This window comes from Haemorhous mexicanus, chromosome 4 (genome assembly GCF_027477595.1).
Source record: "Haemorhous mexicanus isolate bHaeMex1 chromosome 4, bHaeMex1.pri, whole genome shotgun sequence".
In the NCBI taxonomy this organism is placed as follows: Eukaryota; Metazoa; Chordata; class Aves; order Passeriformes; family Fringillidae; genus Haemorhous; species Haemorhous mexicanus.
In genome coordinates, this window is record NC_082344.1 from 78,000,622 (window position 1) to 78,072,334 (window position 71,713).

Consider the following 71,713-nt stretch of genomic DNA (forward strand, 5'->3'; position numbering starts at 1 on the left):
GGGATTTCTCTGGTTCTGACGTGTCAGGTGAGTGAGTTGATATGGTTTATTAGACAGGTCAAAATAGAAATAAAAATAAATTTGAAAGGAAATCTAAAACTATAACTGTAAACATAAACATGGAAAACAGATAAATATATAAAACTATCATATAATGTATGTTATTGTGACATACTATAATATATGGAAAATAGAGTCTAATATATATACACAAATATATATAAGTAGAGATTGTAAATATAAAAATATTCACTATAGTTTAAAAGAAATTGGGGATTTTTTTTTGTTTTTATTAGGTTATAGGCTGGGTTCTTTTATAAATAGTAGAAATATAAATAATATAAAACTATAAATCCAACTATACAAATCTATAATATATCTACTGATACCTATAAATATTTAATATAACTAAATATAAGTAATATAAATATATAGTATAAAGACAGGTCTGTTCTTCAAGGCATTCTCTATACTAGATAATCTATAAATATAGTAAAAAATAGAAATGTACATGTGAATATAATGATGAAAAATGAAATTATTTTTAAACTTTTAAATACGGTTTAACCGAAGGGGTGTCTTTGGTTTTTATTTGGTTAGAGACAGGGGCTTTATTTTAAACAAGGCAAGTATTATAGAAATGTAAATCGAAATATAGAAATATATTATATAAAGATATGTAACTATAATTAAACTCTAAATGTAAACCTAAATATAAATATGTGTAAGTAATGTGAAGAGATGTAATCTAGAATATCAATAACATTATAGGGCAATTGAAATTATAAATATAAATGGGAAAATAAATACGAAAAATATTACTATAAAATATGTTAATATAATTTAAAAGAAAGGTCGTTTTTTCTTTTTATTTGGTGTGAGGCAGGGTTTTTGTTTTAAATAATATGAATATAGATATTATTGTTTGATATTTCTAAATATCGAAATATAGAAAGAAGATATGAAAATACAGATATAGAAATATAAGCTAGAAATATATATAAATAATAGGAAGAGGTGTAATATAGAACACAAATGACACCATACATTAAGATATATACGAGTATAAATATGAAAAATAAAATAAAAAATAATGAAATACATTTTAAAGGAAAGGGGTTCTTTTTGGCTTCTATTTGGGTAAAGGCAGGGGTTTAATTAGAAATAATGTAAGTGTTACAGAAGTAAAAATCTTAACCCGAAATATCTAATCAGTATATAAAAATATGTATAAAACCATAGAAATAAACCTAAGTAATGGGAACAGATGAAATATAGAAATTCAATTTCTATCTAAATAGAAATTTGTAAGTATAAATTGTTAAATTACATGATACACCAATATATACATGATAGATATAAATGTGAATATAAATATGAAAAAATATAAAAAGTAAAATAGATACTGTTTTAAAGGAATGTTCGGGTTTGGGCTGGTTTTTGGGGGTTTTTTTGTTTTGTGTTTTTCTTTTTGTTTCTTATTGGGTGAGAGGCAGGGTTTAATTTCTTCCGGCTTATTTTTTGGCATTTCTTTCAGAGGAGTTTTCGGCGGGGGCCGCCCCTGTTCTCTCTCGCCGCCTTCCCTGCCCGCAGCCCCAAGGCGCGCGGCTGCCCCCGGCTGGGGCGCGCGGCGGTGCTGCCGCCTTGTGGGCAGAGCGCGGTACTGCAGCCCGGCACGGGCAGGCGTCCCCGCAGCCGCCATGTTGGGAGTGGCGTGCGGCGGGTGTCGCGGAGCCGCTTGACCTTCTCAAGGTGGCGGCCAAAAGGGCGGGCAAGTTGAAGACCCGCGGTCCGTCTAACCGAACTGCCTGCACGGCACCCCGGCGCCAGGGCGGCCCCGGCAGGATTTTCTGTGGCGTTTCATGTGTCCCGGACGCGGGCTGTCGGCTCAGCGGCGCGGTGGGCGGGCGCTTTTCGGCGGGTTTCTGACAGGCATCTGCGTAAACGCCTCTCTCTGCTGCTGGGTCTTCTCGCGGCCGCCATGTTGAGAGTGGCGTGTCGCGAATGTCGCGGACTTTCTCTGACCTTCTCAAGATGGCGGTGAAAAAGAAGGCCCCGCGGTCGGTCTAACCGGACTGCCTGCACAGCACCCTGACGCCTGCGCGGCCACGGCGGGATTTTTTGTGGCGTATCAAGTGCCTCGGACGCGGGCTGTGAGCTCAGGTGAGTCGCGGACGGTTGTAATTTGGCGTGTTTCTGACAGGCATCTGCGTAAACGCCTCACGGTGGGGGGGGGGGGGTCCTCGTTTGGCCGCCATGTTGGGAGTGGAGTGTCGCGGATGTCGCGGACTCGCTTGACCTTCTCAAGGTGGCGGCATAAAGGGCGGGAAAATCGAAGCGCGCCCCTCCCGGTAAGTCTGCCGCCTTGTGGACAGAGAGCGGTACTGCAGCCCCCCCGAGCCAGCGCCCTGCCCATCCCCAGGCGTTGGAAGCGACCGCAAAAAGGGCGCTAGAGGGATAGAGATCTGTACAAAGAGATAGAAATAGGGATCGTAAACAGAAAAATATTTAAATGTCGTTTAAAAAAAATTGGGGCTTTTTTGGTTTTTATTAGGTTATAGGCTGGAGTTTTTGAAAAGGATTATAAATATAAATAATATAAAAATATAAATCCGACTATACAAATATATACTATATATACCGATACCTGTAAATATCTAATATAAATAAATTAAACTTATAGAAATACCTATTATAAAAATACTATATCTGATAGATTAAAAGGTTTTCTCTAGACTATATATCACATCTATAAATATAACGAATAAAAATTATAAATGGACATGTAAATATAATTAGGCAGAACAAAATTATTTTTAAATCTTTAAATAGGTTGTAAATAAAGGGGTGTTTCTGGTTTTCATTTGGTTAGAGGCAAGGGTTTTATTTTAAATAATGTAAATATTTTAGAAATATTTTCTATATCTAAATAGAGAAAGATAAAATAAATGTATAAAGATATACACCTATAACTAAACGATAAATTTAAATTTAAATATGAATATATGTAAGTAATATGAAGAGGTGTCATTTAGAATATAAATAATATTAGGCGGCAAAATAATTCATTCGTATGAATGTGTATATAAATATGAAAAATGTAAATATAAAGATATGTAAATATAGGTTAAAAGAAAGGGTTCTTTTCGTTTTTATTTGGTTAGAGGCAGGGCTTTTATTTTAAATAATATGAATATAGATATTATTGTTTTCTATTTCTAAATATAGAACTATATAATCAGGATATAAATGTAGATATAAAGTATAAATCAATAGAAATAATAGGAAGAGAAGTAATAGAGAGCAGAAATAATTAATATATACATTAATATACATTTGAAATGTAAATGTGAGTCTAAATATAAAAACCATAAGTAAAAAAAAAATTAAATACAGTTAAAAAAAAGTGGTTCTTCTCGGCTTTTATTTGGTTCGAGGCAGGTTTATTTTTTTAAATAATAGAAGTGTTACAGAAGTAAAAAACTTAACCAGACATATATAATCAAGATAAAAACATATGTATAAAAATATATAAATAAATATAAACAATAGGAATGTATGTAATATAGAATATAAATTTATATACAGATAGAAAACGATAAACATAAATGTACAAATAAACGTTGTACATCAATATACATTTTTAAATAGAAAGGACTATAAATCTAAAAAAAAAAAAAATTTAAATATTTTTTACAACAAAGGGTTGGTGGTTTTTTTTTTTTTTTTCGTTTTTATTGGGTTAGAGGCAGGGGTTTTGTTTTAAATAATATGAATATAGATATTATTTTTGTCTATTTCTAAATATAAAAATATATAATCAGGATATAAATATATAGATAGAGAAATATAAAATAGAAATAAATATAATAGGGAGAGATGTAATATAGAACACAAATGACACTATACATGAATACACATTTAAACTGTACATGGGAGTATAAATATGAAAAATGTAATTTAAAAAAAATCAAATAAAGTTTAAAAGAAAGGGGTTCTTTTTGGCTTTTATTTGGGTAGAGGCAGGGGTTTTATTTGAAATCATATGATTGTTACAGAATTATAAAATCTTAACCAGAAATATATAATCAATATGTAAAATATATTAATAAATCTAAGTAATAGGAATCGATTAAATATAGAATATAAATGTATATATCAATAGAAAATTATAAATATAGAAATCAACATTAGGCATCAATATACATTCTAAATCGAAATTTGGGTATAAACATGAAAAATTTGAAAATAAAATATATTTAAATATTGTTTAAAAGAAAGGCTTGGGTTGTTCTTTGTTGACTTTTTTTTGCTTTTTAGCCGCCTGGTGGGCAGAGCGCGGTACTGCAGCCCCCCGAGGTTAGCCGACAATAGCCGAGTGGAGCCGAAGAACCGAAAATAGCCGAGTGGAGCCGAAGAACCGAAAATAGCCGAGTGGAGCCGAAGAACCGAAAATAGCCGAGTGGAGCCGAAGAACCGAAAATAGCCGAGTGCAGCCGAAGAACCGAAAATAGCCGAGGGTGGACGGAAATAGCCGAGTGGAGCCGAAGAACCGAATAGGACCGAGTTTAGACGAACCGTGCCGAGTTCAGCACGAGAACTTCTCCCCTCCTTTTTCGAGGTGCATTGGGTGTCCCAAGGAGGGCTGGGTTCCTCAGCGGGGGTCTTAGGAGTTGGCGCTGATTCTGCTTTTTCTGAAGGTGTATCAAAGCGTGCTACCTGAATGACAGTTCTCTCCCCTGGAAAGCTTTCTCTCAATGCCATCAGCGCACGAACGCGTTTTAGTTGTGGAACCAGACGGAATGAGAAAAGCCAACACCCGTAGCAGATTTCTGTTTGCTCTGGGTCTGTGAGAAGCGGGCTCTGCGCTGGTCACCGAGAGGCGCTGTTGGAGAGTGGCACCAGCGCCAGGTGTGAGTGTGACGATGATTGAGGGCTCGGAGCAGCCCCAGGTGTGAGTGTGACGATGAGGAGGGGCCGGCTCCTGCCGGGGTCTGTTTTAGGGGGAGGGTTTGCCTCAGCTCCCTTTTGCATGGTGCTGCTGCTGAGTAGCGGGGTTCCCGGGGCTGTCTCGTGGAAGGACGGTGAGAGCTTCTCACGGGCTCTGGGGGAACACCAGGATGCGCGCTTGGATACGCGGAGCGTTGCTTAAAGGAGGTGCCGAGAGACAGAGCTTTGTGCCGGGAAGCGGCAGCCGAACAGGTGAGCCCGTGTGGACTCGGAGCGGGGACTTTTGTCCTTTCCCTTCTCAATTTCATCTTGCCAGTCCCTCCCCGGTTCCCCAGGAACAAAAATGGAGCTTATGAGGACAAAAGAAATTAAGGAGAGGGAAGCAGCTACTCTTCTATTATTGTCTGTGTTTGAACCGGGGGGGGGGATCCCCCTTCACTTGCGGTTTTAAGGGTGTTGATTGAAGGAAAACCTGCCTTTTCCAGGCTGTTAGGGCTATCACAGGGGCGACAGGGAATCCCTGCGTTCTGTTTTAAGGGGAATTGGAAAAATATCGTGGTCGTATTGTGAGTTTGATTTGAAGGCAGCCACCCCATTTTCATCATCCTAAGGTTTAAATTGAGGGGGCAGCCCTGTTGTCCCTCCTTCTCGAGGGTTCGAATTGGGGTCCAAATCCCTCTTTGCCATCAGTTGAAGGCTTTCATTTGAGGAGAACCCCTTATTTTCTGTTATGACAGGGGATGAAACTGAAGGGGAGAACACACATTTATTCGCCCTTGTTGAAGCGAGGTGAGCCCCGCCCGCGGCGTCAGTTTCGGGGTACAATTGCGGGCACCTCCAGCTCTCGCAGCGTTCGCAGGCTTGCGATCGGGCCGCGCCGCAGCGTTCGAGGGCGCTTCTTCTGCCCGTGGCCCGGCCCCGAACGTTCCCGCTCGGGAGCCCTCCCGGCACCGCCCGGGCGCTCGCTGAGGCGGACGGGGAATTTGGCGCGGCGGGGCTGCCGCGGCAGCGCCGGTGCGAGCCGTGCCGGAGCCGAGCGGGGCTGTGCCGGGCCGGCGGGCGGGAGAGGCGGCCCGGGCCCTGCGCTGGCCCGGCCGGTGCCGGCCGCTCTGCCCGCTCCGGGCGCGGGGCTCGGGCGCCGCCGGGGCCCCCTGGGCCCGGTGCCGGCCCCGCCGGGCCGGGGGAGCGGGCGGGGGGCTCCGGGGCGGCGCCGCCCCTGCGCGCCGGAGGAGCCGCTGTCCTGCCGGCAGCCGCGCTCCGTCCGTGCCGGCAGCGCGGGCTTCGATTGCTGAAAGTTCTTGGACGTCGTGGTTTCGAGGCGGGTTTTGGGAATCGATTGCATCGGTTCGTTCTGTTTGCAGTTGCTGGATGCTAAGGGATAGGGTGTTTTTCCTGAATGCTGTGGATCTCGGTTCAGGTGGTGACGATAAAGGTTTGTTTTGAATGGAGTTTTGTTGTCGGATTTTTTTTTTTTTTTTTTTTTTTTTTTTTTTTTTTTTTTGCCGGGGTGTGCGATGTTTTCTAAAGGTGTGCGATGGTTTTTATGGGTCGTAGCGTGAAGTAGAGGTTAGGCGTTTAATTCTGTTGTGGTGGCTTTTAGTAGCGTGAGTGTGTAGCGTTTGTTCTGGTGGGCTTGAGGTAGCGTCAGGTAGTTAATAGCAGCGGGGTTTTAAAGATATTGATAATTGCGTTTGTGTTTATCGTCTTACAGGGCTTTCATTTATTTGGTTTGTTCGATTGTAGCGTATGTTTTATTGTGACGGATCGTTTGGGAGATATTGTTTATGGTTCCGTTTCTTTTTAGGCTTTGTGTTCATTTCTAGGCGGCGTTTTATTTTGATAGATTGAGGCACTATGGGTTGATTCAGTTAGGATTTTTTTGTTGTTGTTGTAAATTTAAGTTTATTTAAATTTAAGTTTTCGGTTGGGTTTTTGGTTGGGTTTTTTTGGTGGTGCTTTTTTTTTTTTTTTTTGGCCTTTGATATATTTGGTTGTTGTTTATCAGGGGTTTTTTTTTTTGGAACATGGGTATTTATAGGGTGGGTCTTTTTAAGTAGTTTTTTTATTTGGGTAGTTATTTTCTTATTTTGTAGTGGTTGAGATTTTTTTCTATTTCGTTAATTAGTTCGGTTTTTAAAGTTATTTTTACAGAGTATTGGTTATTCTTTGACTTAGTGTAGAGGTAGAAATTTTTTTTATTTTTTTCTTTTTTTTTTTTTTTTTTTTTTAGTAAAGTTCAGGGTCATTGGCACTGCTTGGAGTTTAGTAAGGTGGTTTGAATTTTTCCTCGTAGTTTTGGTGATTTGCTGTGTGCGTTTCTATTGGGTTTTCTTTTATATTCGTTGCGTTTTTCTGATGTGATGAGAATTGTTACGGCAAAGAGCGTTGTGTGGCTTTTTGCTGGCCGTCGGTTGGCTGGTGGAGGTATCTGGATGCTTTTGGAGGATATTGGTGGGAATTTGATGCTGTTTGTTTTGTCCTATTATTTAGGAATTGGATTTTAAATGTAAAATTATAACTATAACGATAATGAAACAAAACAAATAGATGTATAAAAATGGGAATAAAACCCCTTAAAATTTAAATATAGACCGAATATATAAAAGTGAAACATGTAACATGAATCATTATATATTACAATAAGCTATTATAATTTTTAATACAGAGTATTACATCTGTTTATAGATATCTAAAGATCTAGATTATAAATAGAAACAAAGCCCCAATCAAAATATAAATATAGAAATGGATGACAAATATATGCAGACATATATAACAATATAAGATAATTATAAATACAGAATAATAAAAATCGATACAATACATAATACAAGTAATACTGTATATATCTTATGATAATATATTATAGGAAATGTGTATTGGATATATATAAGTAGAGTACATCAATATGTTATCGTATACTATATAACAAATTATAAATATAAATATGAAAATTATAAATATAAAAATATTTTTAAATAGTAAAGCGGGTTTTTTTTTGTCAATAGGCAGAGTTTTGATTGTAAAAATTTTAGATACAAATAATATAAAGGTGGCAATCTAAGGATAGAAATAGATCATAAATACATACAGATATATATAAAATTTAAAAATATAAGAAAAAATTAGTTGTAGCAGTAGATATGATACATAATAGAAATAATAATTTAAATACTTTTTTAGAATTTTATATATCTTATATGTAATCACTATTATAATGCATCAAAAGAAACGAAAGAATCATATGTGAATATAATTTTAGGAAGTAGAAATAAAAATACTTCAATGGCGTTTAAAATAAGGGGGGGTTGTATTTATTTTGTTAGAGACAGGGTTTTTATTTTGAATAATAGAAGTATTATATAAATAGAAATCTAAAGAAAGAAATATACCATCGATATAGACAGATATGTATAAAAACGCAAAACATAAATAAATACAAACCATAGGAGTAGATGTAATATATTATACAAATTACCTAACGCATCAATGTCCGGTATAAAGATGCATGTGAATGTAAACATGAAACATTTAAATCTAAAATAGATTTAAATATGGTTTTAAAGAAAGGGCGCTTGTTTCGTTCCTGTTGGCTAAGAGGCAGGTTTTCGGCGTTTATTTCAGAGGATTTTCTGGGGGATGGCAGCCGGTTTTTTGCCCGCCTTCCCCGCCCGCAGCCGAGCGCGGTCCCGCCCCCCGGACGGGCAGCGGCCGGGACGCGTCCGTGCCGAGGCCCGCGCGCCATCGCGCCCTGGGGGGCGGCTCGGCCGGGACGCGCTTGACCTTCCCAAGATGGCGGCCAAAAGGGCGGGAAAAAGGAGCACCGCGGTCTGTATACCAGACTGCCTGCCCGCCGGCCCGGCGGGATTTTCCGTGAGGTATGCAGCGCCGGGCACACGGGCCCTGGGTCAGTGGCGCAGCTGGCGGACGGGTGGCGGGCGGGCGCCGACAGGCAATGGCACGGACGCCTCTCTCTGCCGGGGACCCGCAGCCGCCGCCGTCCCGGGACTCGGGAGAGGCTCGGCCGGGAGCCGGGTGACCTTCCCAAGATGGCGGCAGGAAGGGGGGGCGCAGTCGAGGCTCGCGGTCCGTTCGCTGCGCTGCCCGCACGGCGCCCCCGTGGCGGCGCCGGCCCGTCGGGGCTTTCCGCGGTGGTTCCGGTGCGGGGCTGGCGGGCTGTGGGCTCGGCAGCGCCGCGGGCGGGCGGGCGGGTTTTGGGGGGCCGCTGACGGGCACTGGCGTGGTGGCCTCTCTTCGCCGAGGTACTCAGGGTGCATCCTCTGCTGCTGGAGGGGGCTTTTGTACTGGGGAAGCTTATTTTATTTTTCCGAATGAAAATAAGCTGCCCGGTATGCCCGTGTAGGCGTCAGTAAAACGCGTGCTTTGGTAGGGAATTTAGTACTTAAAAGTAGGGGGTTTATTTGATTTAAGCGTGGATGAGTCTCCAATGACTCGATAGTCACACCAATGTCAATATTACAGCCTGGCAGGTGACCGCGTTGGAGAGAGGAGGGCGGCTGCCAGCAGGCAGCCCCCCGGGGAAAACAGGGGAGTTTCAGTGGTTTCTGGAGCCTGAGGAACAGGGAGATGCCCTGAGCTAAGCAGGAGTTAAGCGCAGTCATGCGGAGGCCTGGCTGTTACGATTGAAGGTCGCTTGGTGAATATCGATAGTTTCTGTAGGTATTTTTATATCTATAGAAAGATAAAAAGTAAAAGTAGACTATAGAGCATTGTGCAGGAGAAGAAGAACCCTTTATGTAAGATGTGACCTGAGGGGCATCATGCCAGGCTGTCCCTTCCAGACTGGGAAGGATTCAGTGTTTTGTATGGCACGATGGAGAGTTTTGAAAAGTAAGATTTCCTCTTCGGTGCAGGTCCGATGGGTGAGGCCTGGCAGCTTGTGCACTGCCACTGTGCTACCCTGCGTGCCTCTCCTTCCCTCCCTGCTCCGCAGGCACAGCACGGGATCAGCAGGGAGAGGCGGCTCTGTCGTGGAGGATCCAGGAGCTCGGCGTGCGTGTCTGAGCCTGCAGCTGCGAGCCGCAGCAGGACCCAAGGTCTGCACACGCCTGTGTACAGGTACTCTCAGAAATGTTGACTGTCCTGACTGAGCCCTCAGGAGCTGGCAGTGCCAGCCTGGAGAACAAGAGTAACTTCCAGCCTTTTCTTTTGTCTCCGTGTCCAGTGTTCAGTCTAATTCCTGCTGGGCCTTTGCCCATCATGGTGTGAAATGCTTCAGGGAATAAAGGGGGGGAAAAAAGCGGGGGGAAAAGAAAAAAAGATCAAACAGTGGTCTAAACCTCAGGAGGAAGAAGACATCTGTCAGGACACACTCTTAAGAGAAATGGGATAAAGAATACTTGTTTACTAAATCTTTCGTATCTGTAGCTAGTTCAAAGACAGTCAAAGCCAGTCCTTCCCGTTAGAAGGGCAAAAGAAGAACAGAGAAGCCCTCAGCCTAAGCCATTGGAAGCAGCAGCAGCAGCTTTGTGTACTCCGGTGTGGCAGGCATTCCTGGGTTGGCTTTTTTTCTTTTGCATCTAGCACCGGTAGAGGAAAGTTCTTTGCAAGGTGATCGTTCCAGCCTTGAATTGAAATGTGAGCAAAGAGGAGCTTCCTCAGTTGGATTTGGGTTTATTCATGGCACTTGTAAACAGAGTTAAGGTGAAGATAACACGGGCAGGGAGTGTGCCGTGGGTTACCACAAGCGATAAAGGATTTTGGGACGGTGACAAGGCAGTTTCCCCTTCAACGTATTGTTTTTTTTTTTCTAGAAGAATGATGCGAGAACAGAAAAGTTGCAATGGCATTGCAGTTCCCTGCACAGAAAATAGCCAGGGAGGTGAAGCCCGGCCAAGTGGTGCCGTTCGACTGCGCCCCGACTGGGAGCATCAGGTGAGTGACGAGGACTGAGCCGCTCCCCCCCTTTAGCAAGCACACCGGCAGTGTCAAGCCGGATCACCCTTTTCCAGACCGCTGGCATGTGCTTGGGGACAATAACCTGTACTTTTCACAGCCAGGTCTTCTGAGCCACAGCACCTCCTGCTCTGCGGTGGCCACTGCTCACTGATCCCAGTGAAAACAAACTTGTGTACAGGCACTCTGCAAAACTCCCACCTTAGATGCCACTGAAGCGCAGCTTTGGCTTTCGGGCGTCTCCCCCGCAGGCCGTCCCGTGTGTCGTTTCCGCAGAGGATTCCTTGTTAGTTAATTACTTCGTTTTGTTTTTAATTTCCAAAGAATATCAGTTGACTTTTACAGCTTCTTCAGTGCTCCCCAAGCTTCATGCCACACCTAAATGCTCATCTTCGCTGCCTGAAGGTCCTTTCTGACCTGAACGATTCTATGACTTTGGTCCGTACTTCAGCTTAAGGGAAAAGCTGCACGTTGATTGGGTTTTGGAGAAAAAGATTTGAACGTCCAGCTGTGAATTGATCTTGTGTTTTGTCTTCCAGGTTCATTCCCATTGTGATCTGCAAATGGCAAATCAGGGTTGCTCTTTGTTAAAACCAAAAGCGCTCTCAGAATGTTGATGGAGGTGATGATTGCAGGGGCGATGCTTCTGGAGAATAGCTCCCCCATCTTCCCCAGGGCCTGGGCAGAGAGAGGTGGAGCTCGGAGTCCCCCCAGTCCTCCCGCGGGTGCTGGCGTCTGCAGCGCCATCGGGACGGGATCCACGGCGCAGCTCCCTCCTCCAGAGGCCGAAAGCTCAGCCTCCAGTTTCGTGCAGGGTGATCACCTTTCCAGGGCAATACAAGCACTTCCCAAGAGCAGCTGGTGAGGATGGCGCAGAAGCAAGGACAAGGGTGCAGTGAAAAGTTTGGTGCATCGATCCAGCTTCCGGACATGGTAGGGAAGACACACCGTTTGATAAAACACCAAACACGGTACTTTTCATTCTTTGTGTTTTTCTGTGCCCCCATTGTGATCACCCCTGGAAGTATTATTTTCGAAAAACATATCTAGGAGAGAAATCGTAACCTGCTTTGCGTCCTTCTGCCTGGAAGGGTTGTGACACAGGGAAGTGAGGAAGGGGCTGGCCGGGGTCAGCCTCTGCTGAGCCTCAGCTCTGGCTGCTGCTCCTGCTTCCCGGGTACAGCCAAAAGCTGTCATGATCAAAAGAGCAGGCAGCCCTTCTGTCCTGAGTCACAGGGGCCATTTCTTCCTGAGTGACTCAAGATGGGAAATCATTCTTGGAGCTTCAAAAGAAAAAAAAAAAAAAAAACCTCACGCAATCATTTCTAAGTGTGTATATATACACATAGATTTCCTTCAATGAAGAAGAAAATCTTAGAAATATCATGTCACGTCTGGCTTCCTAGAGAACATCCTTATCTCTGGGCTTCTGAAATCAAATGTCTGTGCATTTATAGACCATTTCCCCTCTTTTGATGTGCCTCCCACAGTGATCTTCTACCCTGCCCCACGGCAAGAAGAGTTTGGTGATTTTGCTGCTCTGCTCTCTCAAGGGTGTTGCAGGCTGCGTAGCAGGGAGTGAAGCCCTTGTCGCTGCTCATCAGACACTTTCCTACAGAATTCTCCCTGCAGTGATAAAATTAGACTGGTGTTAGTGAGCTGCCAAGTAGAGCAGGTAACATTGGACAAGAATGGTTTCTGAGCTGCTGTTCACTAGCACGTGTTTCCCCTTTCCAGCGCGGTGCCGCCGCCCAAGAAAGGATTTTTGTGGGTCAGCCAGATGTGCTCCTGCCTCCCACTGAGGCTCTGAGATGGAGCCGAGTTTGCATTCCAGTTTATTGCAACAGAGGGTCACGGGAAATTTCCTCAGCTATCTCAGGCACAGAGCCATGGAAGCAAGTAAGCCTGAGCTCCTGCGTGCTTGCTGTGAGCCTTGGGACGAGTGTGCATCATTGCAGGCTTGGAATTTATTGAAATGTGCTAAGGAAACCGGCTCTGGGGGGGGAGGGAGGGAGGGAGGGAGGGGAAATCCTCTCTTCACATGTGCCAATCCTTCTCTGAAACTCACCCCGGCAGGACAGCACGAAGACTGAACGTGTAAGAAGATGTGGGGTGCAATGGAGAACCTGGCAGGAGCATCCGACGCACACGTGCACGAGTTTTGCTTTTTGCTTGGATTGAAACTCAAAAGTTGTAAGGAATTTGGGAATGAGATGGGACGTTTCAGAAGAAGAGGAAGGAGGAGAAGAAGTTGTTGTTACAGTCCTGGCAAAATCCTTTGTTCTAGCTAATAAAAGAAGTTAGTTTAAAAAAAAAAAAAAAAAAAAAAAAAAAAGTGTTTTTTTTTTTTCCTTGAATATTATATTCGTTGGTGGTGTATGGTGTGTTGCTTTATTTCTTGGTATTCTTAACTCTCTGTCATTGTTTTCTTTTTGAGTGAGGCTAACTTTATGGATGGGTTGGTTTGTATTTGAGTAGGATTAATTTCAGTAGGTTTCTTGAATAGACTTGGGATATTGTTGGGATTTTGGTTTTGTTTATTGGATGTATAAACAGAGAGATTTGGTAGGGCTAGCTCGGCTGCTGGAGTTTTGGGTGTTAATTTATTAGATGGCTTTTGTTAAAAGCCGTTTTAAAATTGTTGAAAGTTTTCTTAAAAAGGTCGTGGTTTAAAGGTGGTTTTTAAGAATTGATTGTATTGTTTTATGCTGTTTGTAGCTGGTGTACCAGAAGGGATATGGTGTACTTCTTGAGTGTTACGGTTTTAGCTTTCCCAAGTTCCGATTTATTTCTGGTGTGATGGGTTTTGTTTAGTTTTATCTTTGGGGACAGGGGCATTTTTATGGTGGGTTTTTATAGGCAACATTTTTTAAAATTTGGGTAGTGGTATTTTTAGTATTTTAATAGTTTAGATTTTTTATTTGTATGCTTTTAATTAGTTTTTTTTTAATTTTTAAGATAATTTTTATAGATTATTTGTTCTTATTTGTGAGTTAGCATAAAGGTGGAGCTTTGGGGGCTTTTTGTAGTAATGTTTAGGGTCAGTTGCACAGTTTTGAGTTCAGTGAGTCGGTTTGATTTATTTTTTCATGGGTTTTTGTTTTTATTAGCAGTTATTTCATTTTCAATGTGTGTTTGAGTTTTTTGGGTTTCTGAGCTACTGGTTTGGGAGGAAGTTTAGGATTGGAATGGATGGGGGGGTTTGGGCTAGTTATAGAGGGGTTTTAAAATTTATTTCCAGTTGGGTTTCTGTGAGTTTTTAATGGGGTGAAGTGTAGTGGGGCCTTTGTTCTTTGTTAGTAGCAGAAATAGGTTTTGTTTGGATGTGCTGCGATGGGACGAGCGTGCCCTGCGCGCCGGCGCTGACCGAGGCGCGTCGGGATTTCTCTGGTTCTGACGTGTCAGGTGAGTGAGTTGATATGGTTTATTAGACAGGTCAAAATAGAAATAAAAATAAATTTGAAAGGAAATCTAAAACTATAACTGTAAACATAAACATGGAAAACAGATAAATATATAAAACTATCATATAATGTATGTTATTGTGACATACTATAATATATGGAAAATAGAGTCTAATATATATACACAAATATATATAAGTAGAGATTGTAAATATAAAAATATTCACTATAGTTTAAAAGAAATTGGGGGTTTTTTTTTGTTTTTATTAGGTTATAGGCTGGGTTCTTTTATAAATAGTAGAAATATAAATAATATAAAACTATAAATCCAACTATACAAATCTATAATATATCTACTGATACCTATAAATATTTAATATAACTAAATATAAGTAATATAAATATATAGTATAAAGACAGGTCTGTTCTTCAAGGCATTCTCTATACTAGATAATCTATAAATATAGTAAAAAATAGAAATGTACATGTGAATATAATGATGAAAAATGAAATTATTTTTAAACTTTTAAATACGGTTTAACCGAAGGGGTGTCTTTGGTTTTTATTTGGTTAGAGACAGGGGCTTTATTTTAAACAAGGCAAGTATTATAGAAATGTAAATCGAAATATAGAAATATATTATATAAAGATATGTAACTATAATTAAACTCTAAATGTAAACCTAAATATAAATATGTGTAAGTAATGTGAAGAGATGTAATCTAGAATATCAATAACATTATAGGGCAATTGAAATTATAAATATAAATGGGAAAATAAATACGAAAAATATTACTATAAAATATGTTAATATAATTTAAAAGAAAGGTCGTTTTTTCTTTTTATTTGGTGTGAGGCAGGGTTTTTGTTTTAAATAATATGAATATAGATATTATTGTTTGATATTTCTAAATATCGAAATATAGAAAGAAGATATGAAAATACAGATATAGAAATATAAGCTAGAAATATATATAAATAATAGGAAGAGGTGTAATATAGAACACAAATGACACCATACATTAAGATATATACGAGTATAAATATGAAAAATAAAATAAAAAATAATGAAATACATTTTAAAGGAAAGGGGTTCTTTTTGGCTTTTATTTGGGTAAAGGCAGGGGTTTAATTAGAAATAATGTAAGTGTTACAGAAGTAAAAATCTTAACCCGAAATATCTAATCAGTATATAAAAATATGTATAAAACCATAGAAATAAACCTAAGTAATGGGAACAGATGAAATATAGAAATTCAATTTCTATCTAAATAGAAATTTGTAAGTATAAATTGTTAAATTACATGATACACCAATATATACATGATAGATATAAATGTGAATATAAATATGAAAAAATATAAAAAGTAAAATAGATACTGTTTTAAAGGAATGTTCGGGTTTGGGCTGGTTTTTGGGGGTTTTTTTGTTTTGTGTTTTTCTTTTTGTTTCTTATTGGGTGAGAGGCAGGGTTTAATTTCTTCCGGCTTATTTTTTGGCATTTCTTTCAGAGGAGTTTTCGGCGGGGGCCGCCCCTGTTCTCTCTCGCCGCCTTCCCTGCCCGCAGCCCCAAGGCGCGCGGCTGCCCCCGGCTGGGGCGCGCGGCGGTGCTGCCGCCTTGTGGGCAGAGCGCGGTACTGCAGCCCGGCACGGGCAGGCGTCCCCGCAGCCGCCATGTTGGGAGTGGCGTGCGGCGGGTGTCGCGGAGCCGCTTGACCTTCTCAAGGTGGCGGCCAAAAGGGCGGGCAAGTTGAAGACCCGCGGTCGGTCTAACCGAACTGCCTGCACGGCACCCCGGCGCCAGGGCGGCCCCGGCAGGATTTTCTGTGGCGTTTCATGTGTCCCGGACGCGGGCTGTCGGCTCAGCGGCGCGGTGGGCGGGCGCTTTTCGGCGGGTTTCTGACAGGCATCTGCGTAAACGCCTCTCTCTGCTGCTGGGGCTTCTCGCGGCCGCCATGTTGAGAGTGGCGTGTCGCGAATGTCGCGGACTTTCTCTGACCTTCTCAAGATGGCGGTGAAAAAGAAGGCCCCGCGGTCGGTCTAACCGGACTGCCTGCACAGCACCCTGACGCCTGCGCGGCCACGGCGGGATTTTTTGTGGCGTATCAAGTGCCTCGGACGCGGGCTGTGAGCTCAGGTGAGTCGCGGACGGTTGTAATTTGGCGTGTTTCTGACAGGCATCTGCGTAAACGCCTCACGGTGGGGGGGGGGGGGGGGTCCTCGTTTGGCCGCCATGTTGGGAGTGGAGTGTCGCGGATGTCGCGGACTCGCTTGACCTTCTCAAGGTGGCGGCATAAAGGGCGGGAAAATCGAAGCGCGCCCCTCCCGGTAAGTCTGCCGCCTTGTGGACAGAGAGCGGTACTGCAGCCCCCCCGAGCCAGCGCCCTGCCCATCCCCAGGCGTTGGAAGCGACCGCAAAAAGGGCGCTAGAGGGATAGAGATCTGTACAAAGAGATAGAAATAGGGATCGTAAACAGAAAAATATTTAAATGTCGTTTAAAAAAAATTGGGGCTTTTTTGGTTTTTATTAGGTTATAGGCTGGAGTTTTTGAAAAGGATTATAAATATAAATAATATAAAAATATAAATCCGACTATACAAATATATACTATATATACCGATACCTGTAAATATCTAATATAAATAAATTAAACTTATAGAAATACCTATTATAAAAATACTATATCTGATAGATTAAAAGGTTTTCTCTAGACTATATATCACATCTATAAATATAACGAATAAAAATTATAAATGGACATGTAAATATAATTAGGCAGAACAAAATTATTTTTAAATCTTTAAATAGGTTGTAAATAAAGGGGTGTTTCTGGTTTTCATTTGGTTAGAGGCAAGGGTTTTATTTTAAATAATGTAAATATTTTAGAAATATTTTCTATATCTAAATAGAGAAAGATAAAATAAATGTATAAAGATATACACCTATAACTAAACGATAAATTTAAATTTAAATATGAATATATGTAAGTAATATGAAGAGGTGTCATTTAGAATATAAATAATATTAGGCGGCAAAATAATTCATTCGTATGAATGTGTATATAAATATGAAAAATGTAAATATAAAGATATGTAAATATAGGTTAAAAGAAAGGGTTCTTTTCGTTTTTATTTGGTTAGAGGCAGGGCTTTTATTTTAAATAATATGAATATAGATATTATTGTTTTCTATTTCTAAATATAGAACTATATAATCAGGATATAAATGTAGATATAAAGTATAAATCAATAGAAATAATAGGAAGAGAAGTAATAGAGAGCAGAAATAATTAATATATACATTAATATACATTTGAAATGTAAATGTGAGTCTAAATATAAAAACCATAAGTAAAAAAAAAATTAAATACAGTTAAAAAAAAGTGGTTCTTCTCGGCTTTTATTTGGTTCGAGGCAGGTTTATTTTTTTAAATAATAGAAGTGTTACAGAAGTAAAAAACTTAACCAGACATATATAATCAAGATAAAAACATATGTATAAAAATATATAAATAAATATAAACAATAGGAATGTATGTAATATAGAATATAAATTTATATACAGATAGAAAACGATAAACATAAATGTACAAATAAACGTTGTACATCAATATACATTTTTAAATAGAAAGGACTATAAATCTAAAAAAAAAAAAAATTTAAATATTTTTTACAACAAAGGGTTGGTGGTTTTTTTTTTTTTTTTTCGTTTTTATTGGGTTAGAGGCAGGGGTTTTGTTTTAAATAATATGAATATAGATATTATTTTTGTCTATTTCTAAATATAAAAATATATAATCAGGATATAAATATATAGATAGAGAAATATAAAATAGAAATAAATATAATAGGGAGAGATGTAATATAGAACACAAATGACACTATACATGAATACACATTTAAACTGTACATGGGAGTATAAATATGAAAAATGTAATTTAAAAAAAATCAAATAAAGTTTAAAAGAAAGGGGTTCTTTTTGGCTTTTATTTGGGTAGAGGCAGGGGTTTTATTTGAAATCATATGATTGTTACAGAATTATAAAATCTTAACCAGAAATATATAATCAATATGTAAAATATATTAATAAATCTAAGTAATAGGAATCGATTAAATATAGAATATAAATGTATATATCAATAGAAAATTATAAATATAGAAATCAACATTAGGCATCAATATACATTCTAAATCGAAATTTGGGTATAAACATGAAAAATTTGAAAATAAAATATATTTAAATATTGTTTAAAAGAAAGGCTTGGGTTGTTCTTTGTTGACTTTTTTTTGCTTTTTAGCCGCCTGGTGGGCAGAGCGCGGTACTGCAGCCCCCCGAGGTTAGCCGACAATAGCCGAGTGGAGCCGAAGAACCGAAAATAGCCGAGTGGAGCCGAAGAACCGAAAATAGCCGAGTGGAGCCGAAGAACCGAAAATAGCCGAGTGGAGCCGAAGAACCGAAAATAGCCGAGTGCAGCCGAAGAACCGAAAATAGCCGAGGGTGGACGGAAATAGCCGAGTGGAGCCGAAGAACCGAATAGGACCGAGTTTAGACGAACCGTGCCGAGTTCAGCACGAGAACTTCTCCCCTCCTTTTTCGAGGTGCATTGGGTGTCCCAAGGAGGGCTGGGTTCCTCAGCGGGGGTCTTAGGAGTTGGCGCTGATTCTGCTTTTTCTGAAGGTGTATCAAAGCGTGCTACCTGAATGACAGTTCTCTCCCCTGGAAAGCTTTCTCTCAATGCCATCAGCGCACGAACGCGTTTTAGTTGTGGAACCAGACGGAATGAGAAAAGCCAACACCCGTAGCAGATTTCTGTTTGCTCTGGGTCTGTGAGAAGCGGGCTCTGCGCTGGTCACCGAGAGGCGCTGTTGGAGAGTGGCACCAGCGCCAGGTGTGAGTGTGACGATGATTGAGGGCTCGGAGCAGCCCCAGGTGTGAGTGTGACGATGAGGAGGGGCCGGCTCCTGCCGGGGTCTGTTTTAGGGGGAGGGTTTGCCTCAGCTCCCTTTTGCATGGTGCTGCTGCTGAGTAGCGGGGTTCCCGGGGCTGTCTCGTGGAAGGACGGTGAGAGCTTCTCACGGGCTCTGGGGGAACACCAGGATGCGCGCTTGGATACGCGGAGCGTTGCTTAAAGGAGGTGCCGAGAGACAGAGCTTTGTGCCGGGAAGCGGCAGCCGAACAGGTGAGCCCGTGTGGACTCGGAGCGGGGACTTTTGTCCTTTCCCTTCTCAATTTCATCTTGCCAGTCCCTCCCCGGTTCCCCAGGAACAAAAATGGAGCTTATGAGGACAAAAGAAATTAAGGAGAGGGAAGCAGCTACTCTTCTATTATTGTCTGTGTTTGAACCGGGGGGGGGGGATCCCCCTTCACTTGCGGTTTTAAGGGTGTTGATTGAAGGAAAACCTGCCTTTTCCAGGCTGTTAGGGCTATCACAGGGGCGACAGGGAATCCCTGCGTTCTGTTTTAAGGGGAATTGGAAAAATATCGTGGTCGTATTGTGAGTTTGATTTGAAGGCAGCCACCCCATTTTCATCATCCTAAGGTTTAAATTGAGGGGGCAGCCCTGTTGTCCCTCCTTCTCGAGGGTTCGAATTGGGGTCCAAATCCCTCTTTGCCATCAGTTGAAGGCTTTCATTTGAGGAGAACCCCTTATTTTCTGTTATTACAGGGGGTGAAACTGAAGGGGAGAACACACATTTATTCGCCCTTGTTGAAGCGAGGTGAGCCCCGCCCGCGGCGTCCGTTTCGGGGTACAATTGCGGGCACCTCCAGCTCTCGCAGCGTTCGCAGGCTTGCGATCGGGCCGCGCCGCAGCGTTCGAGGGCGCTTCTTCTGCCCGTGGCCCGGCCCCGAACGTTCCCGCTCGGGAGCCCTCCCGGCACCGCCCGGGCGCTCGCTGAGGCGGACGGGGAATTTGGCGCGGCGGGGCTGCCGCGGCAGCGCCGGTGCGAGCCGTGCCGGAGCCGAGCGGGGCTGTGCCGGGCCGGCGGGCGGGAGAGGCGGCCCGGGCCCTGCGCTGGCCCGGCCGGTGCCGGCCGCTCTGCCCGCTCCGGGCGCGGGGCTCGGGCGCCGCCGGGGCCCCCTGGGCCCGGTGCCGGCCCCGCCGGGCCGGGGGAGCGGGCGGGGGGCTCCGGGGCGGCGCCGCCCCTGCGCGCCGGAGGAGCCGCTGTCCTGCCGGCAGCCGCGCTCCGTCCGTGCCGGCAGCGCGGGCTTCGATTGCTGAAAGTTCTTGGACGTCGTGGTTTCGAGGCGGGTTTTGGGAATCGATTGCATCGGTTCGTTCTGTTTGCAGTTGCTGGATGCTAAGGGATAGGGTGTTTTTCCTGAATGCTGTGGATCTCGGTTCAGGTGGTGACGATAAAGGTTTGTTTTGAATGGAGTTTTGTTGTCGGATTTTTTTTTTTTTTTTTTTTTTTTTTTTTTTTTTTTTTGCCGGGGTGTGCGATGTTTTCTAAAGGTGTGCGATGGTTTTTATGGGTCGTAGCGTGAAGTAGAGGTTAGGCGTTTAATTCTGTTGTGGTGGCTTTTAGTAGCGTGAGTGTGTAGCGTTTGTTCTGGTGGGCTTGAGGTAGCGTCAGGTAGTTAATAGCAGCGGGGTTTTAAAGATATTGATAATTGCGTTTGTGTTTATCGTCTTACAGGGCTTTCATTTATTTGGTTTGTTCGATTGTAGCGTATGTTTTATTGTGACGGATCGTTTGGGAGATATTGTTTATGGTTCCGTTTCTTTTTAGGCTTTGTGTTCATTTCTAGGCGGCGTTTTATTTTGATAGATTGAGGCACTATGGGTTGATTCAGTTAGGATTTTTTTGTTGTTGTTGTAAATTTAAGTTTATTTAAATTTAAGTTTTCGGTTGGGTTTTTGGTTGGGTTTTTTTGGTGGTGCTTTTTTTTTTTTTTTTTGGCCTTTGATATATTTGGTTGTTGTTTATCAGGGGTTTTTTTTTTTGGAACATGGGTATTTATAGGGTGGGTCTTTTTAAGTAGTTTTTTTATTTGGGTAGTTATTTTCTTATTTTGTAGTGGTTGAGATTTTTTTCTATTTCGTTAATTAGTTCGGTTTTTAAAGTTATTTTTACAGAGTATTGGTTATTCTTTGACTTAGTGTAGAGGTAGAAATTTTTTTTATTTTTTTCTTTTTTTTTTTTTTTTTTTTAGTAAAGTTCAGGGTCATTGGCACTGCTTGGAGTTTAGTAAGGTGGTTTGAATTTTTCCTCGTAGTTTTGGTGATTTGCTGTGTGCGTTTCTATTGGGTTTTCTTTTATATTCGTTGCATTTTCTTATGTGATGAGAATTGTTACGGCAAAGAGCGTTGTGTGGCTTTTTGCTGGCCGTCGGTTGGCTGGTGGAGGTATCTGGATGCTTTTGGAGGATATTGGTGGGAATTTGATGCTGTTTGTTTTGTCCTATTATTTAGGAATTGGATTTTAAATGTAAAATTATAACTATAACGATAATGAAACAAAACAAATAGATGTATAAAAATGGGAATAAAACCCCTTAAAATTTAAATATAGACCGAATATATAAAAGTGAAACATGTAACATGAATCATTATATATTACAATAAGCTATTATAATTTTTAATACAGAGTATTACATATGTTTATAGATATCTAAAGATCTAGATTATAAATAGAAACAAAGCCCCAATCAAAATATAAATATAGAAATGGATGACAAATATATGCAGACATATATAACAATATAAGATAATTATAAATACAGAATAATAAAAATCGATACAATACATAATACAAGTAATACTGTATATATCTTATGATAATATATTATAGGAAATGTGTATTGGATATATATAAGTAGAGTACATCAATATGTTATCGTATACTATATAACAAATTATAAATATAAATATGAAAATTATAAATATAAAAATATTTTTAAATAGTAAAGCGGGTTTTTTTTTGTCAATAGGCAGAGTTTTGATTGTAAAAATTTTAGATACAAATAATATAAAGGTGGCAATCTAAGGATAGAAATAGATCATAAATACATACAGATATATATAAAATTTAAAAATATAAGAAAAAATTAGTTGTAGCAGTAGATATGATACATAATAGAAATAATAATTTAAATACTTTTTTAGAATTTTATATATCTTATATGTAATCACTATTATAATGCATCAAAAGAAACGAAAGAATCATATGTGAATATAATTTTAGGAAGTAGAAATAAAAATACTTCAATGGCGTTTAAAATAAGGGGGGGTTGTATTTATTTTGTTAGAGACAGGGTTTTTATTTTGAATAATAGAAGTATTATATAAATAGAAATCTAAAGAAAGAAATATACCATCGATATAGACAGATATGTATAAAAACGCAAAACATAAATAAACACAAACCATAGGAGTAGATGTAATATATTATACAAATTACCTAACGCATCAATGTCCGGTATAAAGATGCATGTGAATGTAAACATGAAACATTTAAATCTAAAATAGATTTAAATATGGTTTTAAAGAAAGGGCGCTTGTTTCGTTCCTGTTGGCTAAGAGGCAGGTTTTCGGCGTTTATTTCAGAGGATTTTCTGGGGGATGGCAGCCGGTTTTTTGCCCGCCTTCCCCGCCCGCAGCCGAGCGCGGTACCGCCCCCCGAACGGGCAGCGGCCGGGACGCGTCCGTGCCGAGGCGCGCGCGCCATCGCGCCCTGGGGGGCGGCTCGGCCGGGACGCGCTTGACCTTCCCAAGATGGCGGCCAAAAGGGCGGGAAAAAGGAGCACCGCGGTCTGTATACCAGACTGCCTGCCCGCCGGCCCGGCGGGATTTTCCGTGAGGTATGCAGCGCCGGGCACACGGGCCCTGGGTCAGTGGCGCCGCTGGCGGGCGGGTGGCGGGCGGGCGCCGACAGGCAATGGCACGGACGCCTCTCTCTGCCGGGGACCCGCAGCCGCCGCCGTCCCGGGACTCGGGAGAGGCTCGGCCGGGAGCCGGGTGACCTTCCCAGGATGGCGGCACGAAGGGGGGGCGCAGTCGAGGCTCGCGGTCCGTTCGCTGCGCTGCCCGCACGGCGCCCCCGTGGCGGCGCCGGCCCGTCGGGGCTTTCCGCGGTGGTTCCGGTGCGGGGCTGGCGGGCTGTGGGCTCGGCAGCGCCGCGGGCGGGCGGGCGGGTTTTGGGGGGCCGCTGACGGGCACTGGCGTGGTGGCCTCTCTTCGCCGAGGTACTCAGGGTGCATCCTCTGCTGCTGGAGGGGGCTTTTGTACTGGGGAAGCTTATTTTATTTTTCCGAATGAAAATAAGCTGCCCGGTATGCCCGTGTAGGCGTCAGTAAAACGCGTGCTTTGGTAGGGAATTTAGTACTTAAAAGTAGGGGGTTTATTTGATTTAAGCGTGGATGAGTCTCCAATGACTCGATAGTCACACCAATGTCAATATTACAGCCTGGCAGGTGACCGCGTTGGAGAGAGGAGGGCGGCTGCCAGCAGGCAGCCCCCCGGGGAAAACAGGGGAGTTTCAGTGGTTTCTGGAGCCTGAGGAACAGGGAGATGCCCTGAGCTGAGCAGGAGTTAAGCGCAGTCATGCGGAGGCCTGGCTGTTGCGATTGAAGGTCGCTTGGTGAATATCGATAGTTTCTGTAGGTATTTTTGTATCTATAGAAAGATAAAAAGTAAAAGTAGACTATAGAGCATTGTGCAGGAGAAGAAGAACCCTTTATGTAAGATGTGACCTGAGGGGCATCATGCCAGGCTGTCCCTTCCAGACTGGGAAGGATTCAGTGTTTTGTATGGCACGATGGAGAGTTTTGAAAAGTAAGATTTCCTCTTCGGTGCAGGTCCGATGGGTGAGGCCTGGCAGCTTGTGCACTGCCACTGTGCTACCCTGCGTGCCTCTCCTTCCCTCCCTGCTCCGCAGGCACAGCACGGGATCAGCAGGGAGAGACGGCTCTGGCTCTGTCGTGGAGGATCCAGGAGCTCGGCGTGCGTGTCTGAGCCTGCAGCTGCGAGCCGCAGCAGGACCCAAGGTCTGCACACGCCTGTGTACAGGTACTCTCAGAAATGTTGACTGTCCTGACTGAGCCCTCAGGAGCTGGCAGTGCCAGCCTGGAGAACAAGAGTAACTTCCAGCCTTTTCTTTTGTCTCCGTGTCCAGTGTTCAGTCTAATTCCTGCTGGGCCTTTGCCCATCATGGTGTGAAATGCTTCAGGGAATAAAGGGGGGGAAAAAAGCGGGGGGAAAAGAAAAAAAGATCAAACAGTGGTCTAAACCTCAGGAGGAAGAAGACATCTGTCAGGACACACTCTTAAGAGAAATGGGATAAAGAATACTTGTTTACTAAATCTTTCGTATCTGTAGCTAGTTCAAAGACAGTCAAAGCCAGTCCTTCCCGTGAGAAGGGCAAAAGAAGAACAGAGAAGCCCTCAGCCTAAGCCATTGGAAGCAGCAGCAGCAGCTTTGTGTACTCCGGTGTGGCAGGCATTCCTGGGTTGGCTTTTTTTCTTTTGCATCTAGCACCGGTAGAGGAAAGTTCTTTGCAAGGTGATCGTTCCAGCCTTGAATTGAAATGTGAGCAAAGAGGAGCTTCCTCAGTTGGATTTGGGTTTATTCATGGCACTTGTAAACAGAGTTAAGGTGAAGATAACACGGGCAGGGAGTGTGCCGTGGGTTACCACAAGCGATAAAGGATTTTGGGACGGTGACAAGGCAGTTTCCCCTTCAACGTATTGTTTTTTTTTTTTCTAGAAGAATGATGCGAGAACAGAAAAGTTGCAATGGCATTGCAGTTCCCTGCACAGAAAATAGCCAGGGAGGTGAAGCCCGGCCAAGTGGTGCCGTTCGACTGCGCCCCGACTGGGAGCATCAGGTGAGTGACGAGGACTGAGCCGCTCCCCCCCTTTAGCAAGCACACCGGCAGTGTCAAGCCGGATCACCCTTTTCCAGACCGCTGGCATGTGCTTGGGGACAATAACCTGTACTTTTCACAGCCAGGTCTTCTGAGCCACAGCACCTCCTGCTCTGCGGTGGCCACTGCTCACTGATCCCAGTGAAAACAAACTTGTGTACAGGCACTCTGCAAAACTCCCACCTTAGATGCCACTGAAGCGCAGCTTTGGCTTTCGGGCGTCTCCCCCGCAGGCCGTCCCGTGTGTCGTTTCCGCAGAGGATTCCTTGTTAGTTAATTACTTCGTTTTGTTTTTAATTTCCAAAGAATATCAGTTGACTTTTACAGCTTCTTCAGTGCTCCCCAAGCTTCATGCCACACCTAAATGCTCATCTTCGCTGCCTGAAGGTCCTTTCTGACCTGAACGATTCTATGACTTTGGTCCGTACTTCAGCTTAAGGGAAAAGCTGCACGTTGATTGGGTTTTGGAGAAAAAGATTTGAACGTCCAGCTGTGAATTGATCTTGTGTTTTGTCTTCCAGGTTCATTCCCATTGTGATCTGCAAATGGCAAATCAGGGTTGCTCTTTGTTAAAACCAAAAGCGCTCTCAGAATGTTGATGGAGGTGATGATTGCAGGGGCGATGCTTCTGGAGAATAGCTCCCCCATCTTCCCCAGGGCCTGGGCAGAGAGAGGTGGAGCTCGGAGTCCCCCCAGTCCTCCCGCGGGTGCTGGCGTCTGCAGCGCCATCGGGACGGGATCCACGGCGCAGCTCCCTCCTCCAGAGGCCGAAAGCTCAGCCTCCAGTTTCGTGCAGGGTGATCACCTTTCCAGGGCAATACAAGCACTTCCCAAGAGCAGCTGGTGAGGATGGCGCAGAAGCAAGGACAAGGGTGCAGTGAAAAGTTTGGTGCATCGATCCAGCTTCCGGACATGGTAGGGAAGACACACCGTTTGATAAAACACCAAACACGGTACTTTTCATTCTTTGTGTTTTTCTGTGCCCCCATTGTGATCACCCCTGGAAGTATTATTTTCGAAAAACATATCTAGGAGAGAAATCGTAACCTGCTTTGCGTCCTTCTGCCTGGAAGGGTTGTGACACAGGGAAGTGAGGAAGGGGCTGGCCGGGGTCAGCCTCTGCTGAGCCTCAGCTCTGGCTGCTGCTCCTGCTTCCCGGGTACAGCCAAAAGCTGTCATGATCAAAAGAGCAGGCAGCCCTTCTGTCCTGAGTCACAGGGGCCATTTCTTCCTGAGTGACTCAAGATGGGAAATCATTCTTGGAGCTTCAAAAGAAAAAAAAAAAAAAAAACCTCACGCAATCATTTCTAAGTGTGTATATATACACATAGATTTCCTTCAATGAAGAAGAAAATCTTAGAAATATCATGTCACGTCTGGCTTCCTAGAGAACATCCTTATCTCTGGGCTTCTGAAATCAAATGTCTGTGCATTTATAGACCATTTCCCCTCTTTTGATGTGCCTCCCACAGTGATCTTCTACCCTGCCCCACGGCAAGAAGAGTTTGGTGATTTTGCTGCTCTGCTCTCTCAAGGGTGTTGCAGGCTGCGTAGCAGGGAGTGAAGCCCTTGTCGCTGCTCATCAGACACTTTCCTACAGAATTCTCCCTGCAGTGATAAAATTAGACTGGTGTTAGTGAGCTGCCAAGTAGAGCAGGTAACATTGGACAAGAATGGTTTCTGAGCTGCTGTTCACTAGCACGTGTTTCCCCTTTCCAGCGCGGTGCCGCCGCCCAAGAAAGGATTTTTGTGGGTCAGCCAGATGTGCTCCTGCCTCCCACTGAGGCTCTGAGATGGAGCCGAGTTTGCATTCCAGTTTATTGCAACAGAGGGTCACGGGAAATTTCCTCAGCTATCTCAGGCACAGAGCCATGGAAGCAAGTAAGCCTGAGCTCCTGCGTGCTTGCTGTGAGCCTTGGGACGAGTGTGCATCATTGCAGGCTTGGAATTTATTGAAATGTGCTAAGGAAACCGGCTCTGGGGGGGGAGGGAGGGAGGGAGGGAGGGGAAATCCTCTCTTCACATGTGCCAATCCTTCTCTGAAACTCATCCCGGCAGGACAGCACGAAGACTGAACGTGTAAGAAGATGTGGGGTGCAATGGAGAACCTGGCAGGAGCATCCGACGCACACGTGCACGAGTTTTGCTTTTTGCTTGGATTGAAACTCAAAAGTTGTAAGGAATTTGGGAATGAGATGGGACGTTTCAGAAGAAGAGGAAGGAGGAGAAGAAGTTGTTGTTACAGTCCTGGCAAAATCCTTTGTTCTAGCTAATAAAAGAAGTTAGTTTAAAAAAAAAAAAAAAAAAAAAAAAAAAAAAAAAAAGTGTTTTTTTTTTTTCCTTGAATATTATATTCGTTGGTGGTGTATGGTGTGTTGCTTTATTTCTTGGTATTCTTAACTCTCTGTCATTGTTTTCTTTTTGAGTGAGGCTAACTTTATGGATGGGTTGGTTTGTATTTGAGTAGGATTAATTTCAGTAGGTTTCTTGAATAGACTTGGGATATTGTTGGGATTTTGGTTTTGTTTATTGGATGTATAAACAGAGAGATTTGGTAGGGCTAGCTCGGCTGCTGGAGTTTTGGGTGTTAATTTATTAGATGGCTTTTGTTAAAAGCCGTTTTAAAATTGTTGAAAGTTTTCTTAAAAAGGTCGTGGTTTAAAGGTGGTTTTTAAGAATTGATTGTATTGTTTTATGCTGTTTGTAGCTGGTGTACCAGAAGGGATATGGTGTACTTCTTGAGTGTTACGGTTTTAGCTTTCCCAAGTTCCGATTTATTTCTGGTGTGATGGGTTTTGTTTAGTTTTATCTTTGGGGACAGGGGCATTTTTATGGTGGGTTTTTATAGGCAACATTTTTTAAAATTTGGGTAGTGGTATTTTTAGTATTTTAATAGTTTAGATTTTTTATTTGTATGCTTTTAATTAGTTTTTTTTTAATTTTTAAGATAATTTTTATAGATTATTTGTTCTTATTTGTGAGTTAGCATAAAGGTGGAGCTTTGGGGGCTTTTTGTAGTAATGTTTAGGGTCAGTTGCACAGTTTTGAGTTCAGTGAGTCGGTTTGATTTATTTTTTCATGGGTTTTTGTTTTTATTAGCAGTTATTTCATTTTCAATGTGTGTTTGAGTTTTTTGGGTTTCTGAGCTACTGGTTTGGGAGGAAGTTTAGGATTGGAATGGATGGGGGGGTTTGGGCTAGTTATAGAGGGGTTTTAAAATTTATTTCCAGTTGGGTTTCTGTGAGTTTTTAATGGGGTGAAGTGTAGTGGGGCCTTTGTTCTTTGTTAGTAGCAGAAATAGGTTTTGTTTGGATGTGCTGCGATGGGACGAGCGTGCCCTGCGCGCCGGCGCTGACCGAGGCGCGTCGGGATTTCTGTGGTTCTGACGGGTCAGGTGAGTGAGTTGATATGGTTTATTAGACAGGTCAAAATAGAAATAAAAATAAATTTGAAAGGAAATCTAAAACTATAACTGTAAACATAAACATGGAAAACAGATAAATATATAAAACTATCATATAATGTATGTTATTGTGACATACTATAATATATGGAAAATAGAGTCTAATATATATACACAAATATATATAAGTAGAGATTGTAAATATAAAAATATTCACTATAGTTTAAAAGAAATTGGGGGTTTTTTTTTGTTTTTATTAGGTTATAGGCTGGGTTCTTTTATAAATAGTAGAAATATAAATAATATAAAACTATAAATCCAACTATACAAATCTATAATATATCTACTGATACCTATAAATATTTAATATAACTAAATATAAGTAATATAAATATATAGTATAAAGACAGGTCTGTTCTTCAAGGCATTCTCTATACTAGATAATCTATAAATATAGTAAAAAATAGAAATGTACATGTGAATATAATGATGAAAAATGAAATTATTTTTAAACTTTTAAATACGGTTTAACCGAAGGGGTGTCTTTGGTTTTTATTTGGTTAGAGACAGGGGCTTTATTTTAAACAAGGCAAGTATTATAGAAATGTAAATCGAAATATAGAAATATATTATATAAAGATATGTAACTATAATTAAACTCTAAATGTAAACCTAAATATAAATATGTGTAAGTAATGTGAAGAGATGTAATCTAGAATATCAATAACATTATAGGGCAATTGAAATTATAAATATAAATGGGAAAATAAATACGAAAAATATTACTATAAAATATGTTAATATAATTTAAAAGAAAGGTCGTTTTTTCTTTTTATTTGGTGTGAGGCAGGGTTTTTGTTTTAAATAATATGAATATAGATATTATTGTTTGATATTTCTAAATATCGAAATATAGAAAGAAGATATGAAAATACAGATATAGAAATATAAGCTAGAAATATATATAAATAATAGGAAGAGGTGTAATATAGAACACAAATGACACCATACATTAAGATATATACGAGTATAAATATGAAAAATAAAATAAAAAATAATGAAATACATTTTAAAGGAAAGGGGTTCTTTTTGGCTTTTATTTGGGTAAAGGCAGGGGTTTAATTAGAAATAATGTAAGTGTTACAGAAGTAAAAATCTTAACCCGAAATATCTAATCAGTATATAAAAATATGTATAAAACCATAGAAATAAACCTAAGTAATGGGAACAGATGAAATATAGAAATTCAATTTCTATCTAAATAGAAATTTGTAAGTATAAATTGTTAAATTACATGATACACCAATATATACATGATAGATATAAATGTGAATATAAATATGAAAAAATATAAAAAGTAAAATAGATACTGTTTTAAAGGAATGTTCGGGTTTGGGCTGGTTTTTGGGGGTTTTTTTGTTTTGTGTTTTTCTTTTTGTTTCTTATTGGGTGAGAGGCAGGGTTTAATTTCTTCCGGCTTATTTTCTGGCATTTCTTTCAGAGGAGTTTTCGGCGGGGGCCGCCCCTGTTCTCTCTCGCCGCCTTCCCTGCCCGCAGCCCCAAGGCGCGCGGCTGCCCCCGGCTGGGGCGCGCGGCGGTGCTGCCGCCTTGTGGGCAGAGCGCGGTACTGCAGCCCGGCACGGGCGGGCGTCCCCGCAGCCGCCATGTTGGGAGTGGCGTGCGGCGGGTGTCGCGGAGCCGCTTGACCTTCTCAAGGTGGCGGCCAAAAGGGCGGGCAAGTTGAAGACCCGCGGTCGGTCTAACCGAACTGCCTGCACGGCACCCCGGCGCCAGGGCGGCCCCGGCAGGATTTTCTGTGGCGTTTCATGTGTCCCGGACGCGGGCTGTCGGCTCAGCGGCGCGGTGGGCGGGCGCTTTTCGGCGGGTTTCTGACAGGCATCTGCGTAAACGCCTCTCTCTGCTGCTGGGTCTTCTCGCGGCCGCCATGTTGAGAGTGGCGTGTCGCGAATGTCGCGGACTTTCTCTGACCTTCTCAAGATGGCGGTGAAAAAGAAGGCCCCGCGGTCGGTCTAACCGGACTGCCTGCACAGCACCCTGACGCCTGCGCGGCCACGGCGGGATTTTTTGTGGCGTATCAAGTGCCTCGGACGCGGGCTGTGAGCTCAGGTGAGTCGCGGACGGTTGTAATTTGGCGTGTTTCTGACAGGCATCTGCGTAAACGCCTCACGGTGGGGGGGGGGGGGTCCTCGTTTGGCCGCCATGTTGGGAGTGGAGTGTCGCGGATGTCGCGGACTCGCTTGACCTTCTCAAGGTGGCGGCATAAAGGGCGGGAAAATCGAAGCGCGCCCCTCCCGGTAAGTCTGCCGCCTTGTGGACAGAGAGCGGTACTGCAGCCCCCCCGAGCCAGCGCCCTGCCCATCCCCAGGCGTTGGAAGCGACCGCAAAAAGGGCGCTAGAGGGATAGAGATCTGTACAAAGAGATAGAAATAGGGATCGTAAACAGAAAAATATTTAAATGTCGTTTAAAAAAAATTGGGGCTTTTTTGCTTTTTATTAGGTTATAGGCTGGAGTTTTTGAAGAGGATTATAAATATAAATAATATAAAAATATAAATCCGACTATACAAATATATACTATATATACCGATACCTGTAAATATCTAATATAAATAAATTAAACTTATAGAAATACCTATTATAAAAATACTATATCTGATAGATTAAAAGGTTTTCTCTAGACTATATATCACATCTATAAATATAACGAATAAAAATTATAAATGGACATGTAAATATAATTAGGCAGAACAAAATTATTTTTAAATCTTTAAATAGGTTGTAAATAAAGGGGTGTTTCTGGTTTTCATTTGGTTAGAGGCAAGGGTTTTATTTTAAATAATGTAAATATTTTAGAAATATTTTCTATATCTAAATAGAGAAAGATAAAATAAATGTATAAAGATATACACCTATAACTAAACGATAAATTTAAATTTAAATATGAATATATGTAAGTAATATGAAGAGGTGTCATTTAGAATATAAATAATATTAGGCGGCAAAATAATTCATTCGTATGAATGTGTATATAAATATGAAAAATGTAAATATAAAGATATGTAAATATAGGTTAAAAGAAAGGGTTCTTTTCGTTTTTATTTGGTTAGAGGCAGGGCTTTTATTTTAAATAATATGAATATAGATATTATTGTTTTCTATTTCTAAATATAGAACTATATAATCAGGATATAAATGTAGATATAAAGTATAAATCAATAGAAATAATAGGAAGAGAAGTAATAGAGAGCAGAAATAATTAATATATACATTAATATACATTTGAAATGTAAATGTGAGTCTAAATATAAAAACCATAAGTAAAAAAAAAATTAAATACAGTTAAAAAAAAGTGGTTCTTCTCGGCTTTTATTTGGTTCGAGGCAGGTTTATTTTTTTAAATAATAGAAGTGTTACAGAAGTAAAAAACTTAACCAGACATATATAATCAAGATAAAAACATATGTATAAAAATATATAAATAAATATAAACAATAGGAATGTATGTAATATAGAATATAAATTTATATACAGATAGAAAACGATAAACATAAATGTACAAATAAACGTTGTACAGCAATATACATTTTAAATAGAAAGGAATATAAATCTAAAAAAAAAAAAAAATTTAAATATTTTTTACAACAAAGGGTTGGTGGTTTTTTTTTTTTTTTTTCGTTTTTATTGGGTTAGAGGCAGGGGTTTTGTTTTAAATAATATGAATATAGATATTATTTTTGTCTATTTCTAAATATAAAAATATATAATCAGGATATAAATATATAGATAGAGAAATATAAAATAGAAATAAATATAATAGGGAGAGATGTAATATAGAACACAAATGACACTATACATGAATACACATTTAAACTGTACATGGGAGTATAAATATGAAAAATGTAATTTTAAAAAAATCAAATAAAGTTTAAAAGAAAGGGGTTCTTTTTGGCTTTTATTTGGGTAGAGGCAGGGGTTTTATTTGAAATCATATGATTGTTACAGAATTATAAAATCTTAACCAGAAATATATAATCAATATGTAAAATATATTAATAAATCTAAGTAATAGGAATCGATTAAATATAGAATATAAATGTATATATCAATAGAAAATTATAAATATAGAAATCAACATTAGGCATCAATATACATTCTAAATCGAAATTTGGGTATAAACATGAAAAATTTGAAAATAAAATATATTTAAATATTGTTTAAAAGAAAGGCTTGGGTTGTTCTTTGTTGACTTTTTTTTGCTTTTTAGCCGCCTGGTGGGCAGAGCGCGGTACTGCAGCCCCCCGAGGTTAGCCGACAATAGCCGAGTGGAGCCGAAGAACCGAAAATAGCCGAGTGGAGCCGAAGAACCGAAAATAGCCGAGTGGAGCCGAAGAACCGAAAATAGCCGAGTGGAGCCGAAGAACCGAAAATAGCCGAGTGCAGCCGAAGAACCGAAAATAGCCGAGGGTGGACGGAAATAGCCGAGTGGAGCCGAAGAACCGAATAGGACCGAGTTTAGACGAACCGTGCCGAGTTCAGCACGAGAACTTCTCCCCTCCTTTTTCGAGGTGCATTGGGTGTCCCAAGGAGGGCTGGGTTCCTCAGCGGGGGTCTTAGGAGTTGGCGCTGATTCTGCTTTTTCTGAAGGTGTATCAAAGCGTGCTACCTGAATGACAGTTCTCTCCCCTGGAAAGCTTTCTCTCAATGCCATCAGCGCACGAACGCGTTTTAGTTGTGGAACCAGACGGAATGAGAAAAGCCAACACCCGTAGCAGATTTCTGTTTGCTCTGGGTCTGTGAGAAGCGGGCTCTGCGCTGGTCACCGAGAGGCGCTGTTGGAGAGTGGCACCAGCGCCAGGTGTGAGTGTGACGATGATTGAGGGCTCGGAGCAGCCCCAGGTGTGAGTGTGACGATGAGGAGGGGCCGGCTCCTGCCGGGGTCTGTTTTAGGGGGAGGGTTTGCCTCAGCTCCCTTTTGCATGGTGCTGCTGCTGAGTAGCGGGGTTCCCGGGGCTGTCTCGTGGAAGGACGGTGAGAGCTTCTCACGGGCTCTGGGGGAACACCAGGATGCGCGCTTGGATACGCGGAGCGTTGCTTAAAGGAGGTGCCGAGAGACAGAGCTTTGTGCCGGGAAGCGGCAGCCGAACAGGTGAGCCCGTGTGGACTCGGAGCGGGGACTTTTGTCCTTTCCCTTCTCAATTTCATCTTGCCAGTCCCTCCCCGGTTCCCCAGGAACAAAAATGGAGCTTATGAGGACAAAAGAAATTAAGGAGAGGGAAGCAGCTACTCTTCTATTATTGTCTGTGTTTGAACCGGGGGGGGGGGATCCCCCTTCACTTGCGGTTTTAAGGGTGTTGATTGAAGGAAAACCTGCCTTTTCCAGGCTGTTAGGGCTATCACAGGGGCGACAGGGAATCCCTGCGTTCTGTTTTAAGGGGAATTGGAAAAATATCGTGGTCGTATTGTGAGTTTGATTTGAAGGCAGCCACCCCATTTTCATCATCCTAAGGTTTAAATTGAGGGGGCAGCCCTGTTGTCCCTCCTTCTCGAGGGTTCGAATTGGGGTCCAAATCCCTCTTTGCCATCAGTTGAAGGCTTTCATTTGAGGAGAACCCCTTATTTTCTGTTATGACAGGGGATGAAACTGAAGGGGAGAACACACATTTATTCGCCCTTGTTGAAGCGAGGTGAGCCCCGCCCGCGGCGTCAGTTTCGGGGTACAATTGCGGGCACCTCCAGCTCTCGCAGCGTTCGCAGGCTTGCGATCGGGCCGCGCCGCAGCGTTCGAGGGCGCTTCTTCTGCCCGTGGCCCGGCCCCGAACGTTCCCGCTCGGGAGCCCTCCCGGCACCGCCCGGGCGCTCGCTGAGGCGGGCGGGGAATTTGGCGCGGCGGGGCTGCCGCGGCAGCGCCGGTGCGAGCCGTGCCGGAGCCGAGCGGGGCTGTGCCGGGCCGGCGGGCGGGAGAGGCGGCCCGGGCCCTGCGCTGGCCCGGCCGGTGCCGGCCGCTCTGCCCGCTCCGGGCGCGGGGCTCGGGCGCCGCCGGGGCCCCCTGGGCCCGGTGCCGGCCCCGCCGGGCCGGGGGAGCGGGCGGGGGGCTCCGGGGCGGCGCCGCCCCTGCGCGCCGGAGGAGCCGCTGTCCTGCCGGCAGCCGCGCTCCGTCCGTGCCGGCAGCGCGGGCTTCGATTGCTGAAAGTTCTTGGACGTCGTGGTTTCGAGGCGGGTTTTGGGAATCGATTGCATCGGTTCGTTCTGTTTGCAGTTGCTGGATGCTAAGGGATAGGGTGTTTTTCCTGAATGCTGTGGATCTCGGTTCAGGTGGTGACGATAAAGGTTTGTTTTGAATGGAGTTTTGTTGTCGGATTTTTTTTTTTTTTTTTTTTTTTTTTTTTTGCCGGGGTGTGCGATGTTTTCTAAAGGTGTGCGATGGTTTTTATGGGTCGTAGCGTGAAGTAGAGGTTAGGCGTTTAATTCTGTTGTGGTGGCTTTTAGTAGCGTGAGTGTGTAGCGTTTGTTCTGGTGGGCTTGAGGTAGCGTCAGGTAGTTAATAGCAGCGGGGTTTTAAAGATATTGATAATTGCGTTTGTGTTTATCGTCTTACAGGGCTTTCATTTATTTGGTTTGTTCGATTGTAGCGTATGTTTTATTGTGACGGATCGTTTGGGAGATATTGTTTATGGTTCCGTTTCTTTTTAGGCTTTGTGTTCATTTCTAGGCGGCGTTTTATTTTGATAGATTGAGGCACTATGGGTTGATTCAGTTAGGATTTTTTTGTTGTTGTTGTAAATTTAAGTTTATTTAAATTTAAGTTTTCGGTTGGGTTTTTTTGGTGGTGCTTTTTTTTTTTTTTTTGGCCTTTGATATATTTGGTTGTTGTTTATCAGGGGTTTTTTTTTTTTGAACATGGGTATTTATAGGGTGGGTCTTTTTAAGTAGTTTTTTTATTTGGGTAGTTATTTTCTTATTTTGTAGTGGTTGAGATTTTTTTCTATTTCGTTAATTAGTTCGGTTTTTAAAGTTATTTTTACAGAGTATTGGTTATTCTTTGACTTAGTGTAGAGGTAGAAATTTTTTTTATTTTTTTCTTTTTTTTTTTTTTTTTTTTAGTAAAGTTCAGGGTCATTGGCACTGCTTGGAGTTTAGTAAGGTGGTTTGAATTTTTCCTCGTAGTTTTGGTGATTTGCTGTGTGCGTTTCTATTGGGTTTTCTTTTATATTCGTTGCATTTTTCTGATGTGATGAGAATTGTTACGGCAAAGAGCGTTGTGTGGCTTTTTGCTGGCCGTCGGTTGGCTGGTGGAGGTATCTGGATGCTTTTGGAGGATATTGGTGGGAATTTGATGCTGTTTGTTTTGTCCTATTATTTAGGAATTGGATTTTAAATGTAAAATTATAACTATAACGATAATGAAACAAAACAAATAGATGTATAAAAATGGGAATAAAACCCCTTAAAATTTAAATATAGACCGAATATATAAAAGTGAAACATGTAACATGAATCATTATATATTACAATAAGCTATTATAATTTTTAATACAGAGTATTACATATGTTTATAGATATCTAAAGATCTAGATTATAAATAGAAACAAAGCCCCAATCAAAATATAAATATAGAAATGGATGACAAATATATGCAGACATATATAACAATATAAGATAATTATAAATACAGAATAATAAAAATCGATACAATACATAATACAAGTAATACTGTATATATCTTATGATAATATATTATAGGAAATGTGTATTGGATATATATAAGTAGAGTACATCAATATGTTATCGTATACTATATAACAAATTATAAATATAAATATGAAAATTATAAATATAAAAATATTTTTAAATAGTAAAGCGGGTTTTTTTTTGTCAATAGGCAGAGTTTTGATTGTAAAAATTTTAGATACAAATAATATAAAGGTGGCAATCTAAGGATAGAAATAGATCATAAATACATACAGATATATATAAAATTTAAAAATATAAGAAAAAATTAGTTGTAGCAGTAGATATGATACATAATAGAAATAATAATTTAAATACTTTTTTAGAATTTTATATATCTTATATGTAATCACTATTATAATGCATCAAAAGAAACGAAAGAATCATATGTGAATATAATTTTAGGAAGTAGAAATAAAAATACTTCAATGGCGTTTAAAATAAGGGGGGGTTGTATTTATTTTGTTAGAGACAGGGTTTTTATTTTGAATAATAGAAGTATTATATAAATAGAAATCTAAAGAAAGAAATATACCATCGATATAGACAGATATGTATAAAAACGCAAAACATAAATAAACACAAACCATAGGAGTAGATGTAATATATTATACAAATTACCTAACGCATCAATGTCCGGTATAAAGATGCATGTGAATGTAAACATGAAACATTTAAATCTAAAATAGATTTAAATATGGTTTTAAAGAAAGGGCGCTTGTTTCGTTCCTGTTGGCTAAGAGGCAGGTTTTCGGCGTTTATTTCAGAGGATTTTCTGGGGGATGGCAGCCGGTTTTTTGCCCGCCTTCCCCGCCCGCAGCCGAGCGCGGTACCGCCCCCCGAACGGGCAGCGGCCGGGACGCGTCCGTGCCGAGGCCCGCGCGCCATCGCGCCCTGGGGGGCGGCTCGGCCGGGACGCGCTTGACCTTCCCAAGATGGCGGCCAAAAGGGCGGGAAAAAGGAGCACCGCGGTCTGTATACCAGACTGCCTGCCCGCCGGCCCGGCGGGATTTTCCGTGAGGTATGCAGCGCCGGGCACACGGGCCCTGGGTCAGTGGCGCCGCTGGCGGGCGGGTGGCGGGCGGGCGCCGACAGGCAATGGCACGGACGCCTCTCTCTGCCGGGGACCCGCAGCCGCCGCCGTCCCGGGACTCGGGAGAGGCTCGGCCGGGAGCCGGGTGACCTTCCCAAGATGGCGGCAGGAAGGGGGGGCGCAGTCGAGGCTCGCGGTCCGTTCGCTGCGCTGCCCGCACGGCGCCCCCGTGGCGGCGCCGGCCCGTCGGGGCTTTCCGCGGTGGTTCCGGTGCGGGGCTGGCGGGCTGTGGGCTCGGCAGCGCCGCGGGCGGGCGGGCGGGTTTTGGGGGGCCGCTGACGGGCACTGGCGTGGTGGCCTCTCTTCGCCGAGGTACTCAGGGTGCATCCTCTGCTGCTGGAGGGGGCTTTTGTACTGGGGAAGCTTATTTTATTTTTCCGAATGAAAATAAGCTGCCCGGTATGCCCGTGTAGGCGTCAGTAAAACGCGTGCTTTGGTAGGGAATTTAGTACTTAAAAGTAGGGGGTTTATTTGATTTAAGCGTGGATGAGTCTCCAATGACTCGATAGTCACACCAATGTCAATATTACAGCCTGGCAGGTGACCGCGTTGGAGAGAGGAGGGCGGCTGCCAGCAGGCAGCCCCCCGGGGAAAACAGGGGAGTTTCAGTGGTTTCTGGAGCCTGAGGAACAGGGAGATGCCCTGAGCTGAGCAGGAGTTAAGCGCAGTCATGCGGAGGCCTGGCTGTTGCGATTGAAGGTCGCTTGGTGAATATCGATAGTTTCTGTAGGTATTTTTGTATCTATAGAAAGATAAAAAGTAAAAGTAGACTATAGAGCATTGTGCAGGAGAAGAAGAACCCTTTATGTAAGATGTGACCTGAGGGGCATCATGCCATGCTGTCCCTTCCAGACTGGGAAGGATTCAGTGTTTTGTATGGCACGATGGAGAGTTTTGAAAAGTAAGATTTCCTCTTCGGTGCAGGTCCGATGGGTGAGGCCTGGCAGCTTGTGCACTGCCACTGTGCTACCCTGCGTGCCTCTCCTTCCCTCCCTGCTCCGCAGGCACAGCACGGGATCAGCAGGGAGAGACGGCTCTGGCTCTGTCGTGGAGGATCCAGGAGCTCGGCGTGCGTGTCTGAGCCTGCAGCTGCGAGCCGCAGCAGGACCCAAGGTCTGCACACGCCTGTGTACAGGTACTCTCAGAAATGTTGACTGTCCTGACTGAGCCCTCAGGAGCTGGCAGTGCCAGCCTGGAGAACAAGAGTAACTTCCAGCCTTTTCTTTTGTCTCCGTGTCCAGTGTTCAGTCTAATTCCTGCTGGGCCTTTGCCCATCATGGTGTGAAATGCTTCAGGGAATAAAGGGGGGGAAAAAAGCGGGGGGAAAAGAAAAAAAGATCAAACAGTGGTCTAAACCTCAGGAGGAAGAAGACATCTGTCAGGACACACTCTTAAGAGAAATGGGATAAAGAATACTTGTTTACTAAATCTTTCGTATCTGTAGCTAGTTCAAAGACAGTCAAAGCCAGTCCTTCCCGTGAGAAGGGCAAAAGAAGAACAGAGAAGCCCTCAGCCTAAGCCATTGGAAGCAGCAGCAGCAGCTTTGTGTACTCCGGTGTGGCAGGCATTCCTGGGTTGGCTTTTTTTCTTTTGCATCTAGCACCGGTAGAGGAAAGTTCTTTGCAAGGTGATCGTTCCAGCCTTGAATTGAAATGTGAGCAAAGAGGAGCTTCCTCAGTTGGATTTGGGTTTATTCATGGCACTTGTAAACAGAGTTAAGGTGAAGATAACACGGGCAGGGAGTGTGCCGTGGGTTACCACAAGCGATAAAGGATTTTGGGACGGTGACAAGGCAGTTTCCCCTTCAACGTATTGTTTTTTTTTTTTCTAGAAGAATGATGCGAGAACAGAAAAGTTGCAATGGCATTGCAGTTCCCTGCACAGAAAATAGCCAGGGAGGTGAAGCCCGGCCAAGTGGTGCCGTTCGACTGCGCCCCGACTGGGAGCATCAGGTGAGTGACGAGGACTGAGCCGCTCCCCCCCTTTAGCAAGCACACCGGCAGTGTCAAGCCGGATCACCCTTTTCCAGACCGCTGGCATGTGCTTGGGGACAATAACCTGTACTTTTCACAGCCAGGTCTTCTGAGCCACAGCACCTCCTGCTCTGCGGTGGCCACTGCTCACTGATCCCAGTGAAAACAAACTTGTGTACAGGCACTCTGCAAAACTCCCACCTTAGATGCCACTGAAGCGCAGCTTTGGCTTTCGGGCGTCTCCCCCGCAGGCCGTCCCGTGTGTCGTTTCCGCAGAGGATTCCTTGTTAGTTAATTACTTCGTTTTGTTTTTAATTTCCAAAGAATATCAGTTGACTTTTACAGCTTCTTCAGTGCTCCCCAAGCTTCATGCCACACCTAAATGCTCATCTTCGCTGCCTGAAGGTCCTTTCTGACCTGAACGATTCTATGACTTTGGTCCGTACTTCAGCTTAAGGGAAAAGCTGCACGTTGATTGGGTTTTGGAGAAAAAGATTTGAACGTCCAGCTGTGAATTGATCTTGTGTTTTGTCTTCCAGGTTCATTCCCATTGTGATCTGCAAATGGCAAATCAGGGTTGCTCTTTGTTAAAACCAAAAGCGCTCTCAGAATGTTGATGGAGGTGATGATTGCAGGGGCGATGCTTCTGGAGAATAGCTCCCCCATCTTCCCCAGGGCCTGGGCAGAGAGAGGTGGAGCTCGGAGTCCCCCCAGTCCTCCCGCGGGTGTCGGCGTCTGCAGCGCCATCGGGACGGGATCCACGGCGCAGCTCCCTCCTCCAGAGGCCGAAAGCTCAGCCTCCAGTTTCGTGCAGGGTGATCACCTTTCCAGGGCAATACAAGCACTTCCCAAGAGCAGCTGGTGAGGATGGCGCAGAAGCAAGGACAAGGGTGCAGTGAAAAGTTTGGTGCATCGATCCAGCTTCCGGACATGGTAGGGAAGACACACCGTTTGATAAAACACCAAACACGGTACTTTTCATTCTTTGTGTTTTTCTGTGCCCCCATTGTGATCACCCCTGGAAGTATTATTTTCGAAAAACATATCTAGGAGAGAAATCGTAACCTGCTTTGCGTCCTTCTGCCTGGAAGGGTTGTGACACAGGGAAGTGAGGAAGGGGCTGGCCGGGGTCAGCCTCTGCTGAGCCTCAGCTCTGGCTGCTGCTCCTGCTTCCCGGGTACAGCCAAAAGCTGTCATGATCAAAAGAGCAGGCAGCCCTTCTGTCCTGAGTCACAGGGGCCATTTCTTCCTGAGTGACTCAAGATGGGAAATCATTCTTGGAGCTTCAAAAGAAAAAAAAAAAAAAAAAACCTCACGCAATCATTTCTAAGTGTGTATATATACACATAGATTTCCTTCAATGAAGAAGAAAATCTTAGAAATATCATGTCACGTCTGGCTTCCTAGAGAACATCCTTATCTCTGGGCTTCTGAAATCAAATGTCTGTGCATTTATAGAGCATTTCCCCTCTTTTTATGTGCCTCCCACAGTGATCTTCTACCCTGCCCCACGGCAAGAAGAGTTTGGTGATTTTGCTGCTCTGCTCTCTCAAGGGTGTTGCAGGCTGCGTAGCAGGGAGTGAAGCCCTTGTCGCTGCTCATCAGACACTTTCCTACAGAATTCTCCCTGCAGTGATAAAATTAGACTGGTGTTAGTGAGCTGCCAAGTAGAGCAGGTAACATTGGACAAGAATGGTTTCTGAGCTGCTGTTCACTAGCACGTGTTTCCCCTTTCCAGCGCGGTGCCGCCGCCCAAGAAAGGATTTTTGTGGGTCAGCCAGATGTGCTCCTGCCTCCCACTGAGGCTCTGAGATGGAGCCGAGTTTGCATTCCAGTTTATTGCAACAGAGGGTCACGGGAAATTTCCTCAGCTATCTCAGGCACAGAGCCATGGAAGCAAGTAAGCCTGAGCTCCTGCGTGCTTGCTGTGAGCCTTGGGACGAGTGTGCATCATTGCAGGCTTGGAATTTATTGAAATGTGCTAAGGAAACCGGCTCTGGGGGGGGAGGGAGGGAGGGAGGGGAAATCCTCTCTTCACATGTGCCAATCCTTCTCTGAAACTCATCCCGGCAGGACAGCACGAAGACTGAACGTGTAAGATGTGGGGTGCAATGGAGAACCTGGCAGGAGCATCCGACGCACACGTGCACAAGTTTTGCTTTTTGCTTGGATTGAAACTCAAAAGTTGTAAGGAATTTGGGAATGAGATGGGACGTTTCAGAAGAAGAGGAAGGAGGAGAAGAAGTTGTTGTTACAGTCCTGGCAAAATCCTTTGTTCTAGCTAATAAAAGAAGTTAGTTTAAAAAAAAAAAAAAAAAAAAAAAAAAAAAAGTGTTTTTATTTTTCCTTGAATATTATATTCGTTGGTGGTGTATGGTGTGTTGCTTTATTTCTTGGTATTCTTAACTCTCTGTCATTGTTTTCTTTTTGAGTGAGGCTAACTTTATGGATGGGTTGGTTTGTATTTGAGTAGGATTAATTTCAGTAGGTTTCTTGAATAGACTTGGGATATTGTTGGGATTTTGGTTTTGTTTATTGGATGTATAAACAGAGAGATTTGGTAGGGCTAGCTCGGCTGCTGGAGTTTTGGGTGTTAATTTATTAGATGGCTTTTGTTAAAAGCCGTTTTAAAATTGTTGAAAGTTTTCTTAAAAAGGTCGTGGTTTAAAGGTGGTTTTTAAGAATTGATTGTATTGTTTTATGCTGTTTGTAGCTGGTGTACCAGAAGGGATATGGTGTACTTCTTGAGTGTTACGGTTTTAGCTTTCCCAAGTTCCGATTTATTTCTGGTGTGATGGGTTTTGTTTAGTTTTATCTTTGGGGACAGGGGCATTTTTATGGTGGGTTTTTATAGGCAACATTTTTTAAAATTTGGGTAGTGGTATTTTTAGTATTTTAATAGTTTAGATTTTTTATTTGTATGCTTTTAATTAGTTTTTTTTTAATTTTTAAGATAATTTTTATAGATTATTTGTTCTTATTTGTGAGTTAGCATAAAGGTGGAGCTTTGGGGGCTTTTTGTAGTAATGTTTAGGGTCAGTTGCACAGTTTTGAGTTCAGTGAGTCGGTTTGATTTATTTTTTCATGGGTTTTTGTTTTTATTAGCAGTTATTTCATTTTCAATGTGTGTTTGAGTTTTTTGGGTTTCTGAGCTACTGGTTTGGGAGGAAGTTTAGGATTGGAATGGATGGGGGGGTTTGGGCTAGTTATAGAGGGGTTTTAAAATTTATTTCCAGTTGGGTTTCTGTGAGTTTTTAATGGGGTGAAGTGTAGTGGGGCCTTTGTTCTTTGTTAGTAGCAGAAATAGGTTTTGTTTGGATGTGCTGCGATGGGACGAGCGTGCCCTGCGCGCCGGCGCTGACCGAGGCGCGTCGGGATTTCTCTGGTTCTGACGTGTCAGGTGAGTGAGTTGATATGGTTTATTAGACAGGTCAAAATAGAAATAAAAATAAATTTGAAAGGAAATCTAAAACTATAACTGTAAACATAAACATGGAAAACAGATAAATATATAAAACTATCATATAATGTATGTTATTGTGACATACTATAATATATGGAAAATAGAGTCTAATATATATACACAAATATATATAAGTAGAGATTGTAAATATAAAAATATTCACTATAGTTTAAAAGAAATTGGGGATTTTTTTTTGTTTTTATTAGGTTATAGGCTGGGTTCTTTTATAAATAGTAGAAATATAAATAATATAAAACTATAAATCCAACTATACAAATCTATAATATATCTACTGATACCTATAAATATTTAATATAACTAAATATAAGTAATATAAATATATAGTATAAAGACAGGTCTGTTCTTCAAGGCATTCTCTATACTAGATAATCTATAAATATAGTAAAAAATAGAAATGTACATGTGAATATAATGATGAAAAATGAAATTATTTTTAAACTTTTAAATACGGTTTAACCGAAGGGGTGTCTTTGGTTTTTATTTGGTTAGAGACAGGGGCTTTATTTTAAACAAGGCAAGTATTATAGAAATGTAAATCGAAATATAGAAATATATTATATAAAGATATGTAACTATAATTAAACTCTAAATGTAAACCTAAATATAAATATGTGTAAGTAATGTGAAGAGATGTAATCTAGAATATCAATAACATTATAGGGCAATTGAAATTATAAATATAAATGGGAAAATAAATACGAAAAATATTACTATAAAATATGTTAATATAATTTAAAAGAAAGGTCGTTTTTTCTTTTTATTTGGTGTGAGGCAGGGTTTTTGTTTTAAATAATATGAATATAGATATTATTGTTTGATATTTCTAAATATCGAAATATAGAAAGAAGATATGAAAATACAGATATAGAAATATAAGCTAGAAATATATATAAATAATAGGAAGAGGTGTAATATAGAACACAAATGACACCATACATTAAGATATATACGAGTATAAATATGAAAAATAAAATAAAAAATAATGAAATACATTTTAAAGGAAAGGGGTTCTTTTTGGCTTCTATTTGGGTAAAGGCAGGGGTTTAATTAGAAATAATGTAAGTGTTACAGAAGTAAAAATCTTAACCCGAAATATCTAATCAGTATATAAAAATATGTATAAAACCATAGAAATAAACCTAAGTAATGGGAACAGATGAAATCTAGAAATTCAATTTCTATCTAAATAGAAATTTGTAAGTATAAATTGTTAAATTACATGATACACCAATATATACATGATAGATATAAATGTGAATATAAATATGAAAAAATATAAAAAGTAAAATAGATACTGTTTTAAAGGAATGTTCGGGTTTGGGCTGGTTTTTGGGGGTTTTTTTGTTTTGTGTTTTTCTTTTTGTTTCTTATTGGGTGAGAGGCAGGGTTTAATTTCTTCCGGCTTATTTTTTGGCATTTCTTTCAGAGGAGTTTTCGGCGGGGGCCGCCCCTGTTCTCTCTCGCCGCCTTCCCTGCCCGCAGCCCCAAGGCGCGCGGCTGCCCCCGGCTGGGGCGCGCGGCGGTGCTGCCGCCTTGTGGGCAGAGCGCGGTACTGCAGCCCGGCACGGGCAGGCGTCCCCGCAGCCGCCATGTTGGGAGTGGCGTGCGGCGGGTGTCGCGGAGCCGCTTGACCTTCTCAAGGTGGCGGCCAAAAGGGCGGGCAAGTTGAAGACCCGCGGTCGGTCTAACCGAACTGCCTGCACGGCACCCCGGCGCCAGGGCGGCCCCGGCAGGATTTTCTGTGGCGTTTCATGTGTCCCGGACGCGGGCTGTCGGCTCAGCGGCGCGGTGGGCGGGCGCTTTTCGGCGGGTTTCTGACAGGCATCTGCGTAAACGCCTCTCTCTGCTGCTGGGTCTTCTCGCGGCCGCCATGTTGAGAGTGGCGTGTCGCGAATGTCGCGGACTTTCTCTGACCTTCTCAAGATGGCGGTGAAAAAGAAGGCCCCGCGGTCGGTCTAACCGGACTGCCTGCACAGCACCCTGACGCCTGCGCGGCCACGGCGGGATTTTTTGTGGCGTATCAAGTGCCTCGGACGCGGGCTGTGAGCTCAGGTGAGTCGCGGACGGTTGTAATTTGGCGTGTTTCTGACAGGCATCTGCGTAAACGCCTCACGGTGGGGGGGGGGGTCCTCGTTTGGCCGCCATGTTGGGAGTGGAGTGTCGCGGATGTCGCGGACTCGCTTGACCTTCTCAAGGTGGCGGCATAAAGGGCGGGAAAATCGAAGCGCGCCCCTCCCGGTAAGTCTGCCGCCTTGTGGACAGAGAGCGGTACTGCAGCCCCCCCGAGCCAGCGCCCTGCCCATCCCCAGGCGTTGGAAGCGACCGCAAAAAGGGCGCTAGAGGGATAGAGATCTGTACAAAGAGATAGAAATAGGGATCGTAAACAGAAAAATATTTAAATGTCGTTTAAAAAAAATTGGGGCTTTTTTGGTTTTTATTAGGTTATAGGCTGGAGTTTTTGAAAAGGATTATAAATATAAATAATATAAAAATATAAATCCGACTATACAAATATATACTATATATACCGATACCTGTAAATATCTAATATAAATAAATTAAACTTATAGAAATACCTATTATAAAAATACTATATCTGATAGATTAAAAGGTTTTCTCTAGACTATATATCACATCTATAAATATAACGAATAAAAATTATAAATGGACATGTAAATATAATTAGGCAGAACAAAATTATTTTTAAATCTTTAAATAGGTTGTAAATAAAGGGGTGTTTCTGGTTTTCATTTGGTTAGAGGCAAGGGTTTTATTTTAAATAATGTAAATATTTTAGAAATATTTTCTATATCTAAATAGAGAAAGATAAAATAAATGTATAAAGATATACACCTATAACTAAACGATAAATTTAAATTTAAATATGAATATATGTAAGTAATATGAAGAGGTGTCATTTAGAATATAAATAATATTAGGCGGCAAAATAATTCATTCGTATGAATGTGTATATAAATATGAAAAATGTAAATATAAAGATATGTAAATATAGGTTAAAAGAAAGGGTTCTTTTCGTTTTTATTTGGTTAGAGGCAGGGCTTTTATTTTAAATAATATGAATATAGATATTATTGTTTTCTATTTCTAAATATAGAACTATATAATCAGGATATAAATGTAGATATAAAGTATAAATCAATAGAAATAATAGGAAGAGAAGTAATAGAGAGCAGAAATAATTAATATATACATTAATATACATTTGAAATGTAAATGTGAGTCTAAATATAAAAACCATAAGTAAAAAAAAAATTAAATACAGTTAAAAAAAAGTGGTTCTTCTCGGCTTTTATTTGGTTCGAGGCAGGTTTATTTTTTTAAATAATAGAAGTGTTACAGAAGTAAAAAACTTAACCAGACATATATAATCAAGAAAAAAACATATGTATAAAAATATATAAATAAATATAAATAATAGGAATGTAATGTAGAATATAAATTTATATACAGATAGAAAACGATAAACATAAATGTACAAATGTACAAATAAACGTTGTACAGCAATATACATTTTAAATAGAAAGGAATATAAATCTAAAAAAAAAAAAAATTCAAATATTTTTTACAACAAAGGGTTGGTGGGGTTTTTTTTTTTTTTCGTTTTTATTGGCCTAAAGGCAGGGGTTTTGTTTTAAATAATATGAATATAGATATTATTTTTGTCTATTTCTAAATATAGAAATATATAATCAGGATATAAATATATAGATAGAGAAATATAAAATAGAAATAAATATAATAGGAAGAGATGTAATATAGAACACAAATGACACTATGCATGAATACACATTTAAACTGTAAATGGGAGTATAAATATGAAAAATGTAATTTAAAAAAAATTAAATAAAGTTTAAAAGAAAGGGGTTCTTTTTGGCTTTTCTTTGGGTAGAGGCAGGGGTTTTATTTGAAATCATATGATTGTTACAGAATTATAAAATCTTAACCAGAAATATATAATCAATATGTAAAATATATTAATAAATCTAAGTAATAGGAATCGATTAAATATAGAATATAAATGTATATATCAATAGAAAATTATAAATATAGAAATCAACATTAGGCATCAATATACATTCTAAATCGAAATTTGGGTATAAACATGAAAAATTTGAAAATAAAATATATTTAAATATTGTTTAAAAGAAAGGCTTGGGTTGTTCTTTGTTGACTTTTTTTTGCTTTTTAGGCGCCTGGTGGGCAGAGCGCGGTACTGCAGCCCCCCGAGGTTAGCCGACAATAGCCGAGTGGAGCCGAAGAACCGAAAATAGCCGAGTGTGGACGGAAATAGCCGAGTGCAGCCGAAGAACCGAAAATAGCCGAGGGTGGACGAAAATAGCCGAGTGGAGCCGAAGAACCGAATAGGACCGAGTTTAGACGAACCGTGCCGAGTTCAGCACGAGAACTTCTCCCCTCCTTTTTCGAGGTGCATTGGGTGTCCCAAGGAGGGCTGGGTTCCTCAGCGGGGGTCTTAGGAGTTGGCGCTGATTCTGCTTTTTCTGAAGGTGTATCAAAGCGTGCTACCTGAATGACAGTTCTCTCCCCTGGAAAGCTTTCTCTCAATGCCATCAGCGCACGAACGCGTTTTAGTTGTGGAACCAGACGGAATGAGAAAAGCCAACACCCGTAGCAGATTTCTGTTTGCTCTGGGTCTGTGAGAAGCGGGCTCTGCGCTGGTCACCGAGAGGCGCTGTTGGAGAGTGGCACCAGCGCCAGGTGTGAGTGTGACGATGATTGAGGGCTCGGAGCAGCCCCAGGTGTGAGTGTGACGATGAGGAGGGGCCGGCTCCTGCCGGGGTCTGTTTTAGGGGGAGGGTTTGCCTCAGCTCCCTTTTGCATGGTGCTGCTGCTGAGTAGCGGGGTTCCCGGGGCTGTCTCGTGGAAGGACGGTGAGAGCTTCTCACGGGCTCTGGGGGAACACCAGGATGCGCGCTTGGATACGCGGAGCGTTGCTTAAAGGAGGTGCCGAGAGACAGAGCTTTGTGCCGGGAAGCGGCAGCCGAACAGGTGAGCCCGTGTGGACTCGGAGCGGGGACTTTTGTCCTTTCCCTTCTCAATTTCATCTTGCCAGTCCCTCCCCGGTTCCCCAGGAACAAAAATGGAGCTTATGAGGACAAAAGAAATTAAGGAGAGGGAAGCAGCTACTCTTCTATTATTGTCTGTGTTTGAACCGGGGGGGGGGATCCCCCTTCACTTGCGGTTTTAAGGGTGTTGATTGAAGGAAAACCTGCCTTTTCCAGGCTGTTAGGGCTATCACAGGGGCGACAGGGAATCCCTGCGTTCTGTTTTAAGGGGAATTGGAAAAATATCGTGGTCGTATTGTGAGTTTGATTTGAAGGCAGCCACCCCATTTTCATCATCCTAAGGTTTAAATTGAGGGGGCAGCCCTGTTGTCCCTCCTTCTCGAGGGTTCGAATTGGGGTCCAAATCCCTCTTTGCCATCAGTTGAAGGCTTTCATTTGAGGAGAACCCCTTATTTTCTGTTATTACAGGGGGTGAAACTGAAGGGGAGAACACACATTTATTCGCCCTTGTTGAAGCGAGGTGAGCCCCGCCCGCGGCGTCCGTTTCGGGGTACAATTGCGGGCACCTCCAGCTCTCGCAGCGTTCGCAGGCTTGCGATCGGGCCGCGCCGCAGCGTTCGAGGGCGCTTCTTCTGCCCGTGGCCCGGCCCCGAACGTTCCCGCTCGGGAGCCCTCCCGGCACCGCCCGGGCGCTCGCTGAGGCGGACGGGGAATTTGGCGCGGCGGGGCTGCCGCGGCAGCGCCGGTGCGAGCCGTGCCGGAGCCGAGCGGGGCTGTGCCGGGCCGGCGGGCGGGAGAGGCGGCCCGGGCCCTGCGCTGGCCCGGCCGGTGCCGGCCGCTCTGCCCGCTCCGGGCGCGGGGCTCGGGCGCCGCCGGGGCCCCCTGGGCCCGGTGCCGGCCCCGCCGGGCCGGGGGAGCGGGCGGGGGGCTCCGGGGCGGCGCCGCCCCTGCGCGCCGGAGGAGCCGCTGTCCTGCCGGCAGCCGCGCTCCGTCCGTGCCGGCAGCGCGGGCTTCGATTGCTGAAAGTTCTTGGACGTCGTGGTTTCGAGGCGGGTTTTGGGAATCGATTGCATCGGTTCGTTCTGTTTGCAGTTGCTGGATGCTAAGGGATAGGGTGTTTTTCCTGAATGCTGTGGATCTCGGTTCAGGTGGTGACGATAAAGGTTTGTTTTGAATGGAGTTTTGTTGTCGGATATTTTTTTTTTTTTTTTTTTTTTTTTTTTGCCGGGGTGTGCGATGTTTTCTAAAGGTGTGCGATGGTTTTTATGGGTCGTAGCGTGAAGTAGAGGTTAGGCGTTTAATTCTGTTGTGGTGGCTTTTAGTAGCGTGAGTGTGTAGCGTTTGTTCTGGTGGGCTTGAGGTAGCGTCAGGTAGTTAATAGCGGCGGGGTTTTAAAGATATTGATAATTGCGTTTGTGTTTATCGTCTTACAGGGCTTTCATTTATTTGGTTTGTTCGATTGTAGCGTATGTTTTATTGTGACGGATCGTTTGGGAGATATTGTTTATGGTTCCGTTTCTTTTTAGGCTTTGTGTTCATTTCTAGGCGGCGTTTTATTTTGATAGATTGAGGCACTATGGGTTGATTCAGTTAGGATTTTTTTGTTGTTGTTGTAAATTTAAGTTTATTTAAATTTAAGTTTTCGGTTGGGTTTTTGGCTGGGTTTTTTTGGTGGTGCTTTTTTTTTTTTTTTTGGCCTTTGATATATTTGGTTGTTGTTTATCAGGGGTTTTTTTTTTTGGAACATGGGTATTTATAGGGTGGGTCTTTTTAAGTAGTTTTTTTATTTGGGTAGTTATTTTCTTATTTTGTAGTGGTTGAGATTTTTTTCTATTTCGTTAATTAGTTCGGTTTTTAAAGTTATTTTTACAGAGTATTGGTTATTCTTTGACTTAGTGTAGAGGTAGAAATTTTTTTTATTTTTTTCTTTTTTTTTTTTTTTTTTTTTAGTAAAGTTCAGGGTCATTGGCACTGCTTGGAGTTTAGTAAGGTGGTTTGAATTTTTCCTCGTAGTTTTGGTGATTTGCTGTGTGCGTTTCTATTGGGTTTTCTTTTATATTCGTTGCGTTTTTCTGATGTGATGAGAATTGTTACGGCAAAGAGCGTTGTGTGGCTTTTTGCTGGCCGTCGGTTGGCTGGTGGAGGTATCTGGATGCTTTTGGAGGATATTGGTGGGAATTTGATGCTGTTTGTTTTGTCCTATTATTTAGGAATTGGATTTTAAATGTAAAATTATAACTATAACGATAATGAAACAAAACAAATAGATGTATAAAAATGGGAATAAAACCCCTTAAAATTTAAATATAGACCGAATATATAAAAGTGAAACATGTAACATGAATCATTATATATTACAATAAGCTATTATAATTTTTAATACAGAGTATTACATATGTTTATAGATATCTAAAGATCTAGATTATAAATAGAAACAAAGCCCCAATCAAAATATAAATATAGAAATGGATGACAAATATATGCAGACATATATAACAATATAAGATAATTATAAATACAGAATAATAAAAATCGATACAATACATAATACAAGTAATACTGTATATATCTTATGATAATATATTATAGGAAATGTGTATTGGATATATATAAGTAGAGTACATCAATATGTTATCGTATACTATATAACAAATTATAAATATAAATATGAAAATTATAAATATAAAAATATTTTTAAATAGTAAAGCGGGTTTTTTTTTGTCAATAGGCAGAGTTTTGATTGTAAAAATTTTAGATACAAATAATATAAAGGTGGCAATCTAAGGATAGAAATAGATCATAAATACATACAGATATATATAAAATTTAAAAATATAAGAAAAAATTAGTTGTAGCAGTAGATATGATACATAATAGAAATAATAATTTAAATACTTTTTTAGAATTTTATATATCTTATATGTAATCACTATTATAATGCATCAAAAGAAACGAAAGAATCATATGTGAATATAATTTTAGGAAGTAGAAATAAAAATACTTCAATGGCGTTTAAAATAAGGGGGGGTTGTATTTATTTTGTTAGAGACAGGGTTTTTATTTTGAATAATAGAAGTATTATATAAATAGAAATCTAAAGAAAGAAATATACCATCGATATAGACAGATATGTATAAAAACGCAAAACATAAATAAATACAAACCATAGGAGTAGATGTAATATATTATACAAATTACCTAACGCATCAATGTCCGGTATAAAGATGCATGTGAATGTAAACATGAAACATTTAAATCTAAAATAGATTTAAATATGGTTTTAAAGAAAGGGCGCTTGTTTCGTTCCTGTTGGGTAAGAGGCAGGTTTTCGGCGTTTATTTCAGAGGATTTTCTGGGGGATGGCAGCCGGTTTTTTGCCCGCCTTCCCCGCCCGCAGCCGAGCGCGGTCCCGCCCCCCGGACGGGCAGCGGCCGGGACGCGTCCGTGCCGAGGCCCGCGCGCCATCGCGCCCTGGGGGGCGGCTCGGCCGGGACGCGCTTGACCTTCCCAAGATGGCGGCCAAAAGGGCGGGAAAAAGGAGCACCGCGGTCTGTATACCAGACTGCCTGCCCGCCGGCCCGGCGGGATTTTCCGTGAGGTATGCAGCGCCGGGCACACGGGCCCTGGGTCAGTGGCGCCGCTGGCGGGCGGGTGGCGGGCGGGCGCCGACAGGCAATGGCACGGACGCCTCTCTCTGCCGGGGACCCGCAGCCGCCGCCGTCCCGGGACTCGGGAGAGGCTCGGCCGGGAGCCGGGTGACCTTCCCAAGATGGCGGCACGAAGGGGGGGCGCAGTCGAGGCTCGCGGTCCGTTCGCTGCGCTGCCCGCACGGCGCCCCCGTGGCGGCGCCGGCCCGTCGGGGCTTTCCGCGGTGGTTCCGGTGCGGGGCTGGCGGGCTGTGGGCTCGGCAGCGCCGCGGGCGGGCGGGCGGGTTTTGGGGGGCCGCTGACGGGCACTGGCGTGGTGGCCTCTCTTCGCCGAGGTACTCAGGGTGCATCCTCTGCTGCTGGAGGGGGCTTTTGTACTGGGGAAGCTTATTTTATTTTTCCGAATGAAAATAAGCTGCCCGGTATGCCCGTGTAGGCGTCAGTAAAACGCGTGCTTTGGTAGGGAATTTAGTACTTAAAAGTAGGGGGTTTATTTGATTTAAGCGTGGATGAGTCTCCAATGACTCGATAGTCACACCAATGTCAATATTACAGCCTGGCAGGTGACCGCGTTGGAGAGAGGAGGGCGGCTGCCAGCAGGCAGCCCCCCGGGGAAAACAGGGGAGTTTCAGTGGTTTCTGGAGCCTGAGGAACAGGGAGATGCCCTGAGCTGAGCAGGAGTTAAGCGCAGTCATGCGGAGGCCTGGCTGTTGCGATTGAAGGTCGCTTGGTGAATATCGATAGTTTCTGTAGGTATTTTTATATCTATAGAAAGATAAAAAGTAAAAGTAGACTATAGAGCATTGTGCAGGAGAAGAAGAACCCTTTATGTAAGATGTGACCTGAGGGGCATCATGCCAGGCTGTCCCTTCCAGACTGGGAAGGATTCAGTGTTTTGTATGGCACGATGGAGAGTTTTGAAAAGTAAGATTTCCTCTTCGGTGCAGGTCCGATGGGTGAGGCCTGGCAGCTTGTGCACTGCCACTGTGCTACCCTGCGTGCCTCTCCTTCCCTCCCTGCTCCGCAGGCACAGCACGGGATCAGCAGGGAGAGGCGGCTCTGTCGTGGAGGATCCAGGAGCTCGGCGTGCGTGTCTGAGCCTGCAGCTGCGAGCCGCAGCAGGACCCAAGGTCTGCACACGCCTGTGTACAGGTACTCTCAGAAATGTTGACTGTCCTGACTGAGCCCTCAGGAGCTGGCAGTGCCAGCCTGGAGAACAAGAGTAACTTCCAGCCTTTTCTTTTGTCTCCGTGTCCAGTGTTCAGTCTAATTCCTGCTGGGCCTTTGCCCATCATGGTGTGAAATGCTTCAGGGAATAAAGGGGGGGAAAAAAGCGGGGGGAAAAGAAAAAAAGATCAAACAGTGGTCTAAACCTCAGGAGGAAGAAGACATCTGTCAGGACACACTCTTAAGAGAAATGGGATAAAGAATACTTGTTTACTAAATCTTTCGTATCTGTAGCTAGTTCAAAGACAGTCAAAGCCAGTCCTTCCCGTTAGAAGGGCAAAAGAAGAACAGAGAAGCCCTCAGCCTAAGCCATTGGAAGCAGCAGCAGCAGCTTTGTGTACTCCGGTGTGGCAGGCATTCCTGGGTTGGCTTTTTTTCTTTTGCATCTAGCACCGGTAGAGGAAAGTTCTTTGCAAGGTGATCGTTCCAGCCTTGAATTGAAATGTGAGCAAAGAGGAGCTTCCTCAGTTGGATTTGGGTTTATTCATGGCACTTGTAAACAGAGTTAAGGTGAAGATAACACGGGCAGGGAGTGTGCCGTGGGTTACCACAAGCGATAAAGGATTTTGGGACGGTGACAAGGCAGTTTCCCCTTCAACGTATTGTTTTTTTTTTTCTAGAAGAATGATGCGAGAACAGAAAAGTTGCAATGGCATTGCAGTTCCCTGCACAGAAAATAGCCAGGGAGGTGAAGCCCGGCCAAGTGGTGCCGTTCGACTGCGCCCCGACTGGGAGCATCAGGTGAGTGACGAGGACTGAGCCGCTCCCCCCCTTTAGCAAGCACACCGGCAGTGTCAAGCCGGATCACCCTTTTCCAGACCGCTGGCATGTGCTTGGGGACAATAACCTGTACTTTTCACAGCCAGGTCTTCTGAGCCACAGCACCTCCTGCTCTGCGGTGGCCACTGCTCACTGATCCCAGTGAAAACAAACTTGTGTACAGGCACTCTGCAAAACTCCCACCTTAGATGCCACTGAAGCGCAGCTTTGGCTTTTGGGCGTCTCCCCCGCAGGCCGTCCCGTGTGTCGTTTCCGCAGAGGATTCCTTGTTAGTTAATTACTTCGTTTTGTTTTTAATTTCCAAAGAATATCAGTTGACTTTTACAGCTTCTTCAGTGCTCCCCAAGCTTCATGCCACACCTAAATGCTCATCTTCGCTGCCTGAAGGTCCTTTCTGACCTGAACGATTCTATGACTTTGGTCCGTACTTCAGCTTAAGGGAAAAGCTGCACGTTGATTGGGTTTTGGAGAAAAAGATTTGAACGTCCAGCTGTGAATTGATCTTGTGTTTTGTCTTCCAGGTTCATTCCCATTGTGATCTGCAAATGGCAAATCAGGGTTGCTCTTCGTTAAAACCAAAAGCGCTCTCAGAATGTTGATGGAGGTGATGATTGCAGGGGCGATGCTTCTGGAGAATAGCTCCCCCATCTTCCCCAGGGCCTGGGCAGAGAGAGGTGGAGCTCGGAGTCCCCCCAGTCCTCCCGCGGGTGTCGGCGTCTGCAGCGCCATCGGGACGGGATCCACGGCGCAGCTCCCTCCTCCAGAGGCCGAAAGCTCAGCCTCCAGTTTCGTGCAGGGTGATCACCTTTCCAGGGCAATACAAGCACTTCCCAAGAGCAGCTGGTGAGGATGGCGCAGAAGCAAGGACAAGGGTGCAGTGAAAAGTTTGGTGCATCGATCCAGCTTCCGGACATGGTAGGGAAGACACACCGTTTGATAAAACACCAAACACGGTACTTTTCATTCTTTGTGTTTTTCTGTGCCCCCATTGTGATCACCCCTGGAAGTATTATTTTCGAAAAACATATCTAGGAGAGAAATCGTAACCTGCTTTGCGTCCTTCTGCCTGGAAGGGTTGTGACACAGGGAAGTGAGGAAGGGGCTGGCCGGGGTCAGCCTCTGCTGAGCCTCAGCTCTGGCTGCTGCTCCTGCTTCCCGGGTACAGCCAAAAGCTGTCATGATCAAAAGAGCAGGCAGCCCTTCTGTCCTGAGTCACAGGGGCCATTTCTTCCTGAGTGACTCAAGATGGGAAATCATTCTTGGAGCTTCAAAAGAAAAAAAAAAAAAAAAACCTCACGCAATCATTTCTAAGTGTGTATATATACACATAGATTTCCTTCAATGAAGAAGAAAATCTTAGAAATATCATGTCACGTCTGGCTTCCTAGAGAACATCCTTATCTCTGGGCTTCTGAAATCAAATGTCTGTGCATTTATAGAGCATTTCCCCTCTTTTTATGTGCCTCCCACAGTGATCTTCTACCCTGCCCCACGGCAAGAAGAGTTTGGTGATTTTGCTGCTCTGCTCTCTCAAGGGTGTTGCAGGCTGCGTAGCAGGGAGTGAAGCCCTTGTCGCTGCTCATCAGACACTTTCCTACAGAATTCTCCCTGCAGTGATAAAATTAGACTGGTGTTAGTGAGCTGCCAAGTAGAGCAGGTAACATTGGACAAGAATGGTTTCTGAGCTGCTGTTCACTAGCACGTGTTTCCCCTTTCCAGCGCGGTGCCGCCGCCCAAGAAAGGATTTTTGTGGGTCAGCCAGATGTGCTCCTGCCTCCCACTGAGGCTCTGAGATGGAGCCGAGTTTGCATTCCAGTTTATTGCAACAGAGGGTCACGGGAAATTTCCTCAGCTATCTCAGGCACAGAGCCATGGAAGCAAGTAAGCCTGAGCTCCTGCGTGCTTGCTGTGAGCCTTGGGACGAGTGTGCATCATTGCAGGCTTGGAATTTATTGAAATGTGCTAAGGAAACCGGCTCTGGGGGGGGAGGGAGGGAGGGAGGGAGGGGAAATCCTCTCTTCACATGTGCCAATCCTTCTCTGAAACTCATCCCGGCAGGACAGCACGAAGACTGAACGTGTAAGAAGATGTGGGGTGCAATGGAGAACCTGGCAGGAGCATCCGACGCACACGTGCACGAGTTTTGCTTTTTGCTTGGATTGAAACTCAAAAGTTGTAAGGAATTTGGGAATGAGATGGGACGTTTCAGAAGAAGAGGAAGGAGGAGAAGAAGTTGTTGTTACAGTCCTGGCAAAATCCTTTGTTCTAGCTAATAAAAGAAGTTAGTTTAAAAAAAAAAAAAAAAAAAAAAAAAAAAAAAAAGTGTTTTTTTTTTTTCCTTGAATATTATATTCGTTGGTGGTGTATGGTGTGTTGCTTTATTTCTTGGTATTCTTAACTCTCTGTCATTGTTTTCTTTTTGAGTGAGGCTAACTTTATGGATGGGTTGGTTTGTATTTGAGTAGGATTAATTTCAGTAGGTTTCTTGAATAGACTTGGGATATTGTTGGGATTTTGGTTTTGTTTATTGGATGTATAAACAGAGAGATTTGGTAGGGCTAGCTCGGCTGCTGGAGTTTTGGGTGTTAATTTATTAGATGGCTTTTGTTAAAAGCCGTTTTAAAATTGTTGAAAGTTTTCTTAAAAAGGTCGTGGTTTAAAGGTGGTTTTTAAGAATTGATTGTATTGTTTTATGCTGTTTGTAGCTGGTGTACCAGAAGGGATATGGTGTACTTCTTGAGTGTTACGGTTTTAGCTTTCCCAAGTTCCGATTTATTTCTGGTGTGATGGGTTTTGTTTAGTTTTATCTTTGGGGACAGGGGCATTTTTATGGTGGGTTTTTATAGGCAACATTTTTTAAAATTTGGGTAGTGGTATTTTTAGTATTTTAATAGTTTAGATTTTTTATTTGTATGCTTTTAATTAGTTTTTTTTTAATTTTTAAGATAATTTTTATAGATTATTTGTTCTTATTTGTGAGTTAGCATAAAGGTGGAGCTTTGGGGGCTTTTTGTAGTAATGTTTAGGGTCAGTTGCACAGTTTTGAGTTCAGTGAGTCGGTTTGGTTTATTTTTTCATGGGTTTTTGTTTTTATTAGCAGTTATTTCATTTTCAATGTGTGTTTGAGTTTTTTGGGTTTCTGAGCTACTGGTTTGGGAGGAAGTTTAGGATTGGAATGGATGGGGGGGTTTGGGCTAGTTATAGAGGGGTTTTAAAATTTATTTCCAGTTGGGTTTCTGTGAGTTTTTAATGGGGTGAAGTGTAGTGGGGCCTTTGTTCTTTGTTAGTAGCAGAAATAGGTTTTGTTTGGATGTGCTGCGATGGGACGAGCGTGCCCTGCGCGCCGGCGCTGACCGAGGCGCGTCGGGATTTCTCTGGTTCTGACGTGTCAGGTGAGTGAGTTGATATGGTTTATTAGACAGGTCAAAATAGAAATAAAAATAAATTTGAAAGGAAATCTAAAACTATAACTGTAAACATAAACATGGAAAACAGATAAATATATAAAACTATCATATAATGTATGTTATTGTGACATACTATAATATATGGAAAATAGAGTCTAATATATATACACAAATATATATAAGTAGAGATTGTAAATATAAAAATATTCACTATAGTTTAAAAGAAATTGGGGATTTTTTTTTGTTTTTATTAGGTTATAGGCTGGGTTCTTTTATAAATAGTAGAAATATAAATAATATAAAACTATAAATCCAACTATACAAATCTATAATATATCTACTGATACCTATAAATATTTAATATAACTAAATATAAGTAATATAAATATATAGTATAAAGACAGGTCTGTTCTTCAAGGCATTCTCTATACTAGATAATCTATAAATATAGTAAAAAATAGAAATGTACATGTGAATATAATGATGAAAAATGAAATTATTTTTAAACTTTTAAATACGGTTTAACCGAAGGGGTGTCTTTGGTTTTTATTTGGTTAGAGACAGGGGCTTTATTTTAAACAAGGCAAGTATTATAGAAATGTAAATCGAAATATAGAAATATATTATATAAAGATATGTAACTATAATTAAACTCTAAATGTAAACCTAAATATAAATATGTGTAAGTAATGTGAAGAGATGTAATCTAGAATATCAATAACATTATAGGGCAATTGAAATTATAAATATAAATGGGAAAATAAATACGAAAAATATTACTATAAAATGTGTTAATATAATTTAAAAGAAAGGTCGTTTTTTCTTTTTATTTGGTGTGAGGCAGGGTTTTTGTTTTAAATAATATGAATATAGATATTATTGTTTGATATTTCTAAATATCGAAATATAGAAAGAAGATATGAAAATACAGATATAGAAATATAAGCTAGAAATATATATAAATAATAGGAAGAGGTGTAATATAGAACACAAATGACACCATACATTAAAATATATACGAGTATAAATATGAAAAATAAAATAAAAAATAATGAAATACATTTTAAAGGAAAGGGGTTCTTTTTGGCTTTTATTTGGGTAAAGGCAGGGGTTTAATTAGAAATAATGTAAGTGTTACAGAAGTAAAAATCTTAACCCGAAATATCTAATCAGTATATAAAAATATGTATAAAACCATAGAAATAAACCTAAGTAATGGGAACAGATGAAATCTAGAAATTCAATTTCTATCTAAATAGAAATTTGTAAGTATAAATTGTTAAATTACATGATACACCAATATATACATGATAGATATAAATGTGAATATAAATATGAAAAAATATAAAAAGTAAAATAGATACTGTTTTAAAGGAATGTTCGGGTTTGGGCTGGTTTTTGGGGGTTTTTTTGTTTTGTGTTTTTCTTTTTGTTTCTTATTGGGTGAGAGGCAGGGTTTAATTTCTTCCGGCTTATTTTTTGGCATTTCTTTCAGAGGAGTTTTCGGCGGGGGCCGCCCCTGTTCTCTCTCGCCGCCTTCCCTGCCCGCAGCCCCAAGGCGCGCGGCTGCCCCCGGCTGGGGCGCGCGGCGGTGCTGCCGCCTTGTGGGCAGAGCGCGGTACTGCAGCCCGGCACGGGCAGGCGTCCCCGCAGCCGCCATGTTGGGAGTGGCGTGCGGCGGGTGTCGCGGAGCCGCTTGACCTTCTCAAGGTGGCGGCCAAAAGGGCGGGCAAGTTGAAGACCCGCGGTCGGTCTAACCGAACTGCCTGCACGGCACCCCGGCGCCAGGGCGGCCCCGGCAGGATTTTCTGTGGCGTTTCATGTGTCCCGGACGCGGGCTGTCGGCTCAGCGGCGCGGTGGGCGGGCGCTTTTCGGCGGGTTTCTGACAGGCATCTGCGTAAACGCCTCTCTCTGCTGCTGGGTCTTCTCGCGGCCGCCATGTTGAGAGTGGCGTGTCGCGAATGTCGCGGACTTTCTCTGACCTTCTCAAGATGGCGGTGAAAAAGAAGGCCCCGCGGTCGGTCTAACCGGACTGCCTGCACAGCACCCTGACGCCTGCGCGGCCACGGCGGGATTTTTTGTGGCGTATCAAGTGCCTCGGACGCGGGCTGTGAGCTCAGGTGAGTCGCGGACGGTTGTAATTTGGCGTGTTTCTGACAGGCATCTGCGAAAACGCCTCACGGTGGGGGGGGGGTCCTCGTTTGGCCGCCATGTTGGGAGTGGAGTGTCGCGGATGTCGCGGACTCGCTTGACCTTCTCAAGGTGGCGGCATAAAGGGCGGGAAAATCGAAGCGCGCCCCTCCCGGTAAGTCTGCCGCCTTGTGGACAGAGAGCGGTACTGCAGCCCCCCCGAGCCAGCGCCCTGCCCATCCCCAGGCGTTGGAAGCGACCGCAAAAAGGGCGCTAGAGGGATAGAGATCTGTACAAAGAGATAGAAATAGGGATCGTAAACAGAAAAATATTTAAATGTCGTTTAAAAAAAATTGGGGCTTTTTTGGTTTTTATTAGGTTATAGGCTGGAGTTTTTGAAAAGGATTATAAATATAAATAATATAAAAATATAAATCCGACTATACAAATATATACTATATATACCGATACCTGTAAATATCTAATATAAATAAATTAAACTTATAGAAATACCTATTATAAAAATACTATATCTGATAGATTAAAAGGTTTTCTCTAGACTATATATCACATCTATAAATATAACGAATAAAAATTATAAATGGACATGTAAATATAATTAGGCAGAACAAAATTATTTTTAAATCTTTAAATAGGTTGTAAATAAAGGGGTGTTTCTGGTTTTCATTTGGTTAGAGGCAAGGGTTTTATTTTAAATAATGTAAATATTTTAGAAATATTTTCTATATCTAAATAGAGAAAGATAAAATAAATGTATAAAGATATACACCTATAACTAAACGATAAATTTAAATTTAAATATGAATATATGTAAGTAATATGAAGAGGTGTCATTTAGAATATAAATAATATTAGGCGGCAAAATAATTCATTCGTATGAATGTGTATATAAATATGAAAAATGTAAATATAAAGATATGTAAATATAGGTTAAAAGAAAGGGTTCTTTTCGTTTTTATTTGGTTAGAGGCAGGGCTTTTATTTTAAATAATATGAATATAGATATTATTGTTTTCTATTTCTAAATATAGAACTATATAATCAGGATATAAATGTAGATATAAAGTATAAATCAATAGAAATAATAGGAAGAGAAGTAATAGAGAGCAGAAATAATTAATATATACATTAATATACATTTGAAATGTAAATGTGAGTCTAAATATAAAAACCATAAGTAAAAAAAAAATTAAATACAGTTAAAAAAAAGTGGTTCTTCTCGGCTTTTATTTGGTTCGAGGCAGGTTTATTTTTTTAAATAATAGAAGTGTTACAGAAGTAAAAAACTTAACCAGACATATATAATCAAGATAAAAACATATGTATAAAAATATATAAATAAATATAAACAATAGGAATGTATGTAATATAGAATATAAATTTATATACAGATAGAAAACGATAAACATAAATGTACAAATAAACGTTGTACATCAATATACATTTTTAAATAGAAAGGACTATAAATCTAAAAAAAAAAAAAATTTAAATATTTTTTACAACAAAGGGTTGGTGTTTTTTTTTTTTTTTTTTCGTTTTTATTGGCCTAAAGGCAGGGGTTTTGTTTTAAATAATATGAATATAGATATTATTTTTGTCTATTTCTAAATATAAAAATATATAATCAGGATATAAATATATAGATAGAGAAATATAAAATAGAAATAAATATAATAGGGAGAGATGTAATATAGAACACAAATGACACTATACATGAATACACATTTAAACTGTACATGGGAGTATAAATATGAAAAATGTAATTTAAAAAAAATCAAATAAAGTTTAAAAGAAAGGGGTTCTTTTTGGCTTTTATTTGGGTAGAGGCAGGGGTTTTATTTGAAATCATATGATTGTTACAGAATTATAAAATCTTAACCAGAAATATATAATCAATATGTAAAATATATTAATAAATCTAAGTAATAGGAATCGATTAAATATAGAATATAAATGTATATATCAATAGAAAATTATAAATATAGAAATCAACATTAGGCATCAATATACATTCTAAATCGAAATTTGGGTATAAACATGAAAAATTTGAAAATAAAATATATTTAAATATTGTTTAAAAGAAAGGCTTGGGTTGTTCTTTGTTGACTTTTTTTTGCTTTTTAGCCGCCTGGTGGGCAGAGCGCGGTACTGCAGCCCCCCGAGGTTAGCCGACAATAGCCGAGTGGAGCCGAAGAACCGAAAATAGCCGAGTGGAGCCGAAGAACCGAAAATAGCCGAGTGGAGCCGAAGAACCGAAAATAGCCGAGTGTGGACGGAAATAGCCGAGTGCAGCCGAAGAACCGAAAATAGCCGAGGGTGGACGGAAATAGCCGAGTGGAGCCGAAGAACCGAATAGGACCGAGTTTAGACGAACCGTGCCGAGTTCAGCACGAGAACTTCTCCCCTCCTTTTTCGAGGTGCATTGGGTGTCCCAAGGAGGGCTGGGTTCCTCAGCGGGGGTCTTAGGAGTTGGCGCTGATTCTGCTTTTTCTGAAGGTGTATCAAAGCGTGCTACCTGAATGACAGTTCTCTCCCCTGGAAAGCTTTCTCTCAATGCCATCAGCGCACGAACGCGTTTTAGTTGTGGAACCAGACGGAATGAGAAAAGCCAACACCCGTAGCAGATTTCTGTTTGCTCTGGGTCTGTGAGAAGCGGGCTCTGCGCTGGTCACCGAGAGGCGCTGTTGGAGAGTGGCACCAGCGCCAGGTGTGAGTGTGACGATGATGACGGCTCGGAGCAGCCCCAGGTGTGAGTGTGACGATGAGGAGGGGCCGGCTCCTGCCGGGGTCTGTTTTAGGGGGAGGGTTTGCCTCAGCTCCCTTTTGCATGGTGCTGCTGCTGAGTAGCGGGGTTCCCGGGGCTGTCTCGTGGAAGGACGGTGAGAGCTTCTCACGGGCTCTGGGGGAACACCAGGATGCGCGCTTGGATACGCGGAGCGTTGCTTAAAGGAGGTGCCGAGAGACAGAGCTTTGTGCCGGGAAGCGGCAGCCGAACAGGTGAGCCCGTGTGGACTCGGAGCGGGGACTTTTGTCCTTTCCCTTCTCAATTTCATCTTGCCAGTCCCTCCCCGGTTCCCCAGGAACAAAAATGGAGCTTATGAGGACAAAAGAAATTAAGGAGAGGGAAGCAGCTACTCTTCTATTATTGTCTGTGTTTGAACCGGGGGGGGGGGATCCCCCTTCACTTGCGGTTTTAAGGGTGTTGATTGAAGGAAAACCTGCCTTTTCCAGGCTGTTAGGGCTATCACAGGGGCGACAGGGAATCCCTGCGTTCTGTTTTAAGGGGAATTGGAAAAATATCGTGGTCGTATTGTGAGTTTGATTTGAAGGCAGCCACCCCATTTTCATCATCCTAAGGTTTAAATTGAGGGGGCAGCCCTGTTGTCCCTCCTTCTCGAGGGTTCGAATTGGGGTCCAAATCCCTCTTTGCCATCAGTTGAAGGCTTTCATTTGAGGAGAACCCCTTATTTTCTGTTATGACAGGGGATGAAACTGAAGGGGAGAACACACATTTATTCGCCCTTGTTGAAGCGAGGTGAGCCCCGCCCGCGGCGTCAGTTTCGGGGTACAATTGCGGGCACCTCCAGCTCTCGCAGCGTTCGCAGGCTTGCGATCGGGCCGCGCCGCAGCGTTCGAGGGCGCTTCTTCTGCCCGTGGCCCGGCCCCGAACGTTCCCGCTCGGGAGCCCTCCCGGCACCGCCCGGGCGCTCGCTGAGGCGGGCGGGGAATTTGGCGCGGCGGGGCTGCCGCGGCAGCGCCGGTGCGAGCCGTGCCGGAGCCGAGCGGGGCTGTGCCGGGCCGGCGGGCGGGAGAGGCGGCCCGGGCCCTGCGCTGGCCCGGCCGGTGCCGGCCGCTCTGCCCGCTCCGGGCGCGGGGCTCGGGCGCCGCCGGGGCCCCCTGGGCCCGGTGCCGGCCCCGCCGGGCCGGGGGAGCGGGCGGGGGGCTCCGGGGCGGCGCCGCCCCTGCGCGCCGGAGGAGCCGCTGTCCTGCCGGCAGCCGCGCTCCGTCCGTGCCGGCAGCGCGGGCTTCGATTGCTGAAAGTTCTTGGACGTCGTGGTTTCGAGGCGGGTTTTGGGAATCGATTGCATCGGTTCGTTCTGTTTGCAGTTGCTGGATGCTAAGGGATAGGGTGTTTTTCCTGAATGCTGTGGATCTCGGTTCAGGTGGTGACGATAAAGGTTTGTTTTGAATGGAGTTTTGTTGTCGGATTTTTTTTTTTTTTTTTTTTTTTTTGCCGGGGTGTGCGATGTTTTCTAAAGGTGTGCGATGGTTTTTATGGGTCGTAGCGTGAAGTAGAGGTTAGGCGTTTAATTCTGTTGTGGTGGCTTTTAGTAGCGTGAGTGTGTAGCGTTTGTTCTGGTGGGCTTGAGGTAGCGTCAGGTAGTTAATAGCAGCGGGGTTTTAAAGATATTGATAATTGCGTTTGTGTTTATCGTCTTACAGGGCTTTCATTTATTTGGTTTGTTCGATTGTAGCGTATGTTTTATTGTGACGGATCGTTTGGGAGATATTGTTTATGGTTCCGTTTCTTTTTAGGCTTTGTGTTCATTTCTAGGCGGCGTTTTATTTTGATAGATTGAGGCACTATGGGTTGATTCAGTTAGGATTTTTTTGTTGTTGTTGTAAATTTAAGTTTATTTAAATTTAAGTTTTCGGTTGGGTTTTTGGCTGGGTTTTTTTGGTGGTGCTTTTTTTTTTTTTTTTTGGCCTTTGATATATTTGGTTGTTGTTTATCAGGGGTTTTTTTTTTGGAACATGGGTATTTATAGGGTGGGTCTTTTTAAGTAGTTTTTTTATTTGGGTAGTTATTTTCTTATTTTGTAGTGGTTGAGATTTTTTTCTATTTCGTTAATTAGTTCGGTTTTTAAAGTTATTTTTACAGAGTATTGGTTATTCTTTGACTTAGTGTAGAGGTAGAAATTTTTTTTATTTTTTTCTTTTTTTTTTTTTTTTTTTTTAGTAAAGTTCAGGGTCATTGGCACTGCTTGGAGTTTAGTAAGGTGGTTTGAATTTTTCCTCGTAGTTTTGGTGATTTGCTGTGTGCGTTTCTATTGGGTTTTCTTTTATATTCGTTGCGTTTTTCTGATGTGATGAGAATTGTTACGGCAAAGAGCGTTGTGTGGCTTTTTGCTGGCCGTCGGTTGGCTGGTGGAGGTATCTGGATGCTTTTGGAGGATATTGGTGGGAATTTGATGCTGTTTGTTTTGTCCTATTATTTAGGAATTGGATTTTAAATGTAAAATTATAACTATAACGATAATGAAACAAAACAAATAGATGTATAAAAATGGGAATAAAACCCCTTAAAATTTAAATATAGACCGAATATATAAAAGTGAAACATGTAACATGAATCATTATATATTACAATAAGCTATTATAATTTTTAATACAGAGTATTACATATGTTTATAGATATCTAAAGATCTAGATTATAAATAGAAACAAAGCCCCAATCAAAATATAAATATAGAAATGGATGACAAATATATGCAGACATATATAACAATATAAGATAATTATAAATACAGAATAATAAAAATCGATACAATACATAATACAAGTAATACTGTATATATCTTATGATAATATATTATAGGAAATGTGTATTGGATATATATAAGTAGAGTACATCAATATGTTATCGTATACTATATAACAAATTATAAATATAAATATGAAAATTATAAATATAAAAATATTTTTAAATAGTAAAGCGGGTTTTTTTTTGTCAATAGGCAGAGTTTTGATTGTAAAAATTTTAGATACAAATAATATAAAGGTGGCAATCTAAGGATAGAAATAGATCATAAATACATACAGATATATATAAAATTTAAAAATATAAGAAAAAATTAGTTGTAGCAGTAGATATGATACATAATAGAAATAATAATTTAAATACTTTTTTAGAATTTTATATATCTTATATGTAATCACTATTATAATGCATCAAAAGAAACGAAAGAATCATATGTGAATATAATTTTAGGAAGTAGAAATAAAAATACTTCAATGGCGTTTAAAATAAGGGGGGGTTGTATTTATTTTGTTAGAGACAGGGTTTTTATTTTGAATAATAGAAGTATTATATAAATAGAAATCTAAAGAAAGAAATATACCATCGATATAGACAGATATGTATAAAAACGCAAAACATAAATAAATACAAACCATAGGAGTAGATGTAATATATTATACAAATTACCTAACGCATCAATGTCCGGTATAAAGATGCATGTGAATGTAAACATGAAACATTTAAATCTAAAATAGATTTAAATATGGTTTTAAAGAAAGGGCGCTTGTTTCGTTCCTGTTGGGTAAGAGGCAGGTTTTCGGCGTTTATTTCAGAGGATTTTCCGGGGGTTGGCAGCCGGTTTTTTGCCCGCCTTCCCCGCCCGCAGCCGAGCGCGGTCCCGCCCCCCGGACGGGCAGCGGCCGGGACGCGTCCGTGCCGAGGCCCGCGCGCCATCGCGCCCTGGGGGGGCGGCTCGGCCGGGACGCGCTTGACCTTCCCAAGATGGCGGCCAAAAGGGCGGGAAAAAGGAGCACCGCGGTCTGTATACCAGACTGCCTGCCCGCCGGCCCGGCGGGATTTTCCGTGCGGTATGCAGCGCCGGGCACGCGGGCCGTGGGTCAGTGGCGCCGCTGGCGGGCGGGTGGCGGGCGGGCGCCGACAGGCAATGGCACGGACGCCTCTCTCTGCCGGGGACCCGCAGCCGCCGCCGTCCCGGGACTCGGGAGAGGCTCGGCCGGGAGCCGGGTGACCTTCCCAAGATGGCGGCACGAAGGGGGGGCGCAGTCGAGGCTCGCGGTCCGTTCGCTGCGCTGCCCGCACGGCGCCCCCGTGGCGGCGCCGGCCCGTCGGGGCTTTCCGCGGTGGTTCCGGTGCGGGGCTGGCGGGCTGTGGGCTCGGCAGCGCCGCGGGCGGGCGGGCGGGTTTTGGGGGGCCGCTGACGGGCACTGGCGTGGTGGCCTCTCTTCGCCGAGGTACTCAGGGTGCATCCTCTGCTGCTGGAGGGGGCTTTTGTACTGGGGAAGCTTATTTTATTTTTCCGAATGAAAATAAGCTGCCCGGTATGCCCGTGTAGGCGTCAGTAAAACGCGTGCTTTGGTAGGGAATTTAGTACTTAAAAGTAGGGGGTTTATTTGATTTAAGCGTGGATGAGTCTCCAATGACTCGATAGTCACACCAATGTCAATATTACAGCCTGGCAGGTGACCGCGTTGGAGAGAGGAGGGCGGCTGCCAGCAGGCAGCCCCCCGGGGAAAACAGGGGAGTTTCAGTGGTTTCTGGAGCCTGAGGAACAGGGAGATGCCCTGAGCTGAGCAGGAGTTAAGCGCAGTCATGCGGAGGCCTGGCTGTTGCGATTGAAGGTCGCTTGGTGAATATCGATAGTTTCTGTAGGTATTTTTATATCTATAGAAAGATAAAAAGTAAAAGTAGACTATAGAGCATTGTGCAGGAGAAGAAGAACCCTTTATGTAAGATGTGACCTGAGGGGCATCATGCCAGGCTGTCCCTTCCAGACTGGGAAGGATTCAGTGTTTTGTATGGCACGATGGAGAGTTTTGAAAAGTAAGATTTCCTCTTCGGTGCAGGTCCGATGGGTGAGGCCTGGCAGCTTGTGCACTGCCACTGTGCTACCCTGCGTGCCTCTCCTTCCCTCCCTGCTCCGCAGGCACAGCACGGGATCAGCAGGGAGAGGCGGCTCTGTCGTGGAGGATCCAGGAGCTCGGCGTGCGTGTCTGAGCCTGCAGCTGCGAGCCGCAGCAGGACCCAAGGTCTGCACACGCCTGTGTACAGGTACTCTCAGAAATGTTGACTGTCCTGACTGAGCCCTCAGGAGCTGGCAGTGCCAGCCTGGAGAACAAGAGTAACTTCCAGCCTTTTCTTTTGTCTCCGTGTCCAGTGTTCAGTCTAATTCCTGCTGGGCCTTTGCCCATCATGGTGTGAAATGCTTCAGGGAATAAAGGGGGGGAAAAAAGCGGGGGGAAAAGAAAAAAAGATCAAACAGTGGTCTAAACCTCAGGAGGAAGAAGACATCTGTCAGGACACACTCTTAAGAGAAATGGGATAAAGAATACTTGTTTACTAAATCTTTCGTATCTGTAGCTAGTTCAAAGACAGTCAAAGCCAGTCCTTCCCGTTAGAAGGGCAAAAGAAGAACAGAGAAGCCCTCAGCCTAAGCCATTGGAAGCAGCAGCAGCAGCTTTGTGTACTCCGGTGTGGCAGGCATTCCTGGGTTGGCTTTTTTTCTTTTGCATCTAGCACCGGTAGAGGAAAGTTCTTTGCAAGGTGATCGTTCCAGCCTTGAATTGAAATGTGAGCAAAGAGGAGCTTCCTCAGTTGGATTTGGGTTTATTCATGGCACTTGTAAACAGAGTTAAGGTGAAGATAACACGGGCAGGGAGTGTGCCGTGGGTTACCACAAGCGATAAAGGATTTTGGGACGGTGACAAGGCAGTTTCCCCTTCAACGTATTGTTTTTTTTTTTCTAGAAGAATGATGCGAGAACAGAAAAGTTGCAATGGCATTGCAGTTCCCTGCACAGAAAATAGCCAGGGAGGTGAAGCCCGGCCAAGTGGTGCCGTTCGACTGCGCCCCGACTGGGAGCATCAGGTGAGTGACGAGGACTGAGCCGCTCCCCCCCTTTAGCAAGCACACCGGCAGTGTCAAGCCGGATCACCCTTTTCCAGACCGCTGGCATGTGCTTGGGGACAATAACCTGTACTTTTCACAGCCAGGTCTTCTGAGCCACAGCACCTCCTGCTCTGCGGTGGCCACTGCTCACTGATCCCAGTGAAAACAAACTTGTGTACAGGCACTCTGCAAAACTCCCACCTTAGATGCCACTGAAGCGCAGCTTTGGCTTTCGGGCGTCTCCCCCGCAGGCCGTCCCGTGTGTCGTTTCCGCAGAGGATTCCTTGTTAGTTAATTACTTCGTTTTGTTTTTAATTTCCAAAGAATATCAGTTGACTTTTACAGCTTCTTCAGTGCTCCCCAAGCTTCATGCCACACCTAAATGCTCATCTTCGCTGCCTGAAGGTCCTTTCTGACCTGAACGATTCTATGACTTTGGTCCCTACTTCAGCTTAAGGGAGAAGCTGCACGTTGATTGGGTTTTGGAGAAAAAGATTTGAACGTCCAGCTGTGAATTGATCTTGTGTTTTGTCTTCCAGGTTCATTCCCATTGTGATCTGCAAATGGCAAATCAGGGTTGCTCTTCGTTAAAACCAAAAGCGCTCTCAGAATGTTGATGGAGGTGATGATTGCAGGGGCGATGCTTCTGGAGAATAGCTCCCCCATCTTCCCCAGGGCCTGGGCAGAGAGAGGTGGAGCTCGGAGTCCCCCCAGTCCTCCCGCGGGTGCTGGCGTCTGCAGCGCCATCGGGACGGGATCCACGGCGCAGCTCCCTCCTCCAGAGGCCGAAGGCTCAGCCTCCAGTTTCGTGCAGGGTGATCACCTTTCCAGGGCAATACAAGCACTTCCCAAGAGCAGCTGGTGAGGATGGCGCAGAAGCAAGGACAAGGGTGCAGTGAAAAGTTTGGTGCATCGATCCAGCTTCCGGACATGGTAGGGAAGACACACCGTTTGATAAAACACCAAACACGGTACTTTTCATTCTTTGTGTTTTTCTGTGCCCCCATTGTGATCACCCCTGGAAGTATTATTTTCGAAAAACATATCTAGGAGAGAAATCGTAACCTGCTTTGCGTCCTTCTGCCTGGAAGGGTTGTGACACAGGGAAGTGAGGAAGGGGCTGGCCGGGGTCAGCCTCTGCTGAGCCTCAGCTCTGGCTGCTGCTCCTGCTTCCCGGGTACAGCCAAAAGCTGTCATGATCAAAAGAGCAGGCAGCCCTTCTGTCCTGAGTCACAGGGGCCATTTCTTCCTGAGTGACTCAAGATGGGAAATCATTCTTGGAGCTTCAAAAGAAAAAAAAAAAAAAAAACCTCACGCAATCATTTCTAAGTGTGTATATATACACATAGATTTCCTTCAATGAAGAAGAAAATCTTAGAAATATCATGTCACGTCTGGCTTCCTAGAGAACATCCTTATCTCTGGGCTTCTGAAATCAAATGTCTGTGCATTTATAGAGCATTTCCCCTCTTTTTATGTGCCTCCCACAGTGATCTTCTACCCTGCCCCACGGCAAGAAGAGTTTGGTGATTTTGCTGCTCTGCTCTCTCAAGGGTGTTGCAGGCTGCGTAGCAGGGAGTGAAGCCCTTGTCGCTGCTCATCAGACACTTTCCTACAGAATTCTCCCTGCAGTGATAAAATTAGACTGGTGTTAGTGAGCTGCCAAGTAGAGCAGGTAACATTGGACAAGAATGGTTTCTGAGCTGCTGTTCACTAGCACGTGTTTCCCCTTTCCAGCGCGGTGCCGCCGCCCAAGAAAGGATTTTTGTGGGTCAGCCAGATGTGCTCCTGCCTCCCACTGAGGCTCTGAGATGGAGCCGAGTTTGCATTCCAGTTTATTGCAACAGAGGGTCACGGGAAATTTCCTCAGCTATCTCAGGCACAGAGCCATGGAAGCAAGTAAGCCTGAGCTCCTGCGTGCTTGCTGTGAGCCTTGGGACGAGTGTGCATCATTGCAGGCTTGGAATTTATTGAAATGTGCTAAGGAAACCGGCTCTGGGGGGGGAGGGAGGGAGGGAGGGAGGGGAAATCCTCTCTTCACATGTGCCAATCCTTCTCTGAAACTCATCCCGGCAGGACAGCACGAAGACTGAACGTGTAAGAAGATGTGGGGTGCAATGGAGAACCTGGCAGGAGCATCCGACGCACACGTGCACGAGTTTTGCTTTTTGCTTGGATTGAAACTCAAAAGTTGTAAGGAATTTGGGAATGAGATGGGACGTTTCAGAAGAAGAGGAAGGAGGAGAAGAAGTTGTTGTTACAGTCCTGGCAAAATCCTTTGTTCTAGCTAATAAAAGAAGTTAGTGTAAAAAAAAAAAAAAAAAAAAAAAAAAAAAGTGTTTTTTTTTCCTTGAATATTATATTCGTTGGTGGTGTATGGTGTGTTGCTTTATTTCTTGGTATTCTTAACTCTCTGTCATTGTTTTCTTTTTGAGTGAGGCTAACTTTATGGATGGGTTGGTTTGTATTTGAGTAGGATTAATTTCAGTAGGTTTCTTGAATAGACTTGGGATATTGTTGGGATTTTGGTTTTGTTTATTGGATGTATAAACAGAGAGATTTGGTAGGGCTAGCTCGGCTGCTGGAGTTTTGGGTGTTAATTTATTAGATGGCTTTTGTTAAAAGCCGTTTTAAAATTGTTGAAAGTTTTCTTAAAAAGGTCGTGGTTTAAAGGTGGTTTTTAAGAATTGATTGTATTGTTTTATGCTGTTTGTAGCTGGTGTACCAGAAGGGATATGGTGTACTTCTTGAGTGTTACGGTTTTAGCTTTCCCAAGTTCCGATTTATTTCTGGTGTGATGGGTTTTGTTTAGTTTTATCTTTGGGGACAGGGGCATTTTTATGGTGGGTTTTTATAGGCAACATTTTTTAAAATTTGGGTAGTGGTATTTTTAGTATTTTAATAGTTTAGATTTTTTATTTGTATGCTTTTAATTAGTTTTTTTTTAATTTTTAAGATAATTTTTATAGATTATTTGTTCTTATTTGTGAGTTAGCATAAAGGTGGAGCTTTGGGGGCTTTTTGTAGTAATGTTTAGGGTCAGTTGCACAGTTTTGAGTTCAGTGAGTCGGTTTGATTTATTTTTTCATGGGTTTTTGTTTTTATTAGCAGTTATTTCATTTTCAATGTGTGTTTGAGTTTTTTGGGTTTCTGAGCTACTGGTTTGGGAGGAAGTTTAGGATTGGAATGGATGGGGGGGTTTGGGCTAGTTATAGAGGGGTTTTAAAATTTATTTCCAGTTGGGTTTCTGTGAGTTTTTAATGGGGTGAAGTGTAGTGGGGCCTTTGTTCTTTGTTAGTAGCAGAAATAGGTTTTGTTTGGATGTGCTGCGATGGGACGAGCGTGCCCTGCGCGCCGGCGCTGACCGAGGCGCGTCGGGATTTCTCTGGTTCTGACGTGTCAGGTGAGTGAGTTGATATGGTTTATTAGACAGGTCAAAATAGAAATAAAAATAAATTTGAAAGGAAATCTAAAACTATAACTGTAAACATAAACATGGAAAACAGATAAATATATAAAACTATCATATAATGTATGTTATTGTGACATACTATAATATATGGAAAATAGAGTCTAATATATATACACAAATATATATAAGTAGAGATTGTAAATATAAAAATATTCACTATAGTTTAAAAGAAATTGGGGATTTTTTTTTGTTTTTATTAGGTTATAGGCTGGGTTCTTTTATAAATAGTAGAAATATAAATAATATAAAACTATAAATCCAACTATACAAATCTATAATATATCTACTGATACCTATAAATATTTAATATAACTAAATATAAGTAATATAAATATATAGTATAAAGACAGGTCTGTTCTTCAAGGCATTCTCTATACTAGATAATCTATAAATATAGTAAAAAATAGAAATGTACATGTGAATATAATGATGAAAAATGAAATTATTTTTAAACTTTTAAATACGGTTTAACCGAAGGGGTGTCTTTGGTTTTTATTT

At 42.6% G+C, this 71,713-nt stretch overlaps 4 long non-coding RNA genes across 4 annotated transcripts; all 4 read left to right on the top strand.

Annotated features, from left to right (window-relative positions):
- The first annotated feature begins 12,309 nt into the window (after positions 1-12,309).
- On the top strand, positions 12,310-13,169 carry LOC132326977 (uncharacterized). The gene is made up of 2 exons (XR_009486400.1): positions 12,310-12,541; positions 12,943-13,169. It is a non-coding gene; the product is annotated as an uncharacterized LOC132326977 (long non-coding RNA).
- A 13,392-nt stretch (positions 13,170-26,561) lies between these two features.
- On the top strand, positions 26,562-27,421 carry LOC132326978 (uncharacterized). Its single transcript, XR_009486401.1, has 2 exons — positions 26,562-26,793; positions 27,195-27,421. It is a non-coding gene; the product is annotated as an uncharacterized LOC132326978 (long non-coding RNA).
- Positions 27,422-54,025: 26,604 nt separating this feature from the next.
- Positions 54,026-55,822, top strand: LOC132326979 (uncharacterized). Its single transcript, XR_009486402.1, has 2 exons — positions 54,026-55,194; positions 55,596-55,822. It is a non-coding gene; the product is annotated as an uncharacterized LOC132326979 (long non-coding RNA).
- Positions 55,823-68,051: 12,229 nt separating this feature from the next.
- Positions 68,052-70,046, top strand: LOC132326981 (uncharacterized). Its single transcript, XR_009486403.1, has 2 exons — positions 68,052-69,418; positions 69,820-70,046. It is a non-coding gene; the product is annotated as an uncharacterized LOC132326981 (long non-coding RNA).
- Positions 70,047-71,713: the final 1,667 nt, after the last annotated feature.